The sequence below is a fragment of the Bos indicus genome, chromosome 23 (genome assembly GCF_029378745.1).
Source record: "Bos indicus isolate NIAB-ARS_2022 breed Sahiwal x Tharparkar chromosome 23, NIAB-ARS_B.indTharparkar_mat_pri_1.0, whole genome shotgun sequence".
Taxonomy (NCBI): Eukaryota; Metazoa; Chordata; class Mammalia; order Artiodactyla; family Bovidae; genus Bos; species Bos indicus.
The window spans coordinates 389062-444556 of NC_091782.1; the positions used below are offsets into that span (position 1 = coordinate 389062).

General features: G+C 37.4%; 2 pseudogenes; one reads left to right on the forward strand and one right to left on the reverse strand.

Moving 5' to 3' along the window:
- Positions 1–33511: 33511 nt before the first annotated feature.
- On the reverse strand, positions 33512–37071 carry LOC139179036 (olfactory receptor 5D13-like; annotated as a pseudogene).
- Positions 37072–52934: 15863 nt separating this feature from the next.
- LOC139178856 (olfactory receptor 4C11-like) lies at positions 52935–53858 on the forward strand (annotated as a pseudogene).
- The last annotated feature ends 1637 nt before the right edge of the window (positions 53859–55495 follow it).

Below are 55495 nucleotides of genomic sequence, written 5' to 3' on the forward strand. Positions count from 1 at the left end.
TGCATTGCAGGCAGATTCTTTACCAGCTGAGCTATCAGGGAAACCCAACTTTAATTATTTTCTAAAAATTTAAGACTTTAATTTCACATGTAATAAATGGCCCCCACCAAATTTAGTTTCCTCTCTTGTATTTCTAATGCTGTTGTTCATGTTTACTTTGAATTTGAAATATATGACCTCAAAATATTCTACAATGTAGCACTCCCTATAATTTTATGAAGTCTGAAATGGTGCAAATAGTGATTAAGAAGTAGAAAAAATGCATACATGGAGGAAATCTTTTTCTTACTTAATTATTTTCTAATGGTTCTTTCTTAGCTGCACATTTCCATTAATGTCTCAAGCCATCAAGGCATAAGCTTTGTTTTGTCCATTTTTCCCTGTCTTTGTCTGTATCTCTATGATTTCTTTTCCATCCAAGGTTAAAGCTGTGAAAAAATGTAATTAGGGCAAAATGAACATATTCTTCAAAGTATACTCCCATCTCTATTGCTAGCTACCACCCATCTACTCAGCGGCCATCTTTATTTACCCTACCTACAGCCATCCTTCAGGACTAATTTTCATTCATTCTTAGTTTAAAATCATACTCAAATACTTACCCATATTCAAAATCATCTCCATACAAATTACCTTCAATCTGAACGCTTCTGTCTGGATTTCTGTGATGTCTCAAAGAACTAAACTACCAATGCAGTAGACATGAGACACGGGTTCTATCCCTAGGTTGGGAAAATCCCCTGGAGGAGTGTATGTATTCTTGCTTGGAGAATCCCATGGACAGAGGAGCCAGGCAGGCTATAGTCCATAGGTGTGTTTATAAAGAGTCAGAAAGGACTGAAGTGACTTAGCATGCACAGTATCACTGCATTGATAGCTACTTCTTTCACTTTACTCACTGCAGGAATTTTTATTTTTGTGCACAACACACACACATTTTGGTATATAAAAGCATTATGGCCTTTTATATCAAATACCAGGCAACATATTTTAGACTACTTTGGGGTTTAATTCAGAACTCAAATTTGCTGTATTGCTCCAACTTGCTTTCACCTGCATGATTTTAAACTCAAAAATATTAATGTGAAGTCTGACATATTTCTCTACAGTTTTATAGATTTATCTTTAATATTTCCCTATTTTTTATTTTTAATTGAAAACAAATACTACTATTTGAATGTCCATCAAAGACATCATTCAGCTATATAAGCAAAGTTCAAAACTAAATGCATCCCATAAATATTAAAGATATAAGAAATAAGTTCAATATCTTATATTCTTACCCTTAAATGAATTAAATGAATACCATTTCATTGCAACTGGGGTTGCATAGGTGCTTCTCTGCCAAAATTATTGTTAATTTCAGAGTTTCCCACATCAGAATGAAAGCAAATCACTTAATTTAAACAACTCACCAGAAGCCATATTGTCTTTATAGATTGACTTACTGAAGACTTCTTTAATTTAAATAAGAATCTTGAAAAGTATTTAACAAAAATACTTACATTTAATTAAAATTGTTGTAGCTTGTAATAAGAGTATTGTAACCTCTTCTGAAGTATATTTCAGTAAAGTCATCAAGAAAATTACATTTTTTCTCATTAAAAAATAGAGACACTCCCAAGGGTAAGTGATACTTGTAAACTAAACTTAGGGATCATGCTGTATATTTACGTCTACCTGAGTGACTTTGCAGATTCACACCCCAGAGAATTTTGATTGGGGTGTTTTCCATGAGCTACAAACAAGACCATTTAAAGAAAATCCCGTACTCCTCATTTAAAGTATAATTTCTTTTAAATCATTAAATCATATAGGAAACTTGAGCATGTTTATCTTCTTATCTTAGATAAATAACACCAGCAATCAACCTGTTTATATTTATATTTATCATGGAAGACGTGAATTCCAAAATTCGGAAAGAGAAAATCACAATTACTGTCCAATAGACCAAGCATAGTGTTGTTCCTGTGTTATGTTTATTTCAATATTTCCTCTAAGTTTTCTTATTTGGACATCTACATTTTCGTGAAAAAACACATTCAATATCACACTGAATAGAAATATGATATTATGGCATTTGCAGTTATTATTGTATCTCAATGTTTCCCTGTTTTATTAAAACTTGTTGAATATACATTTTTCAATAATGCAATTGATAAAACCTATCAATTATGTGGTATATTAATGGTCTATTTCATCATAATAAACTGCTGCAGATTCAATGGCTTGAAAAATACTCATTTCAGAATTTTGTATGCCCGAAGTTAGGCATAATACACCTGGTCCCTCTTTTCAAGTTATCAAAAGGCTGAAATCAAAGTGTCATCAAGTTTCTCATCTAGAAATTGGTTATCTTCCAAGCTCATTCATATTGTTGGAATTATGCACTTCCTTGAAGTTGTAGGAATAAGGTCTTGTTTCCTTGACATCTGTTTTGGGGTTAATCACAGTTCCTAGAATCCACTCCTTGGTATCCACTTTGTTTTATCCACTCAAGTCACTCTCACACTTCAAATCTCTCTTTCAACACACTCTTATAATTCATACATGTCTTTAAAGAGGGGTTCAAGCATTTTTAACAAGTCATCGGATTATATGAGACTCACCAATCAGGACAGTCTTCTTTTCTTGTGATCAACTGATTTAAACCAGTTATAATTTAAAATTATTTTCCAGCAGCTCCCAGATTAATGTTTAATTGAATGGCTAGTTGAAGATATGTGTACACCAAATGGTGGGGAGTTTTAAGGACTAGTTTTGACTTTTACTTGTCACTCATAATGTCAACATTTTTGTAATCTCTCTATTTATATCTCATTCTATTGAAAATAGCACCTACTTGCTTGAATATTTTACTTAAGAGAAGAAACTTGATGATATGTGATTCCATCTTAAGAGGATAAAAAAGCAAACATAGTTTTTAATCTCACAATAAATAGAAGAAGGAAAAGATGAGAATGGTGATCAAAAATAGAAAATGGCAGTGAAATAAAAATGAGGGATTGAGCAAAACTAAAATGCTGATGTTTAAAATCATACATAAAATCAATCATCTGTTAGATAAATTTATTAAAAATAACAGATAGTAACACAATTGCTACTCAATAAAAAAAATGGGACTTCATTACAGATGCTGTCAATGTGGAAAAAATAATTAGGGAGTATTATGTATAATTTTCTTCCAAAAATTTTGACTTCTTAGTTGATGTAGAAAAATCATTTGAACCATGCAAATGAACTCACCAAAGATGAAATACAAAATATGAATAGCTTCTATCTTCTTATGAAATTGAATTTTCAGTTAAAAATCTTCCCGCAAGGAGAACCCCAGGTCCATACTATTAAATGGTAAATTATGTCAAGCATTTAAGTAATAAATAGCACAAAAGAAAAACATGCACGGATATTTGAATAAACAGAGCAATACAAGATATATGCAACACTTTTCTTCATCCCATTAATATAGCTCATACTCAAACTGGAGGCATTTGGGATTTGAATTCAGTCAGTCTGGCACCAGAATTTGTGATCTTAGTTAAAAACTTATGTCATTTGATTGCAACTGGGCCATAAAGATTCTTAAAGGATAAGCTTATGATCATGGGTTTTATAGTCTCATAATTGGGAAGGTTTTCATTGAAGGAAGGACTTAATTAGAATTTTGCTCCAGGAGGATGATTCAGACAGGAAGGGGAGGAGGGGCTAGAGGAGGAAATAAAACTGGAAATGTTATTTAAACTTGATGCTGTTACTTTCTTGCCTATAATTTGTGTGAAACATGTACTTAGGGTTAGGTTTATCTGTATGTGACAGCTCTCTAATTCCCAAAAATCCATGTACATAAGAATATCCCAAGAGGCTTGTTTAAAATGAACATTCCTGGGTTTTTCTGCCAAATATCCGTGAGTTCAACTGATTTCCCAGGTGATTCGGACAGAGGTTCTAAGAAACCAAAGATTTGATAGAAACCAAAGATTTGATATGATAGAAACCAAAGATTTCTGGATTTGATTTTCAGCTACAAATATCTAGAACCCAGCGCTGTGCAAGTACATGATAGAATTCTTTGGCCTGCTTCTTGACCTTCAGGAGCTCAGGATTTGGTTGAAGAGGCAAAGACAATTCAATCAGCAAAGTGCAAAACCTGAAAATGATTAATTAGTTTAGAATGTGTGAATCATAACTCTATAGTTTAAAACCTGATAGCTAAAATGCAGGTTACTGGCAACCATCAGCATATATATATATATATATATATATGTCCCCAGTTAAAAAAAAATGCATTTCTCAAGGAGGCAAAAATTGTAAATAAAGGCATGAAGTTTATTTTTAGAGACATAGCACAACAAGTGGGAGAGCAGGCAGAGAAACTGTTTAGTTAAGATCGAAGCAAGGCAGAGAGGCACACCAGGAAAGAAAGGGTGTGGGTGTCCCCTACAATGAGGAGGAGCCACCACCAATATTTCTGATCGTTTTCTGAGTTTTTGGACATCCCTGGTGTTTCATGGGTTTCCCTGGTGGTTCAGAGGTAAAGAATCCATCTTCCAGGCAGAGGACACATGTTTTATCCCTGGATCAGGTAGATCCTCTAGAGAAGGAAATGGCAATCCACTCCAGTATTCTTGCCTGGAGAATCCCGTGGATAGGAGAGCTTGGAAGGCTACTGTCCATGGGGTTGTAAAAGAGATATGACTTAGGAACTAACCAACAACCATCAACAAGAAAACCAGACAAAGATGTTGTAAAAAAAAAAAAATCAAGATAACTAATGTGCTTCATTACAGAAATACTGAATAAAATATTAGAAAATAAAATGTCACAGTATATGATAGCAAAATAAATAATGACGGGGTGGGGAGGAACCAAAAAATTACCTGTATAGCAGCAAACAAGATATATAAGAAAATTCCTTCAATCTGATGAAGATCATCTACAAAAATACCTATAGCTAGAATTATGTTTACTGTAAAAACAGAAAAAAATCCTACATAAAGTAAAATAACTTGATTTTCTGCTAACCCTGTGTATAACAACAACCAAAAAAATAATGTCCTCAACCACTTTTACTCAACATCTTATTCTATATTTTTGTTGAATAAGGAAAGAAAATTATAATTACTGGAAAGTAGAAAGTAAAACTCTCTTTATTTGCCAGCTAGATTTTGTGTATAGAAAGTTCTAAGGAATCTGCAACCAAAATATGAAAAAAAAATGATGACAGAATGCGATAGTGTTGCATAAATGAATATGTATAAAAATATCAATTGCATCATTGTATTCTAATGGTGAGCAAATAGAAATGACTTTTTAAAGCCTTGCTGCTGCTGCTGTTGCTAAGTCTCTTCAGTCATGTCCAACTCTGTGCAACCCCATAGACGGCAGCCCACCAGGCTCAGCCATCCCTGGGATTCTCCAGGCAAGAACACCGGAGTGGGTTGCCATTTCCTTCTCCAGTGCATGAAAGTGAAAGGTGAAAGTGAAGTCGCTCAGTCGTGTCTGACTCTTAGTGACCCATGGACTGCAGCCTACCAGGTTCCTCCATCCATGTGATTTTCCAAGCAAGAGTACTGGAGTGGGGTGCCATTGCCTTCTCCATGACCCAGGAATCCCACTGCTGGGCATACACACCGAGGAAAACAGAACTGAAAGAGACACGTGTACCCCAGTGTTCATCACAGTACTGTCTATAATAGCCAGGATATGGAAGCAACCTAGATGTCCATCAGCATATGAATGGATAAGAAAGCTGTGGTACATATACACAATGGAGTATTACTCAGCCATTAAAAAGGTTACATTTAAATCAGTTCTAATGAGGTGGATGAAACTGGAGCCTATTATACAGAGTGAAGTAAGCCAGAAAGAAAAACACCAATACAGTATACTAACACATATATATGGAATTTAGAAAGATGGTAATGATAACCCTGTATGCAAGACAGCAAAAGAGACACAGATGTATAGAACAGTCGTTTGGACTCTGTGGGAGAGAGAGAGGGTGGGATGATTTGGGAGAATGGCATTGAAACATGTTTAATATCATATAAGAAATGAATCGCCAGTCCAGGTTTGATGCATGATATTGGATGCTTTGGGCTGATGCACTGAGATGACCCAGAGGGATGGTACGGGAAGGGAGGTGGGAGGGGGGTTCAGGATGGGGAACACGTGTATATCCGTGGTGGATTCATGTTGATGTATGGAAAAACCAGTACAATATTGTAAAGTAATTAGCCTCCAATTAAAATAAATTAATATTAAAAATAAAGTATAATTTGCAAGACTCATTCATGCACGCATGTATATGTGTGTGTGTTAGTCTCTCGGTCATGTCCAACTCTTTGTGACCCCATGGGCTGTAGCCCACCAGGCTCCTCTGTCCATGGAATTCTCCAGTCAAGAATACTGAAGTTGGTTTCCATTTCCTTCTCCAGGGCATCTTCCCAACCCAGGGATCGAATGCAGGTCTCCTGCAAGCATAAGGATTATCAATAAACTGTTGATAGCTAAGCTGTAATCCCTGAATACCTTAATTACACCAAAGGCAAGCAATTTCTAGTATTCATGGTCAGCAGGCCATATTTTACACAATGATAACCTATTTCTGACATTCTATACTCTAACAAGAAAGTGAAAGTGTTAATCACACAGTCATATCTGATTCTTTGGGACCCCATGGACTGTAGTCCACCAGGCTCCTCTGTCCATGGAATTCTCCAGGCAAGACAGCTGGAATGGCTGACCATTCCCTTCTCCAGGGAGTCTTCCCAATCTAGGGACTGAACCCAGGTCTCCTGCATTGCAGGTGGATTCTTTACCATTTGAGCCACCAGAGGAGCCCACACTCTTATCAGGAAGAGGTTAATTTCTATTCAACACATGTACACTAGAAATATTTGTCACAGCCATCTAGAAGTATGAACTTTTCAATTAAAACTCTAGGGGATTGCCTTTGGATTTGTACATTCTTGGGGAGATGTGTATATATATATATAGTATTACAGCCAAAGTATTTTTAAATTAATCACAGTAAATTCAGTAGTTAATATGCTGCTGCTGCTAAGTCGCTTCAGTCGTGTCCGACTCTGTGCGACCCCATAGACAGCAGCCCACCAGGCTTCCCATCCCTGGGATTCTCCAGGCAAGAACACTGGAGTGGGTTGCCATAAAGTTTCTTATAGCTAATAACAATTTTATTAAATGTGAGTTGAGAAAAGTCATCCATTCAGAATGGAATGAGTTTTGCATTTAACCAAATTATTTTTCTAAAACTGTAAATTGCAAGAATGATATATTTTCCCTTTTGCTTTAATATGTTGATTTGTGGTTATTTGTTCATGATTGTTAAACCACTTTTCAGTTTCTGGAATAAAATGCAGTGTGTTAATATTCTGTCTTGAATATTCATTATCTAACCTCATGAGGAAGATTGATCTATAAATTTATTTCTTATAATAGCTTTGTTTGAATTGATTTTTAAAAACTCAGTGAATATAATACATTATTAAGTATCCTCTCAATCTATTCTCTAGAAAGATTTGTACATGATATGATTGGCAATATTTCTTAAATCTATGGAGAAATTCACCAACATAATAAACAGGGCATAGGATTTCTTTGTTAAGAAGTTTTTAAAAACAAATTCCATTACTTTGTGCTTCCCCAGTGACTCAGTGGTAAAGAATCCACCTGCAATACAGAAGGCACAGGAGATGGGGGTTCAATCCTGGATCAGGGATAGCTCTTGGAAAAGGGCATGACCACCCACTCCAGTATTCTTGCCAGGAAAATCCCATGGACAGAGAAGCCTGGCAGGCTAAATTCCATGGGATCACAAAGAGTCAGACATGACCGAGCACACACAGACATCCATTACTTTAATAGATAAGACTTTACCTAGATATTCTATTTTTATTGTATAAGATTGAATGCTATGTTTTTTTCAAGGAAGGTGTTTATTTCATTAAGATTTGTAATTTCTTAATAATATTGTTCACAATATATTCTTATCTGCCATGCCTGTAGAATTTTACCTATGCCCATTTTTCCCCCTAATCAGTAAAGAAAGAGATAAAGTTTGGATTATTTTTAACTCAGTATGTCAAACTCAATATACAACATGCCTTTGTTGTCTCTCTTTCCCCTCAGAAACCAAATCAATCATAGTAATGATAATGAGAAATAAATCAAATGGCAAGGTCATATCAATAAAAACAATGGTGGGATTTCCCTGGTGGTACAGGGGTTACCTTTGCTTCCACTGCAGTGAGCACAGGCTTTATTCCTGGTTGGGAAGCTAAGATCTCACATGCTGTGCAGCACAGCCAAAAGTAAAAATAAATAAATTAAAACAATGGTAAAATAAAATCCAGCTAATATGATCTTATCATTATGAAGGAGTATAGATGAATGAAGCAGAGAGGGCATGGCTACAGTCAAGCATGCTTTAACATGCAGAGCTAAAGAACAATGACATAAATTTTAGAGCCCCTAAGAGTCTCAGGGTTTAAAAGAATGAACAAAATAAATACTGAAGTCTGTATGAAGACAAAACAGTCAAGGATAAACAGGATCCATTTACAGGGAAGAAAAGATGTCAGAAGTTGCTCTAATGAATAGTGAGATTACTTCAAAGTTATCATAAAGAATATGTGGTAATGGCAGGTACTTCAAAGGAATATAAGAAAGATGTATTAAACTGAATGAGCCCTAAGGCACCACCAGGCCTGCTCACAGAACAAAGGGCTGAACAGAACCAGCCGGCTGTAGACAATCCCCCTCTGGTGACAGGCAGCCAGAGCCAGAAGGGGGCAATCTCAGCCCCAGAGAGATATTATCTACCAAACTGCAAGCAGGCTTCTTTGCTAACTAAGACTTTTTGGGGTTCTGGACAGTCATCATCCACCTGAGAAGGTGCGCCAGTCGTACACCCAGAAAACCGAGCAGCAGGGATGGGAGAGGCGATCAGTCGCAATGACCATGCTCGCCAAACACCTCATCACCTGAGCTGCTTGGACCTGGGAAGGGCACAAAACTCAGGCCCAAATGAGTCTGCGCCTCTGAGGACTACCCGAGAGGCTTAGACCCGGGCAGTGCATGCAGCCCAGGGCCAGCCTCGGACAGCTACCCGTGAAGCAACCTAGAGCCTGAGCTGTGTGGGCAGGGAGGGTGCGCGCGCCATGAGCGGGGGCAGGCCCAGTGTGGCTGAGATACTGCGAACACATGCCAGTGTTATTTGTTTGCAGCATCCCTCCCTTCCCACAGTGTGACTGAACAAGTGAGCCTAAGAAAAAGTGTCCACCACCACCCGCCTTGTGTCAGGGCGGAAATCAGACACTGAAGAGACCAGCAAACAGAAGAAGCTAAAACCGAGGGAACCACCTTGGAAGTGACAGGCACAATAGATTAAAACCCTGTCATTAGTACTGACTACATAGAAAGGGGCCTATAGATTTTGAGAAATATAAGCTGGACCAAGGAACTATCTGAAAATGAACTGACCCCACACTGCCCACAACACCACCATAGAAAGTCCTAGATATAATTTTACTATTTTACAATCATTCTTTTCATTTTTATTCACTTTTTAAAAATTTTAAGTCCTCTGTTACTCCTTTAATTTTCATTTTTATAACCTACTATTACTTTTCCAAAAAAAGACTATTTTTTAGAGCAAACTTCATATATATATATATATATATATTTAAAAATAATTTTGGTGACTTTGTTGTTGTTGTTTTTTTTTTTTTTTCTTTTCTTTAATATTGTATTTTTGAAAATCAACCTCTACTCTAGAATTTTAATCTTTGCTTTTAGGTTTTTGTTATCAATTTTGTATCTTTAAGAACCCAATCTTCAGTACCCATTTTTACTCTGGAGTGAGAATACTGGCTTGACTGCACTCTCCCCCTTTGGACTCTCCTTTTTCTCCACCAGGTCGCCTCTGTCTCCTCCCTCCCCCTTCTCTTCTCTACCCAACTCTCTGAATCTCTGTGTGTTCCAGATGGCGGAGAACACTTAGGGAACTGATTACTGGCTGAATCTATCTCTCTCCTTTTCATTCCCCCCTTTTATCCTCCTGGCCACCTCCGTCTCCTTCCTCCCTATTCTCTTCTCTGTATAACTCCATGAACATCTCTGAGTGGTCCAGACTGTGGAGTGCACATAAGGAAGTGATTACTGGCTAGCTTGCCCTCTCCTCTTTTGATTCCACCTCATCTCATTTGGGTCACCTCTAACTCCCTCCTCATTCTTCTCTCCTTGTAACTCTGTGAACCTCTCTGGGTGTCCCTCACTGTGGAGAAACTTTTCATCTTTAACCTAGATGTTTTATCAACAGTGCTGTATGGAAGGAGAAGTCTTGAGACTACTGTAAAAATAAGACTGAAAACCAGAAACAGGAGGCTTAAGTCCAAATCTTGAGAACATCAGAAAACTCCTGACTCCATGGAACATTAATCCATAGGAGCTATTCAAATGCCTCCATACCTACACTAAAACCAAACACCACCCAAGGGCCGACAAATTCCAGAGTAAGGCATACCATGCAAATTCTCCAGCAACACAGGAACACAGCCCTGAGCTTCAATATACAGGCTGCCCAAAGTTACTGTAAAACCACTGACATCTCATAACTTGTTACTAGACACTTCATTGCACTCCAGAGAGAAGAAATCTGGCTCCATCCACCAGAACACGGACACAAGCTTCCCTAACCAAGAAACCTTGACAAGCCACCGATACAACCCCACCCACAATGAGGACACTCCGTAATAAAGAGAACTCCACAAACTGCCAGAATACAGAAAGGCCATCGCAATATAAACAAGATGGAGAGACAGAGGAATACCCAGCAGGTAAAGGAACAGGATAAATGCCCACCAAACCAAACAAAAGAGGAAGAGATAGGGAATCTACCTGATAAAGCATTCTGAATAATAATACTGAAAATGATCCAAAATCTTTAAATGAAAATAGAATCACAGATAAATAGCCTGGAGACAAGGATTGAGAAAATGCAAGAAAGTTTTAACAAGGATCTAGAAGAAATAAAAAAGAGTCAATATATAATGAATAATGCAATGCCGCTAAGCTGCTAAGTCACTTTAGTCATGTCCGACTCTGTGCGACCCCATAGATGAAAGCCCACCAGGCTCCCCCGTCCCTGGGATTCTCCAGGCAAGAACACTGGATTGGGTTGCTATTTCCTTCTCCAATTCATGAAAGTGAAAAGTGAAAGTGAAGTCGCTCAGTTGTGTCTGACCCTCAGTGACCCCATGGACTGCAGCCAATAAATGATATCAAAAACACTCTGGAGGCAACAAATAGTACAATAAAGGAGGCAGAAGATAGGATTAGTGAATTAGAAGATAGAATGGTAGAAATAAATGTATCAGAGAGGAAAAAAGGAATATGAATTAAAAGAAAGGAGGACAATCTCAGAGACCTCCAGGACAATATTAAATGCTCCAAGGTTCAAATCATAGGAGTCCCAGAAGAAGAAGAAGAAGAAAAAAAGACCATGAGAAAATACTTGAGGAGATAATATTTGAAAACTTCCCTAAAATGGGGAAGGAAATAATCACCCAAGTCCAAGAAATCCAGAGAGTCCCAAACAGGAAAAACCCAAGGCAAAACACCCCAAGGCACATATTAATCAAATTAACAAAAACCAAACACAAAGAACAAATATTAAAAGCAGCAAGGGAAAAACAACAAATAATACACAAGGGGATTCCCATAAGGATAACAGCTGATCTTTCAATAGAAACTCTTCAGGCCAGGAGGGAATGGCAAGACATACTTAAAGTGATGAAAGAAAATAACCTACAGCCCAGATTACTGTACCCAGCAAGGATCTCATTCAAATATGAAGGAGAAATCAAAAGCTTTACAGACAAGCAAAAGCTGAGAGAATTCAGCACCACCAAACCAGCTCTGCAACAAATGCTAAAGGATATTCTCTAGACAGGAAACACAAAAAGGGTGTATAAACTCGAACCCAAAACAATGAAGTAAATGACAACAGGATCATATTTATCAATAATTATCTTAAACATAAATGGGTTGAATGCCCCCAACCAAAAGACAAAGACTGGCTGAATGGACACAAAAACAAGACCCCTATATATGTTGTCTACAAGACACCCACCTAAAAACAGGGGACACATACAGACTGAAAGTGAAGGGCTTGAAAAAGATATTTCATGCAAATAGTGATCAAAAGAAAGCAAGAGTAGCAATATTCATATCAGAAAATAGACTTTACAACAAAGGCGGTGAAAAGACACAAAGAAGGTCACTACATAATGATCAAAGGATCAATCCAAGAAGAAGATATAACAATTATAAATATATATGCACCCAACACGGGAGCGCCACAATATGTAAGACAAATGCTAACAAGTATGAAAGGAGAAATTAACAGTAACACAATAATAGTGGGAGACTTTAATACCCCACTCACACCTATGGATAGATCAACTAAACAGAAAATTAACAAGGGAACACAAACGTTAAACAATACAATAGACCGGTTAGACCTAATTGATATCTATAGGACATTTCATCCCAAAACAATGAATTTCACCTTTTTCTCAAGCGTACATGGAACCTTCTCCAGGATAGATCACATCCTGGGCCATACATCTAGCCTTGGTAACTTCAAAAAAATAGAAATCATTCCAAGCATCTTTTCTGACCACAATGCAGTAAGATTAGATCTCAATTACAGGAGAAAAACTATTAAAAATTCAAGCATGTGGAGGCTGAACAACACGCTGCTGAATAACCAACAAATAACAGAAGAAATCAAAAAAGAAATCAAAATATGCATAGAAACGAATGAAAATAAAAACACAACGCAAAGCCTATGGGACACTGTAAAAGCAGTGCTCAGGGGAAAGTTCATAGCAATACAGGCATACCTCAAGAAATAAGAAAAAAGCCACATAAATAACCTAACTCTACACCTAAAGCAACTAGAAAAGGAAGAAATGAAGAACCCCAGGGTTAGTAAAAGGAAAGAAATCTTAAAATTAGGGCAGAAATAAACGCAAAAGAAACAAAAGAGACCATAGCAAAAATCAACAAAGCCAAAAGCTGGTTCTTTGAAATGATAAATAAAATCGACAAACCATTAGTCAGACTCATCAAGAAACAAAAGGAGAAAAATCAAATCAATAAAATTAGAAATGAAAATGCAGAGATCACAACAGACAACACAGAAATACAAAGGATCATAAAAGACTACTATCAGCAATTATATGCCAATAAAATGGACAACGTGGAAGAAATGGACAAATTCTTAAAAAAGTACAATTTTCCAAAATTGAACCAGGAAGAAATAGAAAATCTTAAGAGACCCATCACAAGCACGGAAATTGAAACTTAATCAGAAATCTTCCAGCAAACAAAAGCCCAGGTCCAGAAAGCTTCAGAGCTGAATTCTACCAAAAATTTAGAGAAAAGCTAACACCTATCCTACTCAAACTCTTCCATAAAATTGCAGAGGAAGGTAAACTGGCAAATTCATTCTATGAGGCCACCATCACCCTTATACCAAAACCTGACAAAGATGCCACAAAAAAAGAGAACTAGAGGCCAATATCACTGATGAACATAGATGCAAAAATACTTAACAAAATTCTAGCAAACAGAATCCAACAACACTTTAAAAAGATCATACACCATGACCAAGTGGGCTTTATCCCAGGGATGCAAGGATTCTTCAATATCCGCAAATCAATCAATGTAACACACCACATTAACAAATTGAAAAATAAAAGCCATATGATCATCTCAATAAATGCAGAGAAAGCCTTTGACAAAATTCAACATCCATTTATGATAAAAACTCTCCAGAAAGCAGAAATAGAAGGAACATACCTCAACATAATAAAAGCTATATATGACAAATCCTCAGCAAACATTATCCTCAATGGTGAAAAATTAAAAGCATTTCCCCTAAAGTCAGGAACAAGACAAGGGTGCCCACTTTCACCACTACTATTCAACATAGTTTTGGAAGTTTTAGCCACAGCAATCAAAGCAGAAAAAGAAAAAAAAAAGAATGCAAATTGGAAAAGAAGTAAAACTCTCACTTTTTGCAGATGACATGATCCTCTCCATAGAAAACCCTAAAGATGGGGGAGGAGCTAAGATGGCCAAGGAGTAGGACGGGGAGAACAATTTCTCCCCTACAAATTCTTCAAAAGAACATTTAAACGCAGAGTAAATTCCACAAAACAACTTCTGAATGCCAGCAGAGGACATCAGGCACCCAGAAAAGCAACCCAAGTCTCGAAAGGAGGTAGGGAAAAATATAAAAGGCAAAAAAAAAAAGGGACAAAAGAGGGAGGGATGGAGTTCCGTCCTGGGAAGGGAGTCTTAAAAAGAGAGAAGTTTCCAAACACCAGGAAACCTTCTCACTGCCGAATCTGTGCCGAGCCTTGGAAGCACAGAGGGAAACATAACAGGGAGGAAAAATAAATAATTAAAACCCGCACATTGCGAGCCCTATGGTAACTCCCCCAGCGGAGAAGCAGCACAGACGCCTGCATACTCCACTAGCAAGCCGGGGCTGGGCAGGGAGGCGTGGCGCGGGCTGCATCGCAAGAATCTGGCCTGAATACCCCGAGCACTATCTGAGCGAAATAATTTTGGGCTAGCAAACCACACTGTGGGATATCTACCACGTGAAAAGCCAGCCCTAACCTATGACGCCGCCTGGCCCGTGCACAGAATAAAGAACTGAACAGAGATAGCCGGCGGCAGACCATCCCCCTCCGGTGATAGGCAGCCAGATCCGAAAGGGAACAATCGCAGCCCCAGAGAGACATTATCTATAAAACTGTAAGCAGGCTTCTTTGCTAACTAAAACTTCTTGGGGGGTCTGGACGGTCAACATCTGCCTGAGAAGGTGTGCTGGTGCACAACTAGATAACCGAGCGGCGGGGAGGCGATAAGTCGCAGCAATCGCGCGCACAAAGCACCTCATCACCTGAGCTGCTCGGACCTGGCAAGGGCACAAAATGCAGGCCCAACCGAGAGTCTGCGCCTCTGAGGACTACCCGAGTGCCTGAACCTGAGCGGCTTGGACCTGGGAAGTACAGGCAGCCCAGGGCCGGCCGCGGATGGTTCGCGGCAGAGCAACCTAGAGCCTGAGCAGTGTAGGCAGAGAGGCTACACGCGCCGTGAACGGGGCGGGGTGGGGGTGGGGGGCAGACCCAGTGTGGCTGAGGCACTGTGAGCACACACCAATGTTATTTGTTTGCAGCATCCCTCCCTACCTCCCCTCAGTGCAACTGAACAAGTGAGCCTATAAAAAAAAAAAAAAAAATTAAGTCCTCTATTATTCCTTTAATTTCCACTTTTATATCCAATTACTTTGCAAAAAAAAAAGACCCTATTTTTTTTAAAGCAAACTTCATATATATATATATATATATATTTAAATAATTTTTTGACCTTTTTTTTCTTTTTGCTTCTTTTCTTTAACATTGTATTTTTGAAATTCCAAACTCTACTCTAGATTTTTAATTTTAGCTTTTTAGTATTTGTTATCAATTTTGTACCTATAGTTTTTTTTGTTTTGTTTTATTTTTATATTATTTCTGTGACTGTTTTTTCTTTTTTCTTTTTCTCTGTTTCTTTAACTTCTTCTTTTAAATAACATTGTATATCTGAAATTCCAAACTCCATTTTAGATTTTTAATTTATGCTTTTTGGTATTTGTTATCAATTTTGTACCTGTATTTTTTTTATATATAATTTATGCGACCTTGTTTGTTCTTGTTTGTTTTTTTTTTTCTCTCTCTCTTTCTTTTTCTTCTTTTTTTAACATTGTATTTTTGAAATTCTAAACTCTACTCTAGATTTTTAACTTTTGCTTTTTGGTATTAGTTATCAATTTTGTGTATATTTTCTGTATATTTTTTGCGACCTTTTTTTTTTTTTTTTCCTTCTTCTTTTCTTTAACATCATATTTTTGAAATTCCAAACTCTACTCTAGATTTTAAATTTTTGCTTTTACGTATTTGTTACCAATTTTGTACCTTTAAGAACCCAATCTTCAGTACCCATTTTTCACTAGGGAGCGAGATTACTGGCTTAACTGCTCTCTCTCCCTTTGGACTCTCCTTTTTCTCCACTAGGTCGCCTGTGTCTCCTCCCTAACCCCTCTCTACTCTACCCAACTCTGTGAATTTCTGTGTGTTCCAGATGGTGGAGAACACTTAGGGAACTGATTACTGTCTGGATCTGTCTCCCTCCTTTTCATTCCACCCATTTATCCTCCTGGCCACCTCTGCCACCTTCTTCCTTCTTCTCTTCTCTGTATAACTCTGTGAAAAACTCTGAGCGGTCCAGTTGTGGAGTGCACATAAGGAAGAGATTACTGAATAGCCCACTCTCTCCTCTATTGATTCCACCTCATCTCATTTGGGTCACCTCTAACTCCCTCCTTACTCTTCTCTTCTCCATATAATGCTGTAAACCTCTCTGGGCGAAACAAGTTTCAGGGCAAGACATACCAAGCAAATTCTCCAACAGCAAGGAACACAGCCCTGAGCTCCAAGATACAGGCAGCCCAAAGTCACCCCAAAACCATAGACATCCCATAATTCATTACTAGACATTTCATTGCACTCCAGAGAGAAGACATACAGCTCCACTCACCAGAACACCAACACAAGCTTCCCTAACCAAGAAACCTTGACAAGCCACCTGTACAAACCCACACAGAGCGAGGAAACGCCACAATAAAGAGAACTCCACAGACTGCCAGAAGACAGAAAGGACACCCCAAACTCAGCAATTTAAACAAGATGAAGAGACAGAGGAATACCCAGCAGATAAAGGAACAGGATAAATGCCCACCAAACCAAACAAAAGAGGAAGAGATAGGGAATCTACCTGATAAAGAATTCCAAATAATGATAGTGAAATTGATCCAAAATCTTGAAATCAAAATGGAATCACAGGTAAATAGCTTGGAGACAAAGATTGAGAAGATGCAAGAAAGGTTTAACAAGGACCTAGAAGAAATAAAAGAGAGTCAATATAAAATGAATAATGCAATAAATGAAATTAAAAACACTCTGGAGGCAACAAATAGTAGAATAACAGAGGCAGAAGATAGGATTAGTGAATTAGAAGATAGAATGGTAGAAATAAATGAATCAGAGAGGATAAAAGAAAAACGAATTAAAATAAATGATGACAATCTCAGAGACCTCCAGGACAATATTAAACGCTACAACATTCAAATCATAGGGGTCCCAGATGAAGAAGAAAAAAAGAAAGACCATGAGAAAATACTTGAGGAGATAATAGTTGAAAACTTCCCTAAAATGGGGAAGGAAATAATCACCCAAGTCCAAGAAACCCAGAGACTCCCAAACAGGATAAACCCAAGGTGAAACACTCCAAGACACATATTAATCAAATTAACAAAGATCAAACACAAAGAACAAATATTAAAAGCAGCAAGGGAAAAACAACAAATAACACACAAGGGAATTCCCATAAGGATAACAGCTGATCTTTCAATAGAAACTCTTCAAGCCAGGAGGGAATGGCAAGACATACTTAAAGTGATGAAAGAAAATAACCTACAGCCCAGATTATTGTACCCAGCAAGGATCTCATTCAAATATGAAGGAGAAATCAAAAGCTTCTCAGACAAGCAAAAGCCGAGAGAATTCAGCACCACCAAACCAGCTCTCCAACAAATACTAAAGGATATTCTCTAGACAGGAAACACAAAAACAGTGTATAAACTCGAACCCAAAACAATAAAGTAAATGGCAACAGGATCATACTTAACAGTAATTACCTTAAACGTAAATGGGTTGAATGCCCCAACCAAAAGACAAAGACTGGCTGAATGGATACAAAAACAAGACCCCTATATATGTTGTCTACGAGAGACCCACCTCAAAACAGGGGACACATACTGACTGAAAGTGAAGGGCTGGAAAAAGATTTTCCATGGAAATAGGGACCAAAAGAAAGCAGGAGTAGCAATACTTATATCAGAGAAAATAGACTTTAAAACAAAGGCTGTGAAAAGAGACAAAGATGGTCACTACATAATGATCAAAGGATCAATCCAAGAAGAAGATATAACAATTATAAATATATATGCACCCAACACGGGAGCGCCACAATATGTAAGACAAATGCTAACAAGTATGAAAGGAGAAATTAACAGTAACACAATAATAGTGGGAGACTTTAATACCCCACTCACACCTATGGATAGATCAACTAAACAGAAAATTAACAAGGGAACACAAACGTTAAACAATACAATAGACCGGTTAGACCTAATTGATATCTATAGGACATTTCATCCCAAAACAATGAATTTCACCTTTTTCTCAAGCGTACATGGAACCTTCTCCAGGATAGATCACATCCTGGGCCATACATCTAGCCTTGGTAACTTCAAAAAAATAGAAATCATTCCAAGCATCTTTTCTGACCACAATGCAGTAAGATTAGATCTCAATTACAGGAGAAAAACTATTAAAAATTCCAACATTTGGAGGATGAACAACGCCCTGCTGAATAACCAACAAATAACAGAAGAAATCAAAAAAGAAATCAAAGTTTGCATAGAAACTAATGAAAATGAAAACACAACAACTCAAAACCTGTGGGACACTTTAAAAGCAGCCCTAAGGGGAAAGTTCATAGCAATACAGGCATACCTCAAGAAACAAGAAAAAAGTCAAATAAATAACCTAACCCTACACCTAAAGCAACTAGAAAAGGAAGAAATGAAGAACCCCAGGGTTAGTAAAAGGAAAGAAATCTTAAAATTTAGGGCAGAAATAAGTGCAAAGGAAAAAAGGAGACCATAGCAAAAGTCAACAAAGCCAAAAGCTGGTTCTTTGAAAGGATAAATAAAATTGACAAACCATTAGCCAGACTCGTCAAGAAACAAAGGGAGAAAAATCAAGTCAATAAAATTAGAAATGAAAATGTAGAGATCACAACAGACAACACAGAAATACAAAGGATCATAAGAGACTACTATCAACAATTATATGCCAATAAAATGGACAACGTGGAAGAAATGGACAAATTCTTAGAAAAGTACAACTGTCCAAAACTGGACCAGGAAGAAATAGAAAATCTTAAGAGACCCATCACAAGCACGGAAATTGAAATTGTAATGAAAAATATTCCAGCAAAAAAAAACCCAGGTCCAGATGGCTTCACAGTGGAATTCTACCAAAAAATTTAGAGAAGAGCTAACACCTATCCTGCTCAAACTCTTCCAGAAAATTGCAGAGAAAGGTAAACTTCCAAACTCATTCTATGAGGCCACCATCACCCTAATACCAAAACCTGACAAAGATCCCACAAAAAAAGAAAACTACAGGCCAATATCACTGATGAACATAGATGCAAAAATCCATAACAAAATTCTAGCAATCAGAATTCAACAACACATTAAAAAGATCATACACCATGACCAAGTGGGCTTTATCCCAGGAATGCAAGGATTCTTCAATATCTGCAAATTAATGTTATACACCACATTAACAAATTGAAAAACAAAAACCATTATCTCATATGATTATCTCAATAGATGCAGAGAAAGCCTTTGACAAAATTCAACATCCATTTATGATAAGAACTCTCCAGAAAGCAGGAATAGAAGGAACATACCTCAACATAATAAAAGCTATATATGACAAACCCACAGCAAACATTATCCTCAATGGTGAAAAATTGAAAGCATTTCCTCTAAAGTCAGGAACAAGACAAGGGTGCCCACTTTCACCATTACTATTCAACATAGTTTTGGAAGTTTTGGCTACAGCAATCAGAGCAGAAAAAGAAATAAAAGGAATCCAAATTGGAAAAGAAGAAGTAAAACTCTCACTGTTTGCCGATGACATGATCCTTTATATAGAAAACCCTAAAGACTCCACCAGAAAATTACTAGAACCAACCAATGATTATAGTAAAGTTGCAGGATATAAAATCAACACACAGAAATCCCTTGCATCCCTATGCACTAATAATGAGAAAACTGAAAGAGAAATTAAGGAAACAATCCCATTCACCATTGCAACGAAAAGAATAAAATACTTAGGAATATATCTACCTAAAGAAACTAAAGGCCTATATATAGAAAACTATAAAACACTGGTGAAAGAAATCAAAGAGGACACTAATAGATGGAGAAATGTACCATGTTCATGGATCGGAAGTATCAATATAGTGAAAATGAGTATACAACCCAAAGCAATTTATAAATTCAATGCAATCCCTATCAAGCTACCAATGGTATTCTTCACAGAGCTAGAACAAATAATTTCACAATTTGTATGGAAAAACAAAAAACCTCGAATAGCCAAAGCAATCTTGAGAAAGAAGAAGGGAACTGGAGGAATTAACCTACCTGACTTCAGGCTCTATTACAAAGCCACAGTTATCAAGACAGTATGGTACTGGCACAAAGACAGAAATATTGATCAAAGGAACAAAAGAGAAAGCCCAGAGATAAATCCACGCACCTATGGACACCTTATCTTTGACAAAGGAGGCAAGAATATACAATGGATTAAAGACAATCTCTTTAACAAGTCGTGCTGGGAAAACTGGTCAACCACTTGTAAAAGAATGAAACTAGAACACTTTCTAACACCATACACAAAAATAAATTCAAAATGGATTAAAGATCTCAAAGTAAGACCAGAAACTATAAAACTCCTAGAGGAGAACATAGGCAAAACACTCTCCGACATACATCACAGCAGGATCCTCTATGACCCACCTCCCAGAATATTGGAAATAAAAGCAAAAATAAACAAATGGGACCTAATTAAACTTAAAAGCTTCTGCACAACAAAGGAAACTATTAGCAAGGTGAAAAGGCAGCCTTCAGAATGAGAGAAAATAATAGCAAATGAAGCAACGGACAAACAACTAATCTCCAAAATATACAAGCAACTCCTACAGTTCAACTCCAGAAAAATAAACGACCCAATCAAAAAATGGGCCAAAGAACTAAATAGACATTTCTCCAAAGAAGACATATAGATGGCTAACAAACACATGAAAAGATGCTCAACATCACTCATTATCAGAGAAATACAAATCAAAACCACTATGAGGTACCATTTCACGCCAGTCAGAATGGCTGCAATCCATAAGTCTACAAGCAATAAATGCTGGAGAGGGTGTGGAGAAAAGGGAACTCTCTTACACTGTTGGTGGGAATGCAAACTAGTACAGCCACTATGGAGAACAGTGTGGAGTTTCCTTAAAAAACTGGAAATAGAACTGCCTTATGATCCAGCAATCCCACTGCTGGGCATACACACTGAGGAAACCAGAAGGGAAAGAGACACGTGTACCCCAATGTTCATCGCAGCACTGTTTATAATAGCCAGGACATGGAAGCAACCTAGATGCCCATCAGCAGATGAATGGATAATAAAGTTGGGGTACATATACACAACGGAGTATTACTCAGCCATTAAAGAGAATACATTTGAATCAGTCCTAATGAGATGGATGAAACTGGAACCTATTATACAGAGTGAAGTAAGCCAGAAAGAAAAACACCAATACAGTATACTAATGCATATATATGGAATTTAGAAAGATGGTAACAATAACCCTGTGTACGAGACAGCAAAAGAGACACTGATATATAGATCAGTCTTATGGACTCTGTGGGAGAGGGAGAGGGTGGGGAAATTTGGGAGAATAGAATTGAAACATGTATAATATCATGTATGAAAGGAGTCGCCAGTCCAGGTTCGATGCACGGTACTGGATGCTTGGGGCTGGTGCACTGGGACGACCCAGAGGTAGGGTAGGGGAGGGAGGAGGGAGGAGGGTTCAGGATGGGGAACGCGGGTATACCTGTGGTGGATTCATTTCAATATTTGGCAAAACTAATACAATATTGTAAACTTGAAAATAAAATAAAATTTAAAAAAAAAGAAAAAAGAAAACCCTAAAGACTCCACCAGAAAATTACGAGAGCTAGTCAATGAATATAGTAAAGTTGCAGGATATAAAATCAACACACAGGAATCTCTTGCATTCCTATACACTAATAGTGAGAAAATAGAAAGGGAAATTAAGGAAACAATCCCATTCACCATTGCAATGAAAAGTATAAAATACTTAAGAATATATCTACCTAAAGAAACTAAAGACCTATATATAGAAAACTATAAAACACTGGTGAAAGAAATCAAAGAGGACACTAATAGATGGAGAAATATACCATGTTCATGGATCGGAAGTACCAATATAGTGAAAATGAGTATACTACCCAAAGCAATCTATAGATTCAATGCAATCCCTATCAAGCTACCAACAGTATTTTTCACAGACTTAGAACAAATAATCTCACAATTTGTATGGAAATACAAAAAACCTCGAATAGCCAAAGCAATCTTGAGAAAGAAGAAGGGAACTGGAGGAATCAACCTGTCTGATTTCAGGCTCTACTACAAAGCCACAGTCATCAAGACAGTATGGTACTGGCACAAAGACAGAAATATAGACCAATGGAACAAAATAGAAAGCCCAGAGATAAACCGATGCACCTATGGACATATTATTTTTGACCAAGGAAGCAAGATATACAATGGATTAAAGACATTCTCTTTAACAAGTGGTGCTGGGAAAACTGGTCAACACTTATAAAAGAATGAAACTAGAACACTTTCTAACACCATACACAAAAATAAACTCAAAATGGATTAAAGATCTAAACAAAAGACCAGAAACTATAAAACTCCTAGAGGAGAACATAGGCAAGACACTCTCCAACATAAATCACAGCAGGATCCTTTATGATCCACCTCCCAGAATATTGGAAATAAAAGCAAAATAAACAAATGGAACCTAATTAAACCTAAAACCTTCTGCACCACAAATAAAACTATAAGCAAAGTGAAAAGACAGCCTTTAGAATGGGAGGAAATAATAAGAAATGAAAAAACTGATAAACAACTAATCTCAAAAATATACAAGCAACTCCTACAGCTCAACTCCAGAAAAATAAACGACCCAATCAAAAAATGGGCCAAAGAACTAAATAGACATTTCTCCAAAGAAGACATACAGATGGCTCACAAACACATGAAAAGATGCTCAACATCACTTATTATCAGAGAAATGCAAATCAAAACCACTATGAGGTACCATTTCACGCCAGTCAGAATGGTTTCAATCCAAAAGTCTACAAGCAATAAATGCTGGAGAGGATGTGGAGAAAAGGGAACCCTCTTACACTGTTGGTGGGAATACAAACTAGTACAGCCACTATGGAGAACAGTGTGGAGATTCTTTAAAAAACTGGAAATAGAACTGCCTTATGATCCAGCAATCCCACTGCTGGGCATACACACCGAGGAAACCAGAAGGGAAAGAGACACTTGTACCCCAATGTTCATCGCAGCACTGTTTACAATAGCCAGGACATGGAAGCAACCTAGATGTCCATCAGCAGATGAATGGATAAGAAAGCTATGGTACATATACACAATGGAGTATTACTCAGCCATTAAAAAGAATATATTTGAATCAGTTCTAATGAGGTGGATGAAACTGGAGCCTATTATACAGAGTGAAGTAAGCCAGAAGGAAAAACATAAATACAGTATACTAATGCATATATATGGAATTTAGAAAGATGGTAACAATAACCCGGTGTACGAGACAGCAAAAGAGACACTGACATATAGAACAGTCTAATGGACTCTGTGGGAGAGGGAGAGGGTGGGAAGATTTGGGAGAATGACATTGAAACATGTAAAAATATCATGTAAGAAACGAGTTGCCAGTCCAGGTTCGATACACGATACTGGATGCTTGGGGCTGGTGCACTGGGACGACCCAGAGGGATGGTATGGGGAGGGAGGAGGGAGGAGGGTTCAGGATGGGGAACACATGTATACCTGTGGCGGACTCATTTTGATATTTGACAAAATTAATACAATTATGTAAATTTAAAAATAAAATAAAATTTAAAAAAATAAAAATAAAGAAGAATTAAAATTGAACAATGAAACATCAGAAGGTGGAGTGAAAGAACCTCAAGATTGCTCAACCTAAGCTAGTGAAGGCAGTGTGATCAGTGTATACCCAGGAATGTTCTAAAGTGTCAGGTTGAAGTCTTTGCTTGACAACTTGAGTAAACTTGATTATGAGAAATTAGCTTTATCCTTAAGAACTTTAGTTTCTTTACCTGGAAAATAAGAAAGAATAGTATTTATCAATATAGTATTATATATAAGTGATTCCTGAATGAGTATAATGTTTAGAGTATTAAATATGCCCAAGATAGAATATAATTATATGAGAGCACAGGCTACATAGAAGGAAAAAAAAAAAACTAAACAAATCATTGATTGGGTTATGGCAGTCAGATGATATCAGCAGAACTGTCCTGGGAAAGATTGAACATTTTTAACACATAAAGAAAAATATAATAGTAAATTTCTCTGGGGTTAAACATATAACTGCACATGCACGATGGTCCTGGAACTAATAAAAGTAGAATTTGGCCTGTATATTGCTGTTTTCAGTTCATATAGGCTTCCTCTGCCAAAAGTCTTCTGGATTCCGTATCCCTCAGATCAGAGTGAAAGGATGATCCTAGGTTAAATCAGCTCACCAAATGCCAGATATACTTGGTGTACTTCTATGATGGATTCCTTGCTAACACTAATATGCTGCATACACATTTTATATCAAAACTGAAATTTTTGTTTAAATGTTTCCAGTCCTTTAATCAGAAAGTTGATGATTTGTGCAAAATATAGTTAATAATAATAGCAAGAAATAGAATCTGTTACTTTAGCAACAGTCAAGAAATTGCAGAAGGAGAATGAACATGTCCTTGAGTAATAGGCAGACCTAGAAATTATACTTCATAATGGTGTTTTAATTTGTTTTATATCTAACCACCTAACCCTAGGGACTCAAACCCTGAAGAATTCTTACAGAGTTTATTGTCATGAGCCATAGACAGACTAACTAAAGGAAAATTCCTCTTCTGTAATTTACAGTATGATTTCTTTTGTCATTGACCTATTGCAGATGTTTTTTAAAATAATTCACCTCCATACAGAGGCTGTGTTTGTGCATACTAAGTCGCTTCAGTCGTGTTGGACTCTTTGTGACCCCATGAACTGTAGCCCACCAGGTTCCTCTGTCCATGGGATTCTCCAGGCAAGAATACTGGAGCAGGTTGCCATGCTCTCCTCCAGGGGATCTTCCTGACTCAGGAATTGAACCCCTGTCTCTTTATGTCTCTTGCATTGGCAGGAGGGTTCTTTACCACTAATGCCACCTGGGAAGACCATACAGAGGCTATACTTCTTAAAATCATGAAAAATTACATTAGTATTTTTCCAATGAACCTAACCCAAATTATGGCTGACACAATGTGCTTTTTAGTCTTATACATATATACATATATTGATATGGAAACACACTTAACATTACACTGTACAAAACACACATTATACTATGCATATTTTTGCATTTAGACAGTTAGGCTTATTATTCATCATGTCCTGAGTATGAGTGTCATCAGCTATGGGATGGTAGAGTGCATATTCATTAGGTGTCATGATCCTAGCTTGGACAGCAAGGATATCCAACCAGTCTATCCTAAAGGAAATCAGTCCTGAATATTCATTGGAAGGACTAATGCTGAAGCTGCAGCTCCAATATTTTGGCCACCTGATGCAAAGGACTGACTCATTGGAAAAGACCCTGAAGTTGGGAAAAATTGAAGGCAGGAGAAGGGGCCAACAGAGGATGAGATGGTTGAATGGCATCACTAACTCAATGGACATGAGTTTGAGTAAGCTCCTGAAGTTGGTGATGGATAGGGAAGCCTGGCATTCTGTAGCCCATGTGGTCAAAAAGAGGCAGACATGACTGAGTGACTGAACTGACTGACTGACTGATGATACTGCTGATCAGTTCAGTTCAGTTCAGTTGCTCAGTCATGTCCGACTCTTTGCGACCCCATGAATCACAGCACGCCAGGCCTCCCTGTCCATCACCAACTCCCAGAGTTCACTCAAACTCATGTCCATTGAGTCGGTGATGCCATCCAGCCATCTCATCCTCTGTTGTCCCCTTCTCCTCCTGCCCCCAATCCCTCCCAGCATCAGAGTCTTTTCCAATGAGTCAACTCTTTGCATGAGGTGGCTAAAGTATTGGAGTTTCAGCTTTAGCATCAGTTCTTCCAGTGAACACCTAGGACTAATCTCCTTCAGAATAGACTGGTTGGATCTCCTTGAAGTCTAAAGGGCTCTCAAGAGTCTTCTCCAGCACCACAGTTCAAAAGCATCAATTCTTCAGCACTCAGCTTTCTTCACAGTCCAACTCTCACATCCATACATGACCATTGGAAAAACCATAGCCTTGACTAAATGGACCTTTTTTGGCAAAGTAATTCTCTGCTTTTGAATATGCTATCTAGGTTGGTCATAACTTTCCTTCCAAGGAGTAAGCGTCTTTTAATTTCATGGCTGCAATCACCATCTGCAGTGATTTTGGAGCTCCCAAAAATAAAGTCTGACAATGTTTCCACTGTTTCCCATAGATCCAGCTATATTTCTGTACTACGGTCACAGAAGTCATAGCACTAATATTTTTAATTCATCCATGTGATCTCTGCACCTACTCCTTTATGTCACATATCAAGAAAGAAAAAGAAGGACATATAAAATATTGACCCAATAAGATGATACTACATAGTTTCTTTGGAGGAGGAAATAGCAACCACTCCAGTATTCTTGACTAGACAATTCAATGGACAGAGGAGCCTGGAGGGCTACAGTCTAGGGGGTCTCAAGAAGTCAGACACAACTGAACATACATACACATTCACACACACATACACACATACACACACACACACACACACACACACACACACAGTTTCCTGTGTAGGAAATTATATACACATATGTAGGGGCATTGAAAAACAAAGATAACACAAATTATTCAAAGGGATTGACAATTCTGGTGCAGCTAATTTTGAAAGATTTAGCCAAATGGGCAACCTATAACTCAGCAGCTAATTGAGGTTCCCATTTACAAGTGTAAGCTATTTTTAATATAGGGCTAAGAAATAAATAAATAAATAGACTTTCCTGTTGGCTCAGACAGTAAGGCATCTGTCTATAATGCTGGAGACCCAGATTTGATCCCTGGAGAAGGAAATGTCAATCCACTCCAATACTATTATCTGGAAAATCCCACAGATAGAGGAGCCTGGTCCATGGGATCGCTAAGGGTCGGACATGACTGAGTGACTTCACTTTCACTTTCAAGAAATAAAGAAAACATCTGCTTACTTGTTTGAGCATCTATTGTCACCACATCAATGCCGTTGGCCTGATATTTCAACTGAAACTTTGTCAGGGATGGAATCAACAAATATGCTTGTAAATCCAATCAAAGGAGCATTTTAAAAGATAATCGCTTGAAATAGAAGGTTTTTGGTTTTTGACTTTTTTGCTATTTTACAGATTTCTTAGTATGCATTTTATCAATAAGTCAAATATAAATGATAAAGATAGTTGAAGTCCATGCAGACCAAAGATAATTAGTGCAACAAGTTTATTAATTTTATAAAGTATTACGTTGTAATTCTAAATTCCTTTCTTCCAAATTTTGTTCAGAATTCCATGCTAGTTTTAGTTAAAGCAATGACTGTGTATATGATACTAGTGGAAACAGTGTCAGACTTTATTTTGGGGGGCTCCAAAATCACTGCAGATGGTGACTGCAGCCATGAAATTAAAAGATGCTTACTCCTTGGAAGGAAAGTTATGACCAACCTATATAGCATATTCAAAAGCAGAGACATTCCTTTGCCAACAAAGGTTCGTCTAGTCAAGGCTGTTGCTTTTCCTGTGGTCATGTATGGACGTGAGAGTTGGACTGTGAAGAAAGCTAAGCGCCAAAGAATTGATGCTTTTGAACTGTGGTGTTGGAGAAGACTCTTGAGAGTCCCTTGGACTGCAAAGAGATCCAACCAGTCCATTCTGAAAGAGATCAGCCCTGGGATTTCTTTGGAAGGAATGATGCTAAAGCTGAAACTCCAGTACTTTGGCCACTTCATGCAAAGAGTTGACTCATTGGAAAAGACTCTGATGCTGGGAGGGATTAGGGGCAGGAGGAGAAGGGGACAAAAGAGGATGAGATGGCTGGATGGCATCACTGACTCGATTGACATGAGTGTGAGTGAACTCCAGGAGTTGGTGATGGACAGGGAGGCCTGGCGTGCTGCAATTCATGGGGTCACAGAGTCAGACACGACTGAGTGACTGAACTGAACTGAACTGAGCTGTTTATTTTAAAAAATATTTATTTATTTATTTTTGGGTTACTGCTCCAGAACACAAGCTCGATAGTCATGGTGCACAGGTGTAGTTGCCACGTGACATGTGGGATTTTCCCAGACCAGGGATCAAAACAGTGTTTCTATCCTCCAATATGTAGTTTAGTTAAAGCTTGAAGACCTAAATTTCATAAACTTTGACAGTGCTTCTCGACAGAGAAGCCTAGATTGTGCATGTTCCCACAGAGAGGTTTGGATTACATTATGTAAATACATTTTAAAAATTGATGTCTTAATTATTTGTGATAGGGCATCTTTTTTGCTAAAAAACAAAATTATTTCAAATTCAGATTTAAAGATTTGTGATAGTGGTAAGTGCCAAATACTCATTTAAACAATAAATGACTAAATGGTTTTAATTACAGAATTTGTTATTTTTTAAACAACTACAACAAGTACAGTGAGAAATAAAAACAATAGAAAAATTAGAAGAAAGACAAGTTAAACTACAGGAAAATATTTGTCAGGAGAAATGTTGAGGTTCACGTGTCTAAGCCAGAGAGATATTAAAATAAATTGTTAATGCACCCAGATTGTTGAAAAAAATGTTTTTCAAAGGGAGAAGTATTTCGTTTGTCTGATACAAAATCAGACTGTATCCTAACAGACACCAACAAACAATTGGGGGAAAATATCAGAATAGACTGGAATGCCAACAATATTGCAAAATGCCACAGATCATGTGATAAAGAAAATTATTTTATAATGTTGAAGACTATATAGTCCCTGACACACAGTTTTCCCACTGAGAAATTTAGGGAACTTTCCTAGAGGCTTAATAAAAAAGAAGATTCTTTTAGGGCTACCATAAGATATTTCAACTTCTTTCAAAGTAATTTTTGCCAAAGTGTTCATGCCCAGAATTTTGTGATTTCCTACTGCAAGCTCCCTAGGACAATCAAAAGAACTCATTTTCTCCCATTTCCTGTGATCACCACAACTTTCATGACAGTATTCTTTATCAGACACCCAATTTTTCAAGACATATGGTTCAGTGAACACTCTATTATAGTCATCCATAAAGGATAATTTATAAATCATAATATTGCTACAGACCATTGATTATTGGAATCAAATTTTCTATTCACGTGATGCTTGGTCTGTGTTTATGGCTAAAGATAATATCCAAATACTCATCTTTGAAAATCTTCACCCAAATTACCACTTCTTGCTTGAATTTCTTTGGGAAAACATAAATCTCACTAGAAAGTTATAATAGAAAAATATTACTTTTAATGTATTGAAGAATTGATTTAGAAAAAAAAAGAAAAAAAATGAATCAAGATATTGCACAGTAATGATCACACTGGAAGAGTACCATCTTTAGGACTGGAGGATGCTATGTTAGTAGAATATGAAAGAATGCCTATAGGTATCACAGATCAAGAAACTATATTTTTATAAATGTGAATCAAAAGCTCTTTTAATAATTTCTTACTAAATTTCATAGATTTTATATTTTTAAACTTTTTACATTTTTTGATTCTCAATTTCCCTTATGTAAGGGCTTCCCTGGTGGCTCAGAAGGTAAAGAATTTACCTTCAATGCAAAAGATGTGGGTTTGAGCCCTGGATGGGGAAAGATCACCTGGAGAAGAGAATGGTTACCCACTCCAGTGTACTTGCCTGGAGAATTCCATGGACAGAGGAGCCTGGCGGGCTACAGTCCATGCATGTGCTCAGTCACTTCAGTTGTATATGACTCTGCATACCTGTGGACTGTAGCCCACCAGGCTCCTTTGTCCATGGGATTCTCCACGCAGGAAGACTGGAATGGGTTGCCATGTCATCCTCCAGGGGATCTTCTCCAACCAGGGATCGAACCCTGGTCTCCTGTGTCTTCTGTGTAGCAGGCAGATTCTTTACCACTGGAAGCCCAGGCTACAGTCTATGGACTCACAAACAGCTGGACATGACTGAGCCACTAACACACTTTGACTTTAGTTATGTAAGGAAAATGCATTGTAATAGAATAATATAGTAAGATATGTGCCCAATATCAATCAGTATATTGGCTGTTGCCTTCTTTACTTAGTCAACATATTAATATTGGCATGTATACATTATGCACCAGATCCAGGTTTTGTAATTATTGTTCCAGAAAAAAAGTGAACATTGTACTGTACAATTCTTAGCAGTATTGTTAAGTATCATCAGCAACTGTTTAGTCATAGTCTTTCAAGGAAGAAAAGTTGTATTTATACTTGCTACATCCAAAAGTTTTAAAGATAAGTAGCATATAAATCCATCTATAGAAACAGTAGTTCATAAATGTTACTTAATATAACCATTAGTGAACTAATCTATGTTATCTAATATGTCAATTCTTCATAGTTAAAATGTTTACTTTTAGATTGAATGTGCAACCTAAGAACTTTTGGAAAAGAGTTTGCATTGCATTTATATAAATAAACTGCCTATTTAAGAGCATTTACCAAGCAAAAATAATCTGTACTAAAAGGATTTTGCAACTATTTGATCCTTATCTCTTTTGTTTTCTTTTCTACTTAATATAAAAATATAATGAGAACCAAATTACAAGTTACATAACTTCAATTTTTATATTTAAAACAGTATATTTTAATTGTTATCTTAAAACATTACTGAATGTGTCGGACATTACATGATGCATTCTCAAATTTTCTAAATCATTTTTGTGTTAGTAACAGATGTTTATTAAACTACACACAGACACACAGCACACTATTTTTGTTTCTGATTTTTTTTTTTTAATTTTTGCAATGCTGTGTTGGTTTCTGCCATACAACAATGCTAATCAGCCATGATTATACATGCATCCCCTCCTTTCCTAGGTTCCTTCCCCTCTCCTCATTCCATTCCTCCAGGTCATCACAGACCACCAGACTGAGCTTCCTGTACTGGATAGGAACATTTGGTTATGACCCTTGGATGACAAACAAAAGTTAAATTCTGATCTCTATTGCCATGCATAAAAAGGGTCGGGAATTTTGTTGTATATTCCTAAACAATAAAAGACATATGATTTAGTGTAAAGCATTATGGTAAATATTTAATTCTCATGGAAAACTCTAAATCATGGAAAGAAACATAATATTTAATATATTGAATTATAACTACAACACATGGTCCCTCCCTACTTTCTGCTCATAAACCTTAATCATGGTTGAAGTGAATTGAAGTCGCTCAGTTGTGTCTGACTCTTTGCGACCCCATGGACTGTAGCCCACCAGGCTCCTCTGCCCATAGAATTCTCCAGGAAAGAGTATTGGAGTGGGTTGCTATTTCTTTATCCAGGGGATATTCCCAACCCAGGGATTGAACCTGGGTCTCCCACATTGCAGTTAGACACTTTACCGTCTGAGCCACCAGGGAAGCCTGACACTAAGACACAAATAGGAAAGGCAAGTTCTTATAAGAAATATATTTAATCTCAATCAGTCATTTGTTTAAAGCAATCCAATGACCCATCAATTATTAAAACCTTTGTTAAAACATGTCATAGTTATGGATTCTCTGCTATTTGCTATAGAATTACCTGGAATTATCAAGAAATAATATATTTGATGAGTTAAATGTTTTAATTAATCTTTGGTCAATACTGAGCCAGGGCTTTACAGGTGGTGCTAATGGTAAAGAACCTGCCTGCCAATGAAGGAGACGCCAGAGACTCTGGTTCAATCCTGAGAGGCCTGGATTTGATTCCTGCATTGGGAAGTTCCTATGGAGGAGGAAATGGTGACCCACTCCAGTATTCTTGCTTGGAAAATTCCATGAACAGAGGAGAGTGAGGAGTTACAGTCTATGGCATCACAATGTCGGACCTGAATGAGAAGGCATGCATCATACATGCGCAAATATTGAGCCAACTTCTTCATGTCACCCTATAACTCTGACATAAAACATAACAACTTTACAAGAAGCAAAAATTTTCAAACCTTTCCTTTGAGTTTAGCTTTTTTTTTTTTTTTTTTTTTTTTTTTTTTTACTTTGACCCAAACATAGATGAGACCCAAACAGGGACTTGATTGCTTCCAACATAAGAATAGTCCAAGGAGGATGATTTACATACAGGTCTGTAGACTGAAGATTAGTTGGTCTGATTAGCTCAGCCTTGAAGCTCGAGTGACCTGCCTCATATCAGCAGAGCTGCCTCAGTAAAGTCACTATTTCAAAAATAGCTGTTGTTGCAACCTACTGGAGTTCATAAATGTTTCTTTTTCATTAATAAATAGCTAATGCTTTACTGAAATCTGTACACTGAATCATAATCAATTTGTTGGTTGTTATACTATCATGGGAGAACTGGTTTAAAGATACTGTAACTTAAAATGAATTGAAAATTACCCAAGTAAAATTTCTAGTAAAAGAGATAGATTTTAAAATGTACAACCACAATGATGTACATGGAAAAACTTAAGTGATAGGTATACATTATATCTCCAACATTTGTATCATTTTCTTGCACTAGCACATAGAAAATAATTTATATCTGGTTATATTATCAATTATATTTAAACTATACCATATTATGAACTATTTAAGTTAGATATATTTCAAATTTGTCTTTGTTTGCCTGGGGATCTTCCAAAGCCAAAGTATTTATTATGGAATTAATAAAATCTTAAGATACTTAGAGTTTTATGCTGAGCAGCCCTTAATGTACTACTTTTACATTAAGATGTAAACTTCCTTATTGTAAGCTATAACTCTTCAGATCCTTTTAAAAGTCCTACAGTTCACATGACTTGAATTAAACTGAAATTTAACCAGGAGAAATACAAGGTCAGATATTATACACACAAAAAATTACAATTCAATGTTTGTATCAAACTTTTAGTTTAAGTAGTCTTTTATTTCTATTTTTATTTGTAATTTTAGGATGGGAAACACATGTATACCTGTGGCAGATTCATTTTGATATTTGGCAAAACTAATACAATTATGTAAAGTTTAAAAATAAAATAAAATTTAAAAAAATAAATAAAAATAAAGTTACTTTAATAAAATAAAAGAATGAACAGAAATTGGCCTGTCAATTGCAAGGTTAAAATAAGTTCATGATTCGATTTGCTATTGAGAAACTCTTACTCACAAAAAATCTTTCTAGCTTTACATTTTATCACAGAACAATTTAATATTGATTAATTACTTCACCAACTCTTTCACATCTTTGTTCCTGAGGCTGTAGATTACTAGGTTCAGCATGGGGATGACCACTGTGTAAAAGACAAAGCCAATTTGACCACAAACTTCTGGAGTTAGGAACAGAGTAGAGGAAAAGGATGGTCCTTTGAAGATGGTAATGGTGGTCAGGTGGGAGGCACTGGTGAAGACTTTGTGGCGCCCCCCAGTAGAAAGCATCCTTAAGACAGTGATAAAAATGAAAACATAGGGGGTGAGAATAATCATCAGGTTGCTTACTTCATTGAATGTGGCAGAGACTAAAATGATTTCCTTGTTAATGTAAGGGTCAGAGCAGGAAACAGCAACAATGGCCCCATGCTCACAGACAAATTTATTTATGAACTTAGTCCCACAAAAGGATAATGTTGATAAAAAGTATGTGTATATTAAGGAACAGGCTATACTCCAAGAGTATAATGCAGACACCAACAAGGAACAAAGCTTCTGGGACATCACAACAGCATGGAGAAGAGGGTTACAAAGGCCACAAATTGGTCATATGCCATCACTGCCATCAGGAATGTCTCTATCACCACAAATATCCGGACAAAGAAGAATTGTATGAGACATCTTGTGAAGGAGATGGTTCTGTCTTCCACAACCAAGTTTTCTAGTAGCTTGGGTGTAACTACTGTCGAGTAACAGACATCAATGAAGGATAAGGAGTTGAGAAAGTAGTACATGGGCATGTGGAGCCTGGAACTGGACTTGATGATCAGGATCATGCCTAGGTTCCCCAGCACAGTGACTGTGTATATAGTTAGGAAGACCAGGAACAGGGGCAGCTGGAGCTGAGGATATTCTGAGAAGCCCAAGAGAATGAAAGTGACCTCAGCACTCTGGTTTGCTTGGTTCCTGTGGACAAAATATCAATTTTGATCCAGAAGAGTAAAAACTAAACTTTGAAATAGGTGAGAGAATAGAAAATGTGTTGAGAAACTCACTGGGTCTCTGTGTACAGTGTTTCTGTAATGCTATACTTCTGCTTTATTTCAAATGTTAATATTCACTTATATGTCAATTATACAGCCAATAATAATCTTAATTTTGTATGATCTTCAGAAACAAAGAACTAAAACAGATTAGATCCTGATTTATTTCAAATAATAAAATTCATTATTATCAGCTGCTTTCAGAAGACATTGTCTTTGCATGACTCTGCGCTTTGTGAAAACACCTGATATGACAATCCAATTACATGTATTGGAGAAAAACATGTCATTAGGTTCCACAGTTTCCTACCTGCCTCACCTCCTGAGCTATGAGACAATTAACTTATATGCTAATTTGTATAATGGTAACATCTCTGCAAAACAGTTAATATAATATTTTCTTGGTTGTCCTATCTCCTTTCAATTCCTTTCTTATTCCTAGTTATTCCAAATTCTCAACTCTTTATGGATCTATGCTATAAGACATACTAAACTTTTTCACTTATGTTGAATCAATTTAAAAAAAATTTATATGTATTCTTCATCAGTTCAGTTCAGTTCAGTTGCTCAGTCATGTCTGACTCTTCGTGACCCCATGAATCACAGCATGCCAGGCCTCCCTGTCCATCACCAACTCCCGGAGTTCACACAGACTCACGTCCATCAACTTAGTGATTCCATCCAGCCATCTCATCCTCTGTTGTCGCCTTCTCCTCCTGCCCCCAATCCCTCCCAGCATCAGAGTCTTTTCCAATGAGTCAACTCTTCACATGAGGTGGCCAAAGTACTGGAGTTTCAGCTTCAGGATCATTCCCTCCAAAGAAATCCCAGGGCTGATCTCCTTCAGAATGGACTGGTTGGATCTCCTTGAAGTCCAAGGGACTCTCAAGAGTCTTCTCCAACACCACACTTCAAAAGCATCAATTCTTTGGCACTCAGCCTTCTTCACAGTCCAACTCTCACATCCATACATGACCAGAGGAAAAACCATAGCCTTGACTAGACGGACCTTTGTTGGCAAAGTAATGTCTCTGCTTTTGAATATGCTGTCTAGGTTGGTCATAACTTTCCTTCCAAGGAGTAAGCATCTTTTAATTTCATGGCTGCAGTCACCATCTGCAATGATATTGGAGCCCAAAAAGTAAAGTCTGACGCTGTTTCCTCATCTATTTGCCATGAAGTGATGGGACCAGATGCCATGATCTTCGTTTTCTGAATGTTGAGCTTTAAGCCAACTTTTTCACTCTCCATTTTCACTTTCATTAAGAGGCTTTTGAGTTCCTCTTCACTTTCTGCCTTAAGGGTGGTGTCATCTGCATATCTGAGGTTATTGATATTTCTCCTGGCAATCTTGATTCCAGCTTGTGTTTCTTCCAGTCCAGCATTTCTCATGATGTACTCTGCATATAAGTTAAATAAACAGGGTGACAATATACAGCCTTGATGAACTCCTTTTCCTGTTTGGAACCAGTCTGTTGTTCTATGTCCAGTTCTAACTTGCTTCCTGACCTGCATACAGATTTCTCAAGAGGCAGATCAGGTGGTCTGGTATTCCCATCTCTTTCAGAATTTTCCACAGTTTATTGTGATCCACACAGTCAAAGTCTTTGGCATAGTCAATAAAGCAGAGATGCTTTTCTGGAACTCTCTTGCTTTCTCCATGATCCAGTGAATGTTGGGCAATTTGGTCTCTGGTCCATCTGTGTTTTCTAAAACCAGCTTGAACATCAGGCAGTTCACGGTTCACGTATTGCTGAAGCCTGGCTTGGAGAATATTGAGCATTACTTTACTAGCATGTGAGATAAGTGCAATTGTGCGGTAGTTTGAGCATTCTTTGGCATTGCCTTTCGCCAATTGTATTATTCATCAGAAGTTTCAAAACAAAATATGTGCTCTGTTTCCTGTGATAATAGTTGAAACAATATTGAACAGAAAACTCTTGTTTTTTTCCATTGTAGCAGATTTTGGAGTTTGGGTGACAAATATCAGACTGTGAAATTACTGGAGAAAGCATATAGGCTTCAGAATGAATCAAATATATATTCTGCCATTATGAATTGTTTTTAGTTCTTCCAAAGAAAAGTGGCTGGAAAACTCCTATTTCAAATGGGACACCAGGATATTTCTTGATTATTACTGATCACAATGCATTTCCTCTATAGTAAGATAAGACTATTAATATAAATTTTAAATCACTAGATTGGAACTAGATACTTCAATAATGAATTCAAATGCTGTAAGACATGGTAGAACAGATATTTACCTTTTTATGTATTAGAATTATGAATAATTGTTATTATTTCAAACACCTGATATGTTTGTGAAAATCCAGCACAAGCATGGACATTTATCAACTGGTAGACACATTGGGGAAGACAATGTAGAAATCCCTTCTTCTAGAAGCCACAAAGTAGAAACACTGTAGAATTTCATTAGAACACTTGGTTTAAAATGCATAGTTCCTTATTTTCCTCTAGGTTTTCTCACCACACTATAGCTTTCTCTGATTCCCGCATGATGAACTTGTAAGAAAGATATCTTCCAAAGACCATGTCCACAACAGATCCTCTGTAACAATACTTTGTAAGGTCTCAGCACTGCAAAGATTGATTATGACTATATTATTCCAGACACATTCCTTCAATTTAAAATGTTCCATGCAAGATTATGAGAATAATTTTACTTGATTGTTTAACATAACAGTGATTTTCAGATTTCAAATAAATGTTAATAGCAAATGTATAACATTAACGTTATTCAGTATGACTTTTCCAAAAACTTCTTGGATGTATAAATTCAACCTCATTATCACTTAATACACCTTCTTTAGTGAAGATGGATTTATCAACCTCTGCTATATAGTACATGCCTATTTCTTTATGATTTATTTCCCCGTTTTATTCTTTCTTATGATGTTTGCTTTATTTTACCATCTATGAAACAATGAAACTCATTGTTTCATCCCCTCTGTATACAGACAAACTTTCATATTTATCACTCACAATTACTGTAGGTTATATTCCCATTATTTATAAATATGGTTGTTACTGTCACTTTATTTCTAGAAAATTACAGGAAAATCTTGAAGACAAGGCCCACTTTATTATAATTCTCCCTTTTGCCAAAAGGAGAATTCTCCATTTCTGACTTTATGGTGAATACCCAATGAGAAAACTAGGATACAAATTATTTGAAAGAAAGAATTGTAATATAACTCCATAAACCTTCTCAGCCAAAAAGTGGTTCTTTGTGGACACTTTGTTCTACACACGTGTCTGTCTCCTACAAAGATTACTGGATCTTTGTAAAAGTCAACTCACCTAAATACAGAAGAACTTGAATGAGTCAATTAATGAAGAACTCTTTGCTAAAATTAATGAACTCCAGCAATGCTGCTGCTTAGTACTTAATAGAAACACACCTGAAAAGGGTAGTAAAAGTGTCCAGTATTTTTCATTAATTAGTTCATATTTTATGATTTTCCAAACTGTTAAGAAAACTCAGAGATACCAAAGATAAAATCAAGCCTGAAAAGTAAATCCTGGCACGAAACTTTATCACAAATATATGCCAGCATGACCTTGCTGCTAGTCACTTCAGTTGTGTGGGACTCTGTGCGACCCTATAGACAGCAGCCCACAAGGCTCCCCCATCCCTGGGGTTCTCCAGGCAAGAACACTGGAGTGGGTTGACATTTCCTTCTCCAATGCATGAAAGTGAAAAGTGAAAGTGAAGACTTTCAGTCATGTCCGACTCTTAGCAACCCCATGGACTGCAACCTACCAGTCTCCTCCATCCATGGGATTTTCCAGGTAAGAGTACTGGAATGGGTTGGCATTGCCTTCTCCGATCATGACCTTAGGGATGTGAAAACTAGAGAATATAACTGAAGTACTGCCTTGATGACTGCAATTCAAATAATTACATTTTAACTCTGAACTCTGTCCCAGGTGGTATACTGACTGTATATTATTTCCCTAAAGCCTAGGGCATTTGTATTATCAACTTTACTCATTTAATCTTAAAAAATAAACACCATTTTTAAAAACACATAAATCCAAAAGGGCAAATTATACAGTAATAGATTTATCTTTTTTTAAATTTTATTTTAACTTTACAACATTGTATTGGTTCTGCCATATATCAACACGAATCCACCACAGGTATACACGTATTCCCCATCCTAAACCCCCCTCCCTCCTCCCTTCCTGTGCCATCCCTCTGGGTCGTCCCAGTGCACCAGCCGCAAGCATCCAATATCATGCATCGAACCTGGACTGGCGACTCATTTCATATATGATATTATATATGTTTCAATGTCATTCTCCCAAATCATCCCACCCTGTCCCTATCCCACAGAGTCCAAAAGACTGTTCTGTGCAAAGAAATAGAGGAAAACAACAGAATGGGAAAGACTAGGGATCTCTTCAAGAAAATCAGAGATACAAAAGGAACATTTCATGAAAGAAGGGCTCGATAAAGGACAGAAATGGTATGGACCTAAAAGAAGCAGAAGATATTAAGATGAGATGGCAAGAATACACAGAAGAATGGTACAAAAAAGATCTTCACGACCCAGACAATCACAATGGTGTGATCACTGATCTAGAGCCAGACATCCTGGAATGTGAAGTCAAGTGGGCCTTAGAAAGCATCACTACGAACAAAGCTAGTGGAGGTGATGGAATTCCAGTTGAGCTACTCCAAATGCTGAAAGATGATGCTGTGAAAGTGCTGCACTCAATATGCCAGCAAATTTGGAAAACTCAGTAGTGGCCACAGGACTGGAAAAATTGTTTCCATTCCAATCCCAAAGAAAGGCAGTGCCAAAGAATGCTCAAACTACCACACAATTGCACTCATCTCACACACTAGTAAACTAATGCTCAAAATTCTCCAAGCCAGGCTTCAGCAATATGTGAACCGTGAACTTCCTGATGTTCAAGCTGGTTTTAGAAAAGGCAGAGGAACCGGAGATCAAATTGCCAACATCCGCTGGATCATGGAAAAAGCAAGAGAGTTCCAGAAAAGCATCTCTTTCTGCTTTATTGACTATGCCAAAGCCTTTGACCGTGTGGATCACAATAAACTGTGGAAAATTCTGAAAGAGATGGGAATACCAGACCACCTGATCTGCCTATTGAGAAATCTGTATGCAGGTCAGGAAGCAACAGTTAGAACTGGACATGGAACAACAGACTGGTTCCAAACAGGAAAAGGAGTTCATCAAGGCTGTATATTGTCACCCTATTTATTTAACTTATATGCAGAGTACATCATGAGAAACACTGGACTGGAAGAAACACAAGCTGGAATCAAGATTGCCAGGAGAAATATCAATAACCTCAGATATGCAGATGACACCACCCTTAAGGCAGAAAGTGAAGAGGAACTCAAAAGCCTCTTGATGAAAATGAAAGTGGAGAGTGAAAAAGTTGGCTTAAAGCTCAACATTCAGAAAACGAAGATCATGGCATCTGGTCCCATCACTTCATGGCAAATAGACGGGGAACAGGGGAAACAGTGGAAACAGTGTCAGATTTTATTTTTCTGGGCTCCAAAATCACTGCAGATGGTGACTGCAGCCATGAAATTAAAAGACGCTTACTCCTTGGAAGGAAAGTTATGACCAACCTAGACAGCATATTCAAAAGCAGAGATATTACTTTGCCAACAAATGTTCATCTAGTCAAGGCTATGGTTTTTCCAGTGGTCATGTATGGATGTGAGAGTTGGACTGTGAAGAAAGCTGAGCGCCAAAGAATTGATGCTTTTGAAGTGTGGTGTTGGAGAAGACTCTTGAGAGTCCCTTGGACTTCAAGGAGATCCAACCAGTCCATTCTGAAGGAGATCAGCCCTGGGATTTCTTTGGAAGGAATGATGCTAAAGTGAAACTCCAGTACTTTGGCCACCTCATGTGAAGAGTTGACTCATTGGAAAAGACTCTGATGCTGGGAGGGATTGGGCACAAGAGGAGAAGGGGACGACAGAGGATGAGATGGCTGGATGGCATCACTGACTCGACGGACATGAATCTGAGTGAACTCCGGGAGTTGGTGATGGACAGGGAGGCCTGGCATGCTGCAATTTATGGGGTCGCAAAGAGTCAGACATGACTGAGTGACTGATCTGATCTGATCTGATACATCAATGCCTCTTGCTGTCGGGTATACAGGGTTATTGTTACCATCTTTCTAAATTCCATATATATGTGTTAGTATACTGTATTGATGTTTTTCTTTCTGGCTTACTTCACTTTGTATAATAGGCTCCAGTTTCATCCACCTCATTAAAACTGATTCAAATGTATTCTTTTTAATGGCTGAGCAATACTCCATTGTGTATATGTACCACAGTTTTCTTAGCCATTCATCTGCTGATGGACATCTAGGTTGCTTCCATGCCCTTGATATTAGAAACAGTGCTGTAATGAACATTGGGGTACACATGTCTCTTTCAATTCTGGTTTCCTCGATGTGTATGCCCAGCATTGGGATTGCTGGGACATAAGGCCATTGTATTTCCAGTTTTTTAAGGAATCTCCACACTGTTCTCCATAGTGGCTGTACTAGTTTGCATTCCCACCAACAGTGTAAGAGGGTTCCCTTTTCTCCACACCCTCTCCAGCATTTATAGCTTGTAGACTTTTGGATCACAGCCATTCTGACTGGCGTGAAATGGTACCTCTTAGAGGTTTTGACTTGCATTTCTCTGATAATGAGTGATGTTGAGCACCTCTTCATGTGTTTGTTAGCCATCTGTATGTCTTCTTTGGAGAAATATCTATTTAGTTCTTTGGCCCATTTTTTTGATTGGGTCATTTATTTTTCTGGAGTTGAGCTGTAGGAGTTGCTTGTATATTTTTGAGAGTAGTTGTTTGTCTGTTGCTTCATTTGCTATTATTTTCTCCTATTCTGAAGGTTGTCTTTTCACCTTGCTTATAGTTTCCTTTGTTGTGCAGGAGCTTTTAAGTTTAATTAGGTCCCATTTGTTTATTTTTGCTTTTTTTTTCTGTTTTTTTTTAATTTTATTTTATTTTTAAACTTTACATAATTGTATTAGTTTTGCCAAATATCAAAGTGAATCCTCCACAGGTATACATGTGTTCCCCATCCTGAACCCTCCTCCCTCCTCCCTCCCCATACCATCCCTCTGGGTCATCCCAGTGCACTAGCCCCAAGCCTCCAGTATCGTGCATCGAACCTGGACTGTGAGTCATAGAGGATCCTGCTGCGATGTATGTTGGAGAGTGTTTTGCCTATGTTCTCCTCTAGGAGTTTTATAGTTTCTGGTCTTACATTTAGATCTTTAATCCATTTTGAGTTTATTTTTGTGTATGGTGTTAGAAAGTGCTCTAGTTTAATTCTTTTACAAGTGGCTGACCAATTTTCCCAGCACCACTTGTTAAAGAGACTGTCTTTAATCCATTGTATATTCTTGCCTCCTTTGTCAAAGATAAGTTGTCCATAGGTGCATGGGTTTATCTCTGGGCTTTCTATTTTGTTCCATTTGTCTATATTTCTGTCTTTGTGCCAGTACCATACTGTCTTGATGACTGTGGGTTTGTAGTAGAGCCTGAATTCAGGCAGGTTGATTCCTCCAGTTCCATTCTTCTTTCTCAAGATTGCTTTGCCTATTTGAGGTTTTTTGTATTTCCATACAAATTGTGAAATTATTTGCTCTAGCTCTGTGAAGAATATTGTTGGTAGCTTGATAGAGATTGCATTGAATCTATAAATTGCTTTTTAATCCATATTTAAGTCTAAAAATGTTCTTATGAAGGTGCATATATACACACACACACACACACACACACACATATTCTTATGTTTCTAAACATATGGCTGCTAAACTTTAATTATACTGTTTATTTTGTACTTTACAATATTTGTACTATAAAGTTTATTTTATATTTACACTAGTATTCTATTGATAGAAAACATCTTCCATTGGCTTTTCAAATATATAATGTTCTCTGATGTTTATATTTATTACTGAATGTAAAAAGAAATTTTGGATGATATGTTTTCTAAAAATATATGTTTATGAAAAGGATGATATTTTCACTAATTTTGGTAACTATCCATCTTGGATTTAAAGACACAGGTTAAGAATAATAATAAGTTGATGCAGAGGAACTGAAGTGGAAGCATTGAAAGATTTTACTTTTTGGGCTCAAAAATCATTCCTTTATGGTGACTGCACCCATTAAATTAAAATACACTTGCTCTGTGGGAAGAAAGTTATGACAGAACTAGGCAGCATATTCAAAACCAGAGACATACCTTTGCCAACAAAAGTCCATATATTCAAAGCCATGGTTTTTCCAGTAGCCAGGTATGGATGTGAGAGTTGGACCATAAAGAAGACAAAGTGCCGAAGAATTGTCCTTTCAAATTGTGGTGCTGGGGAAGACTCCTGAGAGTCCTTCGGACAGCAAGGTCCAATCAATCAATCCTGAAGGAAATCAACCCTGAATATTCATTGAAAGGACTGATGCTGAAGCTGTAGGTCCAGTGCTTTGGCCGCCTGATATGAAGAGCTGACTCACTGGAAAAGAACCTGATACTGGGAATGATTGAAATGTACTGGAGAAGAGGGCAGCAGAGGATGAGATGGTCAGATGGCATCACTGACTCAATGGACATGAGTGTGAGCAAACTCCAGGAGACAGTGAAAGGCAGCGAATCCTGGTGTGCTACAGTCCATGGGGTGGCAAAGACTCAGGCACAACTTAGCGACTGAACAATAATAACAACAAGCTTATTTCTCACTAGTGGAAGATTCAAAATACATTTTGACTGGGTAGCTGTGCCCTATACGGGCTCTGATTTCTCCCAACTTGAACCTCACCATCATCATGGAGCTTCTGAAGTTATGATTCTCTTAATATTCATTGGGGAAAGAATAGATTCTTCTTCAAATAAATGATGCCAGGACAACTGGGCATTCACAAGTAAAATTATGGGATTGGACATTTACCTCATATTATATACAGCAATTAACTCAGAAAGTGAACAAGGTTCTGAATGAAAGAGCATAAACTATAAAACTCTTACAAGAAAAACACAGGCCTTAAAATAAACAGCTAGTATACATCATAGATTCTGCAAGGGGAGAAGAAATGGGTGCAAGAAAAGTGAGGACAATTTGGATATCTCACATTTCATGATTCTAAAACTTACTGTAAAGCCACAATAATCAAAACAATGTGGTGCTGGCATAAAGACAGGCATATAGAACAATAGACAAGAGAGCCAGCAATAAACCATTACTTGAATGGTTAAATGACTTTAAAAGTCTGCAAACATCATCCAATTTCAAAAGCAATTTTTCAACATATTTACTTGGCAAAACTAGATGTCTATGTGTAAAAGAATGAAAGTAGGTCCTTAGCTTTCATCATATCACAATATACTCAACTGGATCAAAGACCTTAACATAAGAACTAAAATCATGAAACAGAAAAAATAGAGAGGAAAAGATTCAGGCCATTAGATTAGGCAATGTTTTGTTTGTTTGTTTGTTTTTTAATGACACCAAAAACAAAGGCAGAAGAAAAAAAAAAGTAGGTAAATAGGACTGTATCATAATTTAAAACTTTTATTTGTCAAAGGATACAATCGGCAGAGAGAAAAGGCAACCCACAAAATGAAAGGAAACAAAGACATATCTGATAAGTTCATATCCAGACTATATAAGGAATTTCTGCAAATCAATAAACTAATAATAATGCAGTTAATAAATGGGCAAAGAACTTGAAAGGAGCTTTTATTCCAAATTTGTATAACCATGTTCTTTACAGTATTATTCAGAAGAGTCAAATGTTTAAGCAAGCAAAGTATACATTATCTCATGAATAGATAAACAAAATTTGGTATACAGTCAATAGAATATTATTCAGTGTTAAAAAGGAGCAAGTGTACTCGTGGTACAACAGATAAATTGTGAGGATGTGATGAATAAGTAATTCATTTCTCACAAACTTTACCTACTCTAATAGGTTAATATTTACTGGTGAAGTGAAGTGAAAGTTGCTCAGCTATGTCCAACTCTTTGCAACCCCATGCAATGTATAGTCCACGGAATTCTCCAGACCAGAATACTGGAGTGGGTAGTCATACCCTTCTTCAGGGGATCTTCCCAATCCAGGGATCAAACCCAACTCTCCTACATTGTAGGCTGATTCTTTATTGTCTGAGCCACTAGGGAAACCCTAGTGGTAGGGTTGTTTATAAGTACCTCACATTCAGTTCCTCCTATTATCAGATTATATTATTACACTACATATGTCACAGCTAATTAAAGACCATACACATATTTTAACTAAAATCTGTACTTTAACTAGATTCATTAGTCTTTATTGATGCCATGTTTCTCCTCCAGAATGTGATCCAAAAACCACATTATATTCACTTTTCAAGTTCTTTTCAGCTCCTCCAGACAGTGACAATTTCTCTGGCTTTTCTTGTTTTGAATGACCTTGATAGACCTTGATAGCTTTGAAGACAACTAGTCAGACATTTTGTATTAAAACCTTCCATTTGGGTTTGTCTGGTATTTTGCTCACAATTAGACCAAGGTTATAGGTTATTGGAGAAACACCCACAGAGAAAGTGCTATTTTAATCATACCATATCAGCAGGTAAATAATCTCAATGTGATTTATCACTGTGCTGTGAATCCTGATCACCTAACTGAGGTACTGTTTGTCATAATTTCCAACCCCCGCCCCTGTACATTTACTTTTTTCCCTCATTCCATTTTGTGTTCTTTGGAAGTAAGTCACTCAAGTGTTTGAGTATAGAATAGCTACATAACTTGTTTGGAATTCTTCTATTCTCACTTAATTATTTAATATATTAAATTATTTAATTATTTAGATCATTATAACTCACATATATTTATATCTTGATTTTTGCATTACATCTCAGTTCAATGTTTATTTTCTTGCTGACCTTTATCTAACACTGGGCATTGGGGGCTCTCTTATTTGGCTCCTGTGTCCCTTTGGGTTATTTTCATCAGTGTGTGTGAAGGGAAGGGACACTTAAGGGAATGGCCTTCTCCAGAATTTTATGCTTTGCATCATCCACATGTGAATACTCCTACTGGGAAGGAAAAAGAGATACACTTGCCCATTCAAAATCCTATATGGAGTGGATTTCAGAAAGTGTGGGGTGAATCCAGAATCAACTCTGTCTTCTGATGTGCAAGTGAGGACCTAAGTCTCCTCATGAGATCAAACAACCCCTGGTGCTAGATAAACCGAATTTTAGGATGACTTGTTTTATTCTCAGCTGAGTAAATGGTGTTCAAAATTTCCTTGGGCTGAAAAGAGGGCAACTGAACATCTTAACCTCTGCATGAACTCTTACAGAGCTAACATGACTTTTATAGAAGAGTAACAGTTTATATGATACTTGGAGAAAGTGAATCTGACTAATGACACTGTGAATGTCTAATGCATATAGCACAGCTATGGAAGAATAGAAAGTTTAGAACATTTCTAGGTGTGTTTTGTATTCTAAAGTCAGATGATGGAAATAAATGCCTTGCACAGCAGCTTCTGAAGAAAATGAGCACTGCTTGGTAGGAGTACTAGAACTGAGGATGTGAGACATCAGCAAATAGAAAGAATATCTGCTTGTGAGTTTCAGGATATGCCGGGGTCCAGCCCCGGCTGATCCAGGGTATTCGAAGGGGAGATGGCGTCAGCGAGGATCAGGATACAATAGCTTCAATTAGATATTAATTAGAGATATAAAGAGTAATAGAATGAGGATAGCTCAGTAGGAAAATTCAGTGGATAAAAGAGGCTGAGTAGCTTGGTTTATGTGGAAGACCAATAAAACTTCAAGACAAGAAGTTTGCACCACTTACATAGGCCACAGGCGTCCTTCCATTCTCCTGAAGGAGAGGAGACACTGAGGCCTCCCTGGTCGGATCTTAGAAGCCCAGGCATAATTAGTAAGCATGGTGGGTTCTGCGCTCCAGATGGAGACTCAGCCAGAATTTGAGAGAGAGAGAGACATGGGGAGACCAGTCTTTCAAGGAACTGATCCCAATTCTTTATTTTCCAGAGTCTGTTTTTTTTTTTTTTTAACTTTACATAATTGTATTAGTTTTGCCAGAGTCTGTTTTTATACACTGAGATGTTATACAAAAGTCACATGGCGACAGCAGTCCTGACTTTTATTAAAGTCAGGTGCTTCATACAAATATATACAGAGGTCTTAGGGGTGTTACATCATCTTCTGGCCAGAGGGGACTGCTGACAATTTATGACCCTCTCCTTGTGACAGTGGTCAGTCAACCAGAACACTTTTTTCTCCAAGAGTGATTATTCTTAAAACAGACGCCACCCAAATAAAGTTACATTCCTATAGGGTGAGGGTGTAATGGGTTTTAGTTAAGGAAAGAATTTACTTAGCCTAAGGTCTAATGTGATTTATATCAACGGTTAATACTTATTTCTTCTATATATTCATTAATGTGTGTAAGGGCAGGGGATGTAGAGTCTTAGCAACAAACATTGGCTCAACAAATGAAAAACCCTTCACCAATACAATTTCTAATCAGCCCACTATACTTATACTAATGGTTTTCTAACTTTTCTAAGTAACCTGTTTTTAGAAGGTTTAAAGCATCTCGTGCCTCTCACAGTTGGGAGGCTGTTAGCAATCACATGTGGCGGGACAAGCCTGTCAGGCAGGCTAGAGAACCTTCAGAGGAGTTTGTAGGTTGAAACACTCCTATCATGCCCAGGAATTATTATTAACTGGAGCTCTAAGTTAATTCCTTCTCTGAAAGAGGTGGTGGGGGACAGCCCCCGTAAAGTCAGAGGTGTAGGTGAGAGCACAAAGTAGTAAAGTAGGCAGGCTCTGGTTATGGGGGTAGATGCTCGAGAATTTCCAGGGGGACTCCTGAGACTCGATCCCGCCTTTGAGTATGTCGAGCCTCCTTCCTCATGACCTTTGCCATGGGCAGAGTGCCTCACGCCGGCCCCCAACAAGTATATATTACATAGATATGATAATTTGTGGTGGATGTAGTAGAATGCAGACTTCCCTTTTCTTCAATCAAAGTATAGTGTACTGAGAAACACTGTTAGACTGTATGCACAGAAGATTTCCTTAATGTTTTCATTCATTCAACAGATATTGGGCAAGCACCTACTATTTTCTAAGAGTTCAAATTCAGTAGTTTATGAGTAAAAATTATGCTCCTGGTTTCTTCATTCCAACTAGTGTCACTTGTATGCATGCAATTTTAATGTATGCATATGTATCTACATAGTTATACAGATATAAATGTTATGTGAATTATTCATATGTGACTATCTATTATCAATCTATATATATATGTATAAATATATAAATATAGATGAGAAATATTTATATAATATTCTTCATAGATATAAACAGCAAAATCTTTTTCATTTGCTTGTTGAAGAGTCTTGACAAGAGTATACTTGGAAAACACCTAATTAGACAAGTAAACAGTTAGTTAAATGTAGTGTGCTGTCGTTCAATTTGATTAAAAAGCACTGAGTTCTATAACTGTCTCTGTACTTGCCTTAGCATCTACTCATGCTTTCAAGTCTTATATTCTCTCCAAAACATCATTGTAACCCCTGCCTAAATAAGAAGGCAATCATTATGGCTTAAGGATGTGCAACTGTGAATAATAGTCCATTAACTAAGATGAAGTTTCAAAAAACATTAATTTTTTAATAGAATAAATTTAATCTTTTTGAGAAGATTCAGAGTCTTGGGCATTCAGTAGAGACTTGTAGAATAAAAATTTTTCACCATCAAAATAAGAAATGATATTTAACCATGATCATTGCAGCTCCATGCTTTCCAGAATGAAACTAGTTAAAATAAATATTTTAATACAACACATGATAATTATGTATTTCAAAATTATCAAAGAGTATATCTTAAAAATTAGGCGTGGCTCATGTAGCTGATGCCAGCAAATGTTTTCTCACACAGAGAATATAAATATATGCTCTTGCTGACATTCTTCTAAATATACATTTTAATATATAGTCATATGTATGTAATTAAAAGATTCTTACTCCTTGGAAGGAAAGTTATGACCAACCTAGATAGTATATTCAAAAGCAGAGACATTACTTTGCCAACAAAGGTCTGTCTAGTCAAGGCTATGGTTTTTCCTCTGGTCATGTATGGATGTGAGAGTTGGACTGTGAAGAAAGCTGAGTGCCGAAGAATTGATGCTTTTGAAGTGTGGTGTTGGAGAAGACTCTTGAGAGTCCCTTGGACTGCAAGGAGATCCAACCAGTCCATTCAGAAGATCAGCCCTGGGATTTCTTTGGAAGGAATGATGCTAAAGCTGGAACTCTAGTACTTTGGCCACCTCATGCGAAGAGCTGACTCATTGGAAAAGACTCTGATGCTGGGAGGGATTGAGGGCAAGAGGAGAAGGGGACAACAGAGAATGAGATGGCTGGATGTCATCACCAACTCGATGGACATGAGTGTGAGAGAACTCCGAGAGTTGGCGATGGACAGGGAGGCCTGGCATGCTGCAGTTCATAGGGTCACAAAGAGTCGGACATGACTGAGCGATTGATCTGATCTAATCTGATCTGATGTAATATATGTTCTCTGATTTAATTGACTCATCTTTCGAGCATACAATTCTATCCTCTTACTTTTCACTTTGAAATAGACTTTAGATTGCATTGCTTATGTATCTGCTTTGTTTTTATGAATAACTCTATCAATTAATGGTATTACTGTAAGTACCATTCTTATTCATTAAACTCCTTTCAGATGTGTTTTAAGTCCTTTTTTATCTTTTGCTACCATAGAAAGTGTTGCAGTGGTAGTTATTGTCCTTGTGAGTGAGAGTATCTGTAGGGAATGAAATTACCAGATACATGTCTATGTGCATCTGTAATATTATGGATGGTGAAAATAGCCTCTTAAGAGATTGTGCCCAATTACACTCCTACAAAAGTGAGGCTGAAAAACACCCACAACTCGTCAGCACTCTGTGAACAGACTTGCACCACAAAGAATACTTTGTAAAAATGATAGGTGAAAATATCATCCAAATGGACATTAAATTTGAATGTGTTAACTAGTGAATACAATTTAGAACGTTTTCATGTGGTTAATTATCTGATTTTTGTGACCCCGTGGACTGTGGCCCATCAGACTCCTCTGTCCGTGGGATTTCCCAGGCAAGAATACTAGAGTTAGTATTCCCTTCTCCAGGGGATCTTCCTCACCCACAGAATGAACCCTGGTCTCCTGCATTGTGGTCAGATATTTTAACATCTGAGCCACCAGGGAAGCCCCTAATTATATTTAATAAGGAGAAAAGTCTTTTATTAAATGGGTTATTTTGCCTACTATTTATTTTGCCACATAAACACTGGGCTGGAAGAAGCACAAGCTGGAATCAAGATTGCCGGCAGAAATATCAATAACCTCAGATATGCAGATGATACCACACTTGTGGCGGAAAGTGAAGAGGAACTAAAAAGCCTCTTGATGAAAGTAAAAGAGAGAATGAAAAAGTTGACTTAAAGCTCAACATTCAGAAAACAAAGATCTGGTTCCATCACTTCATGGGAAATAGATGGGGAAACAGTGGAAACAGTGCCAGACTTTATTTTTGGGGGCTCCAAAATCACTGCAGATAGTGACTGCAGCCATGAAATTAAAAGATGCTTATTCCTTGGAAGAAAAGTTATGACCAACCTAAATAGCATATTGAAAAGCAGAGACATTACTTTGCCAGCAAAGGTCTGTCTAGTCAAGGCTATGGTTTTTCCTCTGGTTATGTATGGATGTGAGAGTTGGACTGTGAAGAAAGCTAAGCGCCAAAGAATTGATGCTTTTGAAGTGTGGTGTTGGAGAAGACTCTTGAGAGTCCCTTGGACTGCAAGGAGATCCAACCAGTCCATTCTAAAGGAGATCAGCCCTGAGTGTTCTTTGGAAGAAATGATGTTAAAGCTGAAACTCCAGTACGTTAGCCACCTCATGCGAAGAGCTGACTCATTGGAAAAGACTCTGCTGCTGGGAGGGATTCGGGACAGGAGGAGAAGGGGACGACAGAGGATGAGATGACTGGATGGCTTCACCGACTCGATGGACATGAGTGTGAGTGAACTCCGGGAGTTGGTGATGGACAGGGAGGCCTGGCGTGCTGTGATTCATGGGGCCGCAGAGTCGGACACGACTGAGCGACTGAACTGAACTGAACTGAAGCCTAAAAAATGAAATCCATTTATATTTGAAAATTATGATTTTGTCTCGCATATAAGTAGCAAACATACTTTTCCAGTTTGGCATTTTGTAATTTGCTATTGTGGAGAAGGCAATGGCACCCCACTCCAGTACTCCTGCCTGGAGAATCCCATGGACGGAGGAGCCTGGTAGGCTGCAGTCCATGGGGTCGTGAGGAGTTGGACATGACTGAGTGACTTCCCTTTCACTTTTCACTTTCATGCATTGGAGAAGGAAATGGCAACCCACTCCAGTGTTCTTGCCTGGAGAATCCCAGGGACGGGGGAGCCTCGTGGGCTGCTGTCTCTGGGGTCGTACAGAGTCGGACACGACTGAAGCAACTTAGCAGCAGCAGCAGCAAATAGAATAAAGTGTGAATGCATGCTCTTTCACTTACTTGTGTCTTACTCTCTGACCCATGAAGGTAACTCACCAGGTTCCTCTGTCCATGGGATTTTCCAGGCAAGAATACTGGAGTGGTTTGGCATTGTCTTCTCCAAGGGATCATCCCAACACAGGAATTAAACCCACTTATCCTGCATCTCTTGCATTAGCATGCAGATTTTTTTCTACCATTGAGCTACCCAGGAAGCCCTAATATAGGGGACTTAAACCAATTTGTCTAGTGTTTGGCATTTAGCTAGATATGGAGAGTGAAAAAGTTGGCTTAAAGCTCAACATTCAGAAAACGAAGATCACGACATCTGGTCCTATCACTTCCTGGGAAATAGATGGGGAAACAGTGGAAACAGTTTCAGATTTTATTTTTCTGGGCTCCAAAATCACTGCAGATGGTGACTGCAGCCATGAAATTAAAAGACGCTTACTCCTTGGAAGGAAAGTTATGACCAACCTAGACAGCATATTCAAAAGCAGAGACATTACTTTGCCAACAAAGGTTCGTCTAGTCAAGGCTATGGTTTTTCCTGTGGTCATGTATGGATGTGAGAGTTGGACTGTGAAGAAAGCTGAGCGCTGAAGAATTGATGCTTTTGAAGTGTGGTGTTGGAGAAGACTCTTGAGAGTCCCTTGGACTTCAAGGAGATCCAACCAATCCATTCTGAAGGAGATCAGCCATGGGATTTCTTTGAAAGGAATGATGCTAAAGCTGAAACTCCAGTACTTTAGCCACCTCATGTGAAGGGTTGACTCATTGGAAAAGACTCTGATGCTGGGAGCGATTGGGGGCAAGAGGAGAAGGGGACGACAGAGGATGAGATGGCTGGATGGCATCACTGACTCTATGGACATGAGTGTGAGTGAACTCCAGGAGTTGGTGATGGACAGGGAGGCCTGGCGTACTGTGATTCATGGGGTTGCAAAGAGTTGGACATGACTGAGCAACTGATCTGATCTGATAAATAATAATTGCCTTTTAATTTCCATATTCTCTTACATAAGATGAGAGCACGGAACTTTCAAGACATGTATCACAAAAATGTTAATGAAGTGTTTCAGGTACGACTTGCAGCTTCTTGAGTTTCTTTTTCTAAATTCCTGGTGAATCTAATTCCTTGATTTTAACCTGAAATTTGAAATAGTGCTGATTTATGGCAAATGTTCTACTTACCTTTCCCCTTCATTTTAGACTCACTGAAACTTTGTGTCTTAAGAAAGCATATTGAAAGACTCAGAAAAATAATGAAGTTGACAGCATATTATAAATTAAATATTTTGCATGTTAATAATAGGAGTTGACTTTAAAACTGTAAACAACTCAAAGTGTTTGAGAAATAGAATAAAAAGTAAACTTAGTCAAAAGCAATCTATTAAAATAAGTGACATGATGGCCTGGACCAAATTACTGTGTATTCATTATTAAAATTTTATGTTTATTGTTTCTTTCTCTCTGTCTCACCTTCTAGCTTGTGTGTGTACTTATGATGTCTGAAGAATAATTTATTTTTCATTGTTTTCCTGTTTCTTGTATTATTATTTTCATATGCAATCTAGGGAATAGATTAAGTATTATGCATTTCTTTTCATTCAGGTAAAAGTAATACATAGCAGATAAATGAGTGCCCAATGAATAGTGGCAGTCCCACAATTATTTGGGCTCCAACCCTTGTATTCATTAGTACCTTTCCTTTTCTCCTTTGCAGATTTTTTTTCTAACCAGTGCTTTCCTCTCATCAAGTGAAATGATGCTGCAAAATAACAGTGTAACTGAGTTCATACTGTTAGGATTGACAGAGGATACTGAAAGACAGAAAATGGTGTTTGTAATCTTCCTCATTTTCTATTTTGGAACTGTGGTGTGGAATTTGCTTATTATTGTGACCATCAAGTTTGGCCGGACACTTTGGAGCCCCATGTATGTCTTCCTATTTTATTTGTCCTTGGTTGATACCTGCTTTTCAAATTCCATGGCTCCTAGATTAATTATAGATTATCTGTCTGCAAAGAAAATCATATCATACAGTGAGTGCCTGACTCAGGTCTTTGCACTGCATTTTTTGGCTCCATGGAGATCTTTGTCCTGGTCCTCATGGCCATGGATCACTATGCAGCCACTTGCAAGCCTTTGCATTATTCAACCATCATAAGCTGGAAAGCCTGCATCATCTTGATTGTTCTCGCGGAATAGGATCTTTTATACATTCTATGGCTCAGATTATCCTGGCCTTGAGATTGCCCTTCTGCGAATCCAATTTTGTTGATCACTATTTCTGTGATATGCAGTTTCAACTTGCCTGCATGGATATTCATATGATGAACCTACTGTGGTGTTTAATAGTGGGTTCATTTGCACAAGCAGTTTCATAATTCTGATAATCTCATATATTGTTATCCTGCATTCACTAAGAAACCACAGCGCAGAAGGGAGGAAAAAAGCTCTCTCCACTTGCACTTCCCATGTCATTGTAGTTATCTTATTTTTCGGGCCATGTATATTTATGTATTCCCACCCTGCAACCACTTTTCCCATGGACAAAATGGTGATGGTATTTTATACTATTGGAACACTCTTCCTCAATCCACTCATCTACACACTGAGGAATGCAGAAGTGAAACATGCCATGAGAAAGTTATGGCATGTCAGAATTACCTCAGAAACCAAAAGATGAATCAAGGGCCTTGCTTGATTACTTATTGAATCATGGTTTGACTGAGTCTGTACAGATATATTATAGTATGTGTTTATTGTGGGAATGATATATTCTCTCATAAAAGGATATGAGTTGCTACTTCTTTCTAGTTCACAGGTAAGATGAATGTTAAGGCTTCTCATTCTTACATGGAACAAACTTACCAATTTTAACTTTGTTCTCTTGTCAAAGTTTATGTTGAAATAAACTCAGTAAAATAGCATGAGTTTTCTTTTTCTCATTTTTAAATAAATTTCCAGGTCTATGCAAAGTTCCGTATCTACATGTAGTACATGAGAAGGGCCATATATTATATATAAAAAAAATAATTCTATCATAAAATCATCTAATTTACTCCTACATAAACCCAGCACAGACAAATATACATGCAGACACTATACAGGTTGTCATAGTTATTTCTATTTCAGATGACTGAATGATAAAGTTAAGAGGTAAAGAAGAAAATAAAATGAGTTAGCATGCAGGTGAAAATAAAGTTAAGATAATAGAATAAGAAGTTATACAGGGAAGAAAATTTAGAAGCTTTTTATGTGTTTATAAAGTATTTGTAGTTAAAATTGGGGAATAATACAATTTTTAAACAAATTTTAGAACGTAATATACACACAATGTGTAATTTTGAATATTCACCTGTCCTCAAAAGTAATTCATGAAGAAGAGAAACTATGAACTCTAAGCATCCTTTCACTTCTCTCAGGAAGACGTAGAATGTCTGATATGTATCCAATGCTTTTTAAGAGTGCTTATCACAAAAAAATTTTCTTTTCTTTTTCTTTTCTTATGTACCTATGAGATAATGAAGGTTCACAAAATTTATTGTGATAATCATTTTTTGATGTAAGTCAATCATTATGTTGTATACTTTAAACTTATACAGTAATGTGTATCAACTAAATATCAATAAAACTCCCTCAATAAAAAAAATAATCCTAAAAAAAACAGAACCCATGCACAAATATATATATATATATACTTTTTATATATTTATATACATTATAAAGTTCCATATGTCTACTGAAAATATGCAAACAGAAAATCGGAAGTTCAGAGAAGTGAACATATCCTTGAGTTTCTGCTAAGAAGTACCAGAAGCAAGGCTTTAAACCAGATCCATATGTATTCCCTGGAAAAAATAGACTGCTAATCCACATTATCCCTTAATTCACACATCTGCAATGTGGCCTATAACATATGAAAAGTCAGGAATCGATGAAATGGTTATGAATTGTTTTTATTCTAGCTTAGAGATGAGTAGTATAACAATGATTAAGAGTGTGAGCTTTGAACTCAGATTCTATGAATCTAAATCCTCTCTCTACCACCTCATAGTCCTTTAATTTCAAGAAAGAGAGATGGAAATGGAATACTGGGCTTCATTTTTGTGTGTAGATTGGAAATGAAAATAATCCCTCTCTTATAGACTTGTTGTGAGGGTTAAGCAAGGTAGTATATATAAATAACTCTGAATAGGCATGATAATTTGGTAAGTGCTATTTATTTTCATCATTAAATGTATTTTTAATCTACTAAAATTTATATATTTTAATAATAGCCATCATATATATTTATCAAAACATTTTATTTCATTCTGTGAA